This window comes from Barbus barbus (assembly GCF_936440315.1).
Source record: "Barbus barbus genome assembly, chromosome: 50".
Classification (NCBI taxonomy): Eukaryota; Metazoa; Chordata; class Actinopteri; order Cypriniformes; family Cyprinidae; genus Barbus; species Barbus barbus.
In genome coordinates, this window is record NC_136728.1 from 5,666,246 (window position 1) to 5,737,519 (window position 71,274).

General features: G+C 37.1%; 1 protein-coding gene, 1 long non-coding RNA gene and 1 pseudogene across 4 annotated transcripts; 1 reads left to right on the forward strand and 2 right to left on the reverse strand.

Annotated features, from left to right (window-relative positions):
* Window positions 1-10,695: 10,695 nt before the first annotated feature.
* LOC306868062 lies at window positions 10,696-11,363 on the reverse strand. The gene is made up of 3 exons (XR_013784080.1): window positions 11,293-11,363; window positions 10,882-11,096; window positions 10,696-10,796 (listed from the first exon to the last, which is right to left on the reverse strand). It is a non-coding gene; the product is annotated as an uncharacterized lncRNA (long non-coding RNA).
* Window positions 11,364-23,936: 12,573 nt separating this feature from the next.
* Window positions 23,937-45,994, forward strand: LOC306868463 (uncharacterized protein). Of its 2 annotated transcripts, none has more exons than XM_079414639.1 (14): window positions 23,937-24,046; window positions 30,351-30,424; window positions 32,846-32,931; window positions 33,231-33,270; window positions 33,444-33,524; window positions 33,716-33,823; window positions 36,702-36,811; window positions 38,574-38,622; window positions 40,681-40,801; window positions 40,910-41,004; window positions 41,090-41,155; window positions 41,884-41,983; window positions 42,436-42,588; window positions 43,780-45,993. In XM_079414639.1, the coding sequence occupies exons 2-14, from the start codon at window positions 30,359-30,361 to the stop codon at window positions 44,937-44,939; spliced, it is 2,235 nt and encodes a 744-aa protein (XP_079270765.1). In that variant the 5' UTR covers window positions 23,937-24,046; window positions 30,351-30,358; the 3' UTR covers window positions 44,940-45,993. The 2 variants fall into 2 exon arrangements, with proteins under 2 accessions (XP_079270765.1, XP_079270766.1); XM_079414640.1 differs by lacking the exon at window positions 23,937-24,046 and adding an exon at window positions 24,665-24,967 and having other exon boundaries at window positions 43,780-45,994.
* Window positions 45,995-48,264: 2,270 nt separating this feature from the next.
* On the reverse strand, window positions 48,265-53,259 carry LOC306868316 (ubiquitin-conjugating enzyme E2 variant 3-like; annotated as a pseudogene). Its single transcript has 9 exons — window positions 53,219-53,259; window positions 52,989-53,073; window positions 52,790-52,855; window positions 52,509-52,672; window positions 51,344-51,485; window positions 51,052-51,258; window positions 49,671-49,830; window positions 48,767-48,854; window positions 48,265-48,484 (listed from the first exon to the last, which is right to left on the reverse strand). The product of its transcript is annotated as a ubiquitin-conjugating enzyme E2 variant 3-like (transcript).
* Between the last annotated feature and the right edge of the window lie 18,015 nt (window positions 53,260-71,274).

The following is a 71,274-nucleotide window of genomic DNA, read 5'->3' on the forward strand; positions in this document are numbered from 1 at the left end:
AGACTTTAAAAAAAGATATGTGGCTATAGAAAATGACTGAAATAAATATAATTTATTATTCTTAATAACATAGTTAAAGCCATCCCAGTAATATTTAGTTTAATATTCAGAAATGTTGGTGGGTTGATTGATTGATTGATTGATTGATTGATTGATTGATTGATTGATTGATTGATTGATTGGTTGATTGATTGATTGATTGATTGATCAAAAATAGATTTGTCAGCCATTCAGCATCATTAAAATATTATTTTACATGTTATTTTACATGTTATTATTTTACATTATTTTATATTTACTGTCTATAAACATCAGGAAAAATAGCTAAACCCATCCTGAACAATGTTCAGAAATGTATATTCATTCATACATGCATTAATTTCGTCATCAAAAATGTGATTTGCCACCAAATCAGCAATGTTATTATTTTGTTTTGTTTTTCAATTTACAGTGTACAAAACAACTGAAAATAACTTGTTTTGTGACATTTACAAATTCATCAATATCTCCATGACAGTTCATTTTACAAGAATCACTGTTTCATTTCTCTTTTTTAAACCTTCCCCTTACAGATCTATAGGTCTTAGACACTTGACGTTTAAAAATGTTAATCTGAAGTGATTTATAATGCACCAGTTGCAATGACAGTCAGCCTGGAGCAAGCTGTGGTCGAGGGCATGATGATGATGATAGAACATGACTTACTGCTTTAGATTGAACCTTCAACCTTTGTTTTAGCAGCCCAGACCCTTAAACATTATCTTGATCACCCTGAGGGTCTAACATTTATGTTACATGACATGAGCCAGAGCTGGTTACTTTTAAATATAATCTGTTCCCTGCTGAATACAAATCAGTTTTCAACTTAGATAGTGGGTTGTATGGCCCTAAAATGGTATGCAATTCAGAAATATATTTTTTTTATGTAAATAAAAACAGCAAAAGAGCTCTTCTTAATGCACCATAAGAATATTCATGTGACGCGCAAAATGTCTTCAATTCCAACAAAAGGAAGCAAAAGTCAACTGTGGAAAATTGAGTCACTTTATCAGCTCAACCGAAAATCCATTGTCATTTTCCTCAGCAAATGTAATTGCGATTAAAATCTGCCAGTTGTTTTCTGTGTTCTACCTGAGCATCAAGTGCTCCCTCCAGCCGTGAACAGTTTGATGTGTAAATTGATTAAAGTCATGATGTGCAGAGCCCTGCGGTCCAGACGCTAAAAGGATTACCAGCAGTTTTGGCCTCACATGCAGCAACAGCTGGAAAAGCACTTGAGTGCTGGGGGTTTGTGAGATGAAATGCTAAAGAGTACTTATGTACCCTCGGGGGCATGCGCCGAAACACTGTCCTTTACTGGGAGGGGCAGAGGGCAGGAAAAGATAACACATGGTGACATTAAAAGAAAACACACTGATTTTCTGCACTGTTCACAGTCAGTTTGAGGATGAAATACAGCTGAACTTGTGTTTCTCTGATCTCTAATTATCTCTCCATAAGAAGTGATTTGGATAACAGGTCTAACAGGCATTTAAAGGGATAGTTCACCCAAAAATGAGAATTTGATGTTTATCTGCTTACCTCCAGGGCATCCAAGATGTAGGTGACTTTGTTTCTTCAGTAGAACACAAACGAAGATTTACGTGCTCTGGCATAGTAGACGCATGCGCGGAAGCGATCTGTCACGTGTGACGCGTATACATCACTCATTGTTTAGATTGCTTCCGTGCATGCGTCTACTGTGCCAGAGCACATGTGCCGGATGTTGTGAACGCGCTCAGGACAGTTGGACATTGCGGTGGATCAGAGGTAAAAAAAATTATAAATACTGTTCAGTTTCTTGCACAGACCGATTGTTTCGTGTCTTAATACCTCAATGTATCTTCATGAGCTGCAGGGTTTATTTTGGTTTTGTCTGTGTATGTTTTTTTTCCTCTCAAAGCCGTGGGTCCCATTGACTGCCATTATATGGCTGACAGACTGCAACGGTTTGAGTTAAAAATCTTTGTTTGTGTTCTACTGAAGAAACAAATTCACCTACATCTTGGATGCCCTGGGGGTAAACGGATATGCATCAGATTTAAATTTTTGGGTGAACTATACCTTTAAGTGTTTGCTGTTTTCATACTGTGGCTTTAGAAAGTGAAAAAAAAAAAGAAAAATGTAATGAGGACCACCTATGTTCATCAGTGAATCATGAAACTATGTAGCTTTTATAATAAACAACAACATTTAGTTCTGGTCCTCAAATTAGTTCTGCCTGTTTGTAATAAAGTCATGTCAGAAAGATCGCATGAAGAAATTGAATGCACATGAATGACACTACACTGTAATAAATGACCATGAATTTAGCGGTAAAAGACTGTAAAAATACTACAGAAATAACCTGTTAAATGGTTAACGGTAAGTTCCCCTACTATATATGCTGAAAAACTGTATTGGACAATTTTACAGTAGTATACCATTTTTGAAAGTGGAAAAGAACAAATAATTACAAATTACAGTGAATAACCGTAAATTGACATTCCCAGAATTTCCTGCATTACATTTAAAATTTAATGTTTGATGTTATTTCAGTTTGATGTGTGTTACCATAATTCTATACAGGTTAATATTTAAAAGCTGTTTGTGATGGACTTTGGTTCATCATGTGACTTTCTCATCACCTCCTGCTTTTGGTGGTTATCAGTGTATTACAAAGGTACAAAACAGATTTCAGTACTTCAATGGGTTCGTATATTAACATTATATAGTTAATGAAATTACGATATTTAAATGTACATCAAGTTAAAACCATAAAACCTAAAATGTTGCTACCATATTTTTTACGGTAAAATTCTGGCAACCACAGCTGCTGTTTTTTTTATTGTAAATTTTACAGCATTTTGTTTTTTTACAGTGTACAAAGTTGTAATTACTGTATGAGTGGGAAACTCTGGAATTTTAGAGTTTTGAGGTCAGTAAGAAAAAAATAATAATGTCAAAATGTATTAAATAAAATTCAAATACTAGCTGAAAGTTGCACGTACAAAATGCAACTTCATAAATTAAATAAAAACATAAAATAGATTTTTGTTTTTCATGGAAAAGGTACTTCTCCATCCTGCTAAGACCAAGGTTATATGAACACACCTGACATCATAATAGAGTGTATAAGTGCTCAAGCACTTTTTCAACGTGTTGCTTTTTTCCATTCATTTTTCCCAAGTCTAAATCACAACATTACAACTTTGATTTCAAGCAAATAAAAAAAAATATTAGGGAACACATATTCATTTTTGAATTATTAGTGATAATTCATTATTTATAGTAAAGCAGTCATTGTAATAGTTGTGAGGGTAAGAGGTATTTAGTTATTGGTAGGGTTAAAGGATCTAGGATATGGTCATGTAGAATAAGGCATTAATATCTGCATTATAAGTAATAATAAACAACCAATATGCTAGTAATATGCATGCTAATAAGCAACTGCTTAATATTGAATAATGTTCACTAAAGTTTGATCCTGAATTCAGAATAAAATATTAGCATAACAAAGTATGAGTAGTATATAGTAGTATTTTAAATTCAGAAACTTTCTGAATGAGTAATTGAATCATTTATTGAACCGATTTGTTAAAAGTGCAGTATGTAATATTGACAAATAGCAGTTGAAATGGGCACTGCAGTCCAAATTCAAAATATTGTAGAGAGTTGTTTCTCCTGCCTCCTCCTCCTCAGACTCGATGCACATGCAGGTTGCCAGATTGAGGAAATGCAACAGGACAATGGAAGGCGATGAGACTTACACTGTAAATAGATGAGCTGATTTATCCATGTTTTAATCGTATAGAGCTTTTTAGATGGATGCCGAGGCCTTAGGTCAGGTAAAAACTGTGATCTCTGACCCAGTTCATTTGCTGGCTTCTATGGCTGTAATATGCTGTTTTCTGCCAACTAGCAACCCACTTATTGGTTTAATTGGCAGTGGGTAGACCAAAACAAAAACAGATATTCAGTCATGATAAGTAACTTATCTGCTGTAGAACTGTTTATAGGGAGGATATATACAGTATATATATATACACACACACACAGTGGTGGCCAAGATTATAAGAACACTAGCATTTTCAGCAGCTAAAAATGGGTTTAAGTCAGTTATTTCTATCTTTTGCTGTAGTGTGTCAGTAGAAAATATCAGTTTACATTTCCAAACATTCATTTTGCCATTAATTTGCCACAAAATGGGGAAGTCGTGGCCTAATGGTTAGAGAGTCGTATACTTGGCCGTATGTCACTTCACTTAATTGTAATAATCCAGTGAGATTTTTGTTTGCACAAGATGTAATGTAATTGTCCAAGTAATATACACGGATTCAATCTGAGATTCAAAGCTGACCAGTACCACTAAGTATCTATATACTCCACAAAAACCTCTCTTGGGAACATGTCCTTGTTTGCTCTGAACGACACATATTAACTGACGAATATAGGCACAATGGTTATCCATGAACCACCTGATGCGCTGACTCACCGTCGTTCACGGCCCGTTTCCCCACATTGCAAATTGAGCGTCTTTGTTCTAAATGCCGTACCGAACTAGGTGACATCGCTTTGGCATTCAATGTGCACTCTTTATTCATTTTTTCCCCTTTTCTGTAAGTTACAGAAGAACCCACACCGGCACAGGGACAACAATTATCACAATTACGTATTGACTGGATGTTAGCCTCCTCCCGAAGGGGCCTGCAGCATAATTGTTAGACTTCAGACAGAGTAATTGCAGCACGCTCACAGCTGGCCGATTATTCTTCGTCCTCCACAATTCTTTTCTCTTTCCTTCATTCGTTCTTTCTCACATTTATTTTTTTTCTTCATTGAATGTTACCTTTCATCTCAACAGGGGTCATTAAATGCACAAATTGGGAGGGACAACAAATAAATATTCTATTAAATGTAATCAACTATATTACCTAATAACCATAACAATGAGTATTTTGAATCAAATGCTGACGATAATGCATGAATGTGACAGGTTTAATGTAGTATATCAGGTCTGTGAAACCTTTGGATGACATATCTTGCTGTAGGTTTGTCTTGTTCACTATGGTTTAAATGTATAAATCATTTTCCAGATACACCAGCTCTTAATATCTCTGGAAAACAAGGCTTGTGGCACCTGTTGATTGTGTTAGACACACTTTTGAGGAAACATGACTCTAGCAAATTTGATACCGCTACACTAAAAATTGCATTCTTTACCGTATTTAAAGGCAACTTTGAGGGTTTAAGCTTTTAGGATTAAAATAAAAATGTATTCATTATTTATTGACCCTCATGTTGTTCCAAGCCTGTGTAACACAAAAGGAGACATTTAGAAGAATAGCCCAGGTGCTGTTTTCCATACAATGAAAGTGGACAGTATTTTTTACTACCAAGCCTAAAAATGAAAAAAATACCACAAACATACTTTTAATTCAGTCTTATGAGTATTTTAAGACACTGAGAGAACTTCAGCAGAGGCTAAAATTCATCGCAAAGACATTGCAAAAATGTACTGTCTGAACATCACAATTTTACCCTATGACCACAGGAATCCTATAAGTTATCAGAAATTTGTCTCTGACAGCAAAATCGTTAACCTTGGACCTGGAATCGTGGAAAAACAGGTGGATCTTCTTGGTGACATTTACCTACAAATCATGAGTTTTTTTTGCATAAGTCATTGTAAGAATTTATTCAGAATCACACACTTGTATAATACTTACAAAATTCTCATTAGATGGGCATGGTACTTCATATCAGGGTTGTGAACTGAGAATGTTTTTTTAATTTCTATTCAATTCCTGAATTTTAATTGAATCTAAACATACGGTTGCAAACAGGATGCAAAATTGCGATTTGAATCGATTGAATCATTATTAAAAGGGTTAAAATAGCCTTTAATTTAAAAAAAATTGGAATGTATCAAATTTATAAATTAGGAAAGAATCTTACTTGAAAAAATGGATGGATGGATAGATGAATTAACTTTTGTTAAGCAGAGTGCATGAAAACTTCTTTTCGAGCAACAAAACCATATCTGTACTATGTGTTTTGCTGGTTATGGTGTGGATGTAATTACCAGTTGGCATAATTGCGCTTCAATGTGTCAAAATACAGCTGCCAAGCACAGCGGCTAATCACTTAGAGTGCACCTCCGTCAGTTTTTGCACATGTAATTTGTCAGAGGTGGTTTGAGCCATGACTGCGGTTGTGTCGTGACAGCCTAAAGTCCCCAAAAGGACCTTGTAGTTGAGTTTGATGCTCTGTACTGTAGTGTTTATTTGTAGTGTCTTTAAAAACTGAAAAATCACAAATTGAGAATACATTGAAAGGATAGTTCACTCAAAATGAAGATCACAAGTTGGTCCAAATCTGTATAAGTTTCTTTCTTCTGCTGAATTCCAGTAGCCAAACAGTTGCCGGTAGCCACTGACATAGTATTTTTTTATTTCCATATGTAAGTCGATGGCTACCAGCAACAGTTTGGTTACTTGCATTCTTCAAAATATCTTATTTGATGTTCAGCAGAAGAAAGAAACTCAGAGCTTATGAAACAACTTGAGGGTGAGTAAGACAGGAGTTTCATTTTTGGGCGAACTCTCCCTTTAATGCTCATTATGTACATGTATGAATGATGCCAGTTTTATCAGTGAGCATTTAAGGAAACAACACGATGTTCTTGAAACATTATTATGGAGTAATGTGTACTATCGAATTACTTTTCTGAAACATTTCATTTTGACTTTAATGAGATGATGCTATTTTTGTGATTGAATTGCAGCCTATTTTGAGTATAGCCAAAGTGGAAGATTACATTTAAGCAGTCTTAGAACAGAACATTAAAAACAACATAAATCTTCTAAATAATGTCTAATACGTGTATATATTAAAATTTAAGTTGTTTAAAAGTTACGGTTTAATAATTGTAAAAATAATGTAATTTGTATTTTATTAATATTAATAATTAGTGTTAGAGACTGGCCATGTTCCATGTCCTTCATGTACAAAGGTAGTATAATGTGTCTGTTTTGTTGTTGTTTTTATTTATTTATTTATTTATGGACATGCACAACTCACTAATTATGTTACATGTATTTCGTTAAACTTGTAATATTTAGTTAAATATTATTAAAGTTAGGTTAAAAACCAAATACTTTTCTAAAATTATTTTTGTGCTATTATTATTATATTATAATAATATTGTTATTTATTATTATAAAGTGCATTCCATCTTTAATTGTATGTTTAATGATATTTTATTTATATATTTTTGAGCTGCATTTCTTGTACACTGAATAAAAATAATTTTCATTTCAAAAATTGCAATTAACGGCAAATAACACATTGAATTAAACGCTAAATACTTGGAAAATATATATATTTTGTTTTACAGTGTGTGAAATGTCCTATAAAAACAAAGTTTATTATTATTGTTATTATTTACTGTACCATGACATTTTGGATTTTTATTTCTTTTCTTTTTTTTTTACCTTGGAGTATATAGTTTGGTATTAATATGGTGTTCTCATATTTCTATGACAATATATCCATATTTAAGTACGGTGTTATCATCTGATACTGTACTTTATTTTAAAAAATGCTGATAAAAATAACCCCTCTAACTCCTCCCTCAAGGACAGTTTCCTTTTAATTCCATAAGATTAAATTAATTAATAATTAACAGGGATTTGCTTTTTGCCTCCAGTGCCACTGGTAAATGCCACTGTTAATCTATCTGGAGTCAAAATGATGGTACTTTTAGAAAATGTGTGTCACATTTTATCATGAACAGGGTCTTCACAAGACATATAACTCATACGCACCATTATATGTCAATCAAAAAAGTTATTTGGCTTGTCTGGACCCATTTGGCGCAGAACCCTTGTTTTGCTGTAAGTAGTAGTTCACGTTGTAATTTAAACCCATAAGACACATCATATGTATTGCACTCATTATAACATCTCTCACCAGAAGGGATATTCTGGTCCAGCAGCACTGCCTCCCCTCTCCCATTAGCCCCAAACCTTCTCCACGAGTGACCGTGTTATTGAATTTACCGTTGGTAATGGCAGCATGTAGCTCCTGCCGCAGGCGAGGATGAAGCTGGATGCGATAATCACGAACACCCTAAAACCAGAGACGCACCTCCTAATTAAACTCTGACATTTTCTTGCCGCTGAACACACACACAGTTTCCTCAGGCTAATCTCCTTCCTCTTGTTCTTTGTTCTCAAAATCGGCTTTTATGATAACGGGGAAAAACAACAAGGAAATGTTCTTTAATACCTTTCTTGAAATGTTAATGAGCTGAGAAAATGTTTGGCATAATTCACAGAGACAAATCCACGGCACTTAAGAACGACAGGAATTGATTTTGCTGTTGAGTTTTACCCTTGAGTCATGAAATGACAGAGACATTAGCCAAAATTACACTTTTCAGTTTTTAAAATGATCTAAGGATTCAAGTTAAAGAAGATTTTTATGTTTTATGAAGAACATGTGGTGTTGCTTGCCCTTGAAAAGTCACAAAACCTTGTGTTTTTGGTGTGATGGTATTTAAAGGGATAATTCACCCAAATATTAAAATCCTGTCATCATTTACCAACCATCATACTGTCCCAAAGCGGTATGAGTTTCTTACTTCTCTTGAATGCAAAAGAAGAATGTTGGTAACCAAACAGCTGACGTAGCCATTGGCTTCCACACAGGGCCGGATATAGGCATGGGCAAGGAGGGGCAATGCCCCCCCAAATGCCGTGACCGCCCCCCCCAAACGTGATGGCATGCAAAGATCCCAAATTTAAAAAATATTTCAAGAAAAATGGTCAGAGTGAGCGCTCTCTGCTCTCTATCCCTCATTCAAAGTAGCTACTGATTGGTAGATGCATAGGGAGGGCGTGGCCAGTCGCTTCACCGGCTTGTGGTGAACCTGCTGAGCTTCACGTCTCAGTCAGTCACTGCAGAGCGGAGCACGCAGACACACTGTCGTCAGCTGAGCTCAGCCCCTGTTTTGAGTTTCCTTCGCCGTCAGTCACTGAAATTATTTGGTTACTCTTTCTGTAAGCGTGTTCTCATTCCCTCCATATCTCTCTATCGCTTTTCTCTTGTAATTTGCACCGAGTGACGAGTCGAGTATGCGCCGATTTCTGGTTGCTAAAGCTAGCACTGGCAGCAGCAACGAGGCTGCTAGGGCATTAGCTGCAGCAGAGACCGAATCACCCGGCTCGTCGGGTGATACTGCTCCTCGTCTCGCTACAATTTCTAACCCCCGTGCCCAGTCCAGTACCAGTACACCTAGTTCTAGGTGCACAAGCACCGCAGCCCCCGTCGGTCCCAGCCCATCCGTGGCTGTTGCGGATGAATACAACATAGGCTTAAACACTGAAGCACCGTCACAACCCATAGCTCTGGTTTTCCCCAAACGTAATTTTGGCAAGAACTCCCGCTCATTCTGCCCAGGTTGGTATCGTGGGAGACCATGGCTTGAACATTCAGCAAAGCTTGATGCGTGCTTTTGTTTCCCGTGTCAGAAATTTGGGGGGAACAATGATAGGGATTTGGTTTTCACAAAACAAGGATTTACTAATTGGAAAACTGCATTGGAAAAGGACAAGGGATTCTCAAAGCACGCATCAAGTCAATGCCACATAAAAAATGCAAAAGCCTGGTCTGAAATGTCCCAAAGAGAGGCCACAGGGGAGACCATTTGTAATTTAATAGGGCCCACACAAATGGAAAAAAATTGTATTATATTAAAACAATTGGAGAAGTAGTTCAGTTCCTAGCAGTAAATGAACTTCCACTTCGTGGCAGTGTGGAAAGTTCAAATGATGATGATTTCTCTGCAGGAACTGTTCTTAAAAATGGTTGACTACACACTGGCAAAGGACCCCAAATTTAATGAAATTAACAAACACATCCCACCAAATGCAAAATACACCTCTCACAACATACAAAATGAAATTATTGAAACACTGGCCAAAATGGTATAAAATCAGATAAAAGGTAATTATGACAAAGCAGATTATGCTGGGTTTTGCATCAAAAGTGACGGAACGAGGGACAGATTTAATGTGGAGAATCTGTCAATCATGGTTAGATTTGTCTGTAAAGGCATTCCAGAGGAACACCTGATTGGCCTGCTTGACCTCAGTCAGTTAAATGCTGAATTTATTACCACACAAATTCTTGAGCATCTTTCTGACTCAGTCTATAGTGCAGCTGAAATTATCAGTCAGTGCTATAATGGAGCTTCTGTCATGAGTGGGGTCAGGGGTGGGGTTCAGGCCTTATTGCAAAAGAAGGTAGGGAAGGATATTCCTTATATCCACTGCTATAACCACCAGCTGCACTTGGCCGTGGTCCATGCAATGCAAGGAGAGCCGTGTGCAAAAATCTTTTTTGATCTATCAGGATCACTGCACTCTTTTTTTCACCGTCATTATGTGTCACAGAACTATAATGTTCCCTCCCTTAAACGACTGTTGGAGATCAGGTGGACAAGCCACCATGATGTGACCAAGTGTCTTGTGGAGAATCAGGATGCTATTCTGAGTATCCTGTCAGAGGTTACAGAGGACAGAGCCGCTGCTGTTGATATCTGTACAGAGGCATCAGGGCTGTTGATGATGTTAAGGAGGCATCATTTCTTTGAAATAGGAAAATTCCTCCTTAAAGTTCTGGGTTCCTTGAAGTCTGCAAATGCTATTCTGCAGGCTCATTCTGTTGACCTGTGCTGTGCTTCAGAAGTAGTCAGTGCATCTCTGCAGGCTCTGAAGCAGATGAGAGATGAGGAGAGTGAGACATTAACCAGCATGCCTGCACCAGCTGCTAAAAGAAAAAGAACAATGAGCTCACTGCTCGTAGGTAGCGTTGTTACGTCCACTGTAGGCCATGCAGAAGACTCCATGACTCCTAGCCAGGCTCTGAAGAGAGCTCTTCTCAACATTTTGGACATCGCCATTGTAGAGATGGAGACAAGATTCTCCAAAAGCAATCTGGATCTCATGAAAGCAGTTAATTGCCTTCAACCACAATCTCCCTCTTTTCTGGATGTTGCCATGTTAAGTCCTCTGCAAAAAATGGCAAAAAGTGACAGTGACAAACTTTCCAATGAGATTCTTGTCGCAAAAATAATGTTGGAAAAAGAATTCAAAAAGACTAATGATGATGAGAACGTAGAGTTTGTAGACCTCTCCACCATTTGCACATATCTACACGGGTATAAGAATGCCTTTCCTCAGCTCCATCGCATGTATGTGACCTCACTTGTGATTGGAATATCATCTGCATCATGCGAGAGCTCTTTCTCCACTTTGTCTCGTGTTCTTACCCCCTTCCGTCGCACTATGCTACATGAGAGAAAAAGAAATTTAGTTATTCTGGCTCACGAGAAGGCCATAACAACAGGTCTAGATATGGACGCATTTGTTAGGACTTTTGCACAGAAAAGCAGACGACTGATGCTATAATGACTGATATAAGCCATGCTGTGTACAGAGCTAAAGAAATGAAAACAAAAAAACCCCAAAAAAGATTGAAATAAAAAACGAAAGGACAGACAGACAGACAAACAGACAGACAGACAGACAGACAGATAAAAAAGGCGATATATCTTCGATAATGAGTAGCTTGTCAGTGATCTACGGCTCTGTGTATTAAATGCCGCTCCATTTGAAAACAGATGATGTAGATTTACGACTAATCAAGGAACCGGCTTTACTGACGAGATAAGCATGAGATATATCGCCCAGCCCTAATACCAAGTTTAATGCTTGCATATTTATTGAACAAATTTGAACAATACTTATGCTTGCCTTAGCAAACACTGCTAATAAGCTAGCTGTCAGAAATAATGCTACCTTCACGCGCTTTTGGAAATTTCCTAATTCCCACTTCTGTAATAATGTGCTTTGTTGTCAGAAAGAACAGGAACCATGGTGGACGGCTCATTCGTGAGTTCATTCTTGCCTATTTCTAGAGGAACTCTTATTAAAGCTAAAACATATTTAGTCGATATCCATCAGATTTTGAATAAAATGTAGCATTCATTGGCACCCATATAAATATTCACATATTAACATTTTAACATATCAACATCTTGATATTCAGTTGGCTGACGATTGCAAAATTTTGGCCAAATAAATGCTATTTTTGTTGTTTACAATACGTGCAATACGAATCAAATGGTTATTTATATACATAAATGTACATGACTGTAACGGCAGTGGTTCCTTCCCTCCATCATGTTTCAAGATTATAGCACACCCAACTCAGCATAGCGAAATTATCTCAGAGTTTCTCAGTTGTAAATACAAAGTGCTAGGTAGATTACTTAGAAATTGTAGTCCATTAGTGATTACAAATTACATGCCAAAAATTGTAGTTAGTAACGCAATCCATTACATTACACATTTTGGGTAATATAATTGGACTACTTTTCGATTATTTTTAGATTACTTTTGACCTAACTTATTACATTCATTTAAATAGCATATTCGTGTACCATATTGATAAAAAAAAGTAACTGTAATCTGATTACAAGTATATTAAAATCTAATTACTAGTACTTCATTTTTGGAATACGATTACATAATCCAGATTACATGTAATCAGTTACTACCCAGCACTGCTTGATTTCCGACTCATAGTTCCGATAAAATGTGCAGGCAGATAATAATCAAAAATTTAACCCTCTGGTGCTCTTCGGTCACTTTTGACCGAAAAATGTTCTGTTTTGAATTTTAAAAAAATCACAGCTTCATTGGAATGGTACGAAATTTGGTGACTTTTATGGCATTTGGAATGTGAACACACAAAATAAATAAATTAGGGCATGAATCGAGCAGGCTAAGTGGTCGTAGAAAAAAATTGTCACACACATAGGAAATGAACGGGAAATTTACAAAAATTCAGAGCATTTTTTTGTGTACAATGTACAAATCTGCCACAGTGCAGAAAAAAGTACACAGCAATGACGGAATTTATAGGCCTTTTGTATAGAGCTATATAGGAATCTATGGGCTAAACCAGTGGTTCTCAATTCCAGTCCTCGCGCCCCCCTGCTCTGCATATTTTGCATGTCTCTCTTAGTTAACACACCTGATAACCAGCTGGTCAGAAGTGACCTCTGTGCATGAACTGTGTTCCAATTGACATCATCCCTACACAGTGTTCATTGCTTACTCCCTGAGTACGGGAAAGCCATTGAAGTTTACTTCACTTCGGAACATTCATTCACATATGACCCTGGACCACAAAACCAAAACCAAGTCTTAAGTGTCAATTTTTCAAAATAAATAAGCTTTCCATTGATGTATGGTTTGTTGGGATGGGACAACATTTGGCCGAGTTACAACTATTTGAATATCTGGAATCTGAGGGGGCCAAAAAATAAAAATATTGAGAAAATCACCTTTAAAGTTCTCTGAATGAAGTTCTTAGCAATGCATATTACTAATAAAAAATCTAGTTTTGATATATTTATGGTAAGAAATTTACAAAATATCCTCATGGAACATGATCTTTACTTAATATCCTTATGATTTTTGGCATAAAAGAAAAATGGATGATTTTGACCCATACAATGTATTTTTGGCTATTGCTACAAATATACCCTAGCGACTTAAGACTGGACCCTGTGTCCAGGGTCACATATTTGCGCTATACGCCACCACCTGCAGCATCTTCACACACAGACGAAACTTACTAGAGTGTGACTTAAATGCATCTGTAAATAAATATAATTTTAAATTCACATCTTGTGCACTTTAATGCCCTTTGAATGGAACATATGCGTTCGCTTCGAACTGGAATCATGGCGGAATATCCTGTGATGTCCACTTCACAGGGCACTTACGGTTGAATATAACAAACGTCTGAAGTGATAAGAGATAGACACATGGAAAGAACCTATATGAGGATATATGCGCATATATGAAACCTATATGCAGTATATATGCACATATATGATAACATATATGCTGCATATATGCGTATATATGCCACATATAGGCAAAATTGAGGTGCATATATGTGCATATAAAGGCCATATAGGTCTCCTGTATTGCTTCTTTATAGCCACATATAAGCCCTATATGTACATGTAAATTTCGACATTTTGGGCTTTTATTTATGTTGTCTAGCAGCTATGGATTTTAATAATTTTACTAATATATAGGTAAACATATAGGTGCATATATGCACACATATATACATGCATATATGTACCTATATAGGTACATGTATGCACGTATATGTGTACATATATTATAGGAAAACGGCCAATTTTATATATGTCACATATATTAAAAACATATATCAAAACCTATATTAAAACATATATGTTTATATAGGTTATTTCCGTGTGGGACACAAAATGTGCAGAGCGGCATATTCCAGTGAGGACTGGAATTGAGAACCGCTTGGCTAAACCATGGAATTGCAGATGTTTTTCTTGTTTTACTCCCATCAGATGGCACTAATTAGGCTTCAAAAATTAGATTTTTGCATAAATTATTGCATAAATATGAATTAGTACTATAAAATTATTTCAAAATACAAAATAAAAAAATTATAGAACAAAAATATTTTACATTGATTTTACTGGGTGGGTGGGGGGCACCAGGGATAGTTCACCCCAAAAATGACAGGATTCTGCCATTATTTACTCACCATATGATATTTACTCACTATAAATGCATTTCTTCCATGGAACACTGAAGAAAATATAGTGAAGAGCATTTCAACTGTTTTGTCCATGAAAGCCGGTGGTTCCAAAACAACATCGGACCTCACTGAATTTCATTGTATGCATGTTCAAAATATATTTTCTGTCTTTTTTAACAAAGTCACACAGGTTTGGAACAGCGTGAGGGTGAGTAAATGATGGCAGGATTTCAATTTTGAGGTGAACTATTCCTTTAAAACTAAGACTCCAGCTTATTCATGGGTTTGAGTCAAACCTACAGAAAGGACACTAGGTCTTCTAGGTAATATTCTAAACTCTTTTTTGCATTCGGACAGTTTTGAGTGACTTAAAAATTGTGAGAAATGACAAGGTAAGACAGATCAATTCCACAGCAGAGAGCAGAATGATGTTTGCATGTGGCGATAAAAGGCTTTCTGTCATGAAATGTGTGAGACGACACAACACAAATAAGACATTGTGTCTGAAATTGCTTATCGGAGCAGATGCGAGTAAATTGCCTCTGAAATGCGGCGTGACCGGAGAGCCGACGCCGTCATAAGGCTGGATCAAAGCCATTTTGGTAAACATGGCAGTCTGTGGCTGTGACGTGGAAGCAATGGGTGTTGTAGTGCTCATTGACGACGTCCACTTCCTCTGGATAATGGCTGCAGCTGCGGCACGCGTCCACGCCGGCCTCTGAACCTCACACAAGTGGCTTGGGGGCTCATCAAGTTTCCCAAGGAACCATTACTGCAGAGTTAGGCTGAAGAGGACCTAATGGAGACCAGGGGATGCACGGACAGGTACTCTATAGTCTGTTTGTATCAATAATGCGATCTCTCATGTTCTCCCACTTCAGTCCAACTCGATTCCACAGTGAATATACAGGGCGGCAAACATTTGCCAGACGGTTTCGATTTCCACATCCATCAATAATTTTAGTTGTTTAAACATAAATTGGGCTGACATTCATTGTAGCCCCCTCTCCATTTGTATATGCAGGGAGGACTGGAGAGGGCGGCCCGGCGCAATCTCAGTCTCATCTCTGACCAATGGATTCGAGGGTCACGCAGACACCAGCGCTCGAGGGCTTTTGCAGCCTTTATCGCATCAGGGAGTCAACAGAGCCAAATGTATTTATGGGATCTGAGAGAGTCTAACTGCGTACTTACGGCCTGACCTGACCCTGGAACAGAGGAACCTGACATTTCTTGAACTCCCAATGAAATGAAGAAGTGCTGTTTATCAAATGTGCAACCCTCAACTTTACCGATTCATTCACATAAATCAACAAACAATTAGCATTTCCTGAAGGAAATCCTGGCGCTTGGTGGAAAGCAGTAGTGTTTATTTTCTGCTGGCAGAAAACAAGTGTCATATAATTCACATTCCAGTGATTTCCATTCTTGCGCATGCGGTTTGGGAGACCGGAAACACAATCTCATGCCAATTTTACTGTTATCTAAAGTTTAAGTTCGGTGAAATTGTCTGTGTGACCAAATAATGGTCAATACATCAAGGCATGACCTAGTTTGCAAACTTAAAATATACAGGATTGCAGTATTGCAGGGAGTAGATTGTATATTTTTACATTTAGTATTTATTATTATTTGTCATATGTTGAATTTACGTTAAAAAGTTGTGTGGTATCACAGCTGCTACAGTGTCCTATTAATGTTTTACTCAAAGTCTAATGTGATTGTGGGTTAAAGGTGGCTATATATGGTTAAACAAAAGAGCATTTGCAAATCAGTATGAAATTAATTTGTGAAAACCTATTACAATTTATTATGCAAATATATTTTGCATAAGGTAGCAATAAAGTAATCGCTGTTGTTTAGGTTTTGACTGTCCAACATTCTATCAATGTAATAACATTACAATGTTAGAATTTTCACCTTTTCAAATTTAACTGACAACAATCAATTAATTCTTAGAATGTCTTACATTGTTCGAATTTTTAAGCATTTTTTAACATGAATATGTTGTTACTTAAGAATTACTGAAACATATATTTTTTCGGCATTCAGAATCAACAATGATGAATTTGTCAGTACAATTGTTTAAATTAGTAGAATTTTCAATATTCAAACTCTAAGCAAACTCTAATGGGGAATTATTGAATTGTTAAAATATTTGCCATTCAAAATCTAAATGACTAACTAAAATTTCACTAATTAAAAAAAAAACTTTAACTTACTAATAAATTCAAAACCTTTACCAACTGTGTTGAATCTATTGTTAGAATAGCATAAATAATTTGACATTTCAGCATTAAAAATCAACACTGATTGTTACAATTACCTAAAGTTTTAGAACTCTGGCATTTAAAATCTAACCAACAAGGAATTCATTGCTAGAATTTTCACCAATTTTAACAATTTAAAGACTAAAAACGGACATTATACTTAATTAGAATTTTGTGGATTAAAAATCTGCATTCATTTATTACAATTACTTACATTTTTATCATTTTTGGTTTCAAAATTGACCAACTAATAATTAATTTATAGAATTAATTTAACAGTTTTTAACTTATTTTTTAACTTTATTTTTAACTTAAAGTTTTTTCTATTCAAAGTCTAAACAACTATAATGAATTAATCGGCATTCAAGATTAAACTAATCATGGTAAGTTCACTGTATGAATCAGTTAGTTTAAAAAAAATAATAATAATTTGACCAGGTTCGATTTTCAGCGTTTTCGCATCCGTAGCATGCATTTTGATAGGAAAGGATGACGAATACGAAAAAATGCATACGAAAATTTCGTACTCAATGTGCAAGGACCTTTAGGATTTCTTAAATTGTTAGAATTTTCACCATTCAAAATCTAACCGACAGTAATGACGTCCTCGTAATATTTGCATACTACACCGCGACTGGTCTACTTTCTTGCATTCGACAGCTTTCAGAAATCATTTTAACTAGTTGAAGGCAACATGGTAAAGAGCTCTACTAACTAGATGTATCAACCATCGTCACATGTTTAGAGCAAACACTAAACATCCCCTCTCCCTTTGACTCAATCAAGAGAGAGACCCTTAACCCCCAATTATCCCCAAATGTGTCCCATAAACACAAATGATGCACTTTGCTATCTGATCAAGCAGATGTTTAGGATGTGACATGGTCTTTTGGCCTAATGTGGTTTAGGGGGCACAGTAGGGCATGGGCTATGCCAGTGTCGGGCTTGTTAAAGGGCCCATTGCCTGTCACAGGTGTCTCCTATTGTCCGTCTGCCAAAACGCCACGTACATCACGCCTTCTTTTTTGGAAATTACACCCTTCAGAGCAAACAAGCTTCTTCATAGCGGGAATGGATACTCTTGTCAGCTCTGATTTGCATGGGGAACGTGTAGCACTGGCAGTTTTATAGATCATTGTGTCAAACAGAGATAGAAATGTTGCATTATCATTTGAATCATCTGTGTTTTAATGCAACTGCTCTTGATGTAAATGGTGGCTATTTCACCGTGACACTGATGAGACAATAATAAGCACAGTGGGTGCCGTTGTGTGCACTGTGTTTTGAGGAACACAGTTTATCATAAACATGCAAATGATCCGTATAAATTTAAATCGGGTAAATTCATATAATGGCCATATGTAAAAAAAAAAATGTTATTAAAATGATGATGCTAAATACAAATATTATTTATTTGTAGTTATCTCTTTCACTTTTAAGCTACTTCTTTGAAAACTTGTTGGAAATTTTAAATATTTTAATTGTATTTGCATTATTGCAGCATTTGCATTACTATAATGTAAGCCTGGAAATGTATTTTCTTGTGCCTGAAATACATTTTGAAATATAGCTATTTTGGTATATGAAGGTTAAAACTAAATATATTTTCAATATATATGTCATACTTAATACTTCACTATTTGTATTTGTATAGCTATATTCGGTCTATTTTGTTCTTCTGAGGTATTTTCAAAGAAACATTAGAAACAATATTGATATTTAGATAAAACATAATTGAGGACTCCATTAAGCTTTATGAACTATGAAAACGAAGCCTCTGAGAACTAAACATTTCCTCTAGGCAGAATGAGCAGGACCATTACACAGTCGTGTTTGGTTTTACATGCAGAGTAACCGGTAAATGTCACGATGTTCCTGAGACCATCCAGAGACGCCACACTCGGCCCCTCAGGCTGCTCATTTTGTCACTACCTGACAGGCAGCAGAGGAGCACAGCGCCATTCATCCCTCAACCCAACCCGACTGAGCTAAATGTGCATATTTAACTAGCATAATAAAGCACAACAGTTATTTGTATGTTGATACCAAAACAATATATATTTTATCAGAATACACAGTTGTTTTTGAATAGAAATAAATAGAAAAACATGCCGCTTGATTCCAGATGGTATAGTTTCATTGTCTACCAGCAGGGGCTGCTAATACTAATCAACCAAACACTGACATCTTGATACTACCTGCACCAGACTAGTAAGGAGTATTTTCAAGTATTTTGGTGCTCTGCAGTGAATGGGTGCCGTCAGAATAAGAGTCCAAACAGTTGATAAAAACATCTCAATAATCCACAAGTAATCCACACCACTCCAGTCCATCAATTACCATCTTGGGAAGTGATAGTAAAACTATAAATAAGGCATTTTAACTTTAAACCATTGATTCTGTCTAAAATACGAGTCCATATTTCATAATAACACTTCTTCGTATTCTGATGGCACCCATTCACCCTTTCAATTTCTCCAAATCTGATGAAGAAACAAACCCATCTATAAAGTAGTCAGCATTTGAAGTGGATCAAAACTTTTCATCATAGTTGTCCTAAAACCTTACACCAAAATGCGTTCTTGTCTTAGGACAACTTTGATTGACTTTTTTGATCTTGGATGGCCAGAGTAAATTTTCAGCATTTTTATTTTTGGGTGAACCATTCCTTTAAGTATTTTTTTTTTTTTTTTATCACTATACTCAATTGAAATCTAAATAAAATGACACCTGCCTTTCAGAGGTATAAACTACCAAATGGTCTCTATGCACGGTCACTTCCACGTTTATTCTCAGGGGGTGCGTTTATATCCGGCGCTGCACCGGAAGCTATTGTTCTTTACCTAGAACTGTCAAAATGAATGCGGAGAAGATGACTTTTTACACTCGCTGCTAACAAGAACTTACCAGGATTGCCGTTAATGATATCTGTCCTATTGTGAGGCTGTCATCTGTCACGCCGTTGAGTAAAATGGAGAGGGGCTATCAGGGGCGCTGCAATGGATTCTGGGCCCTCTGTAGGGCCCTCGTGCTGTGGGGGGGGGGGGGGGGGGGGGGTCTTGGGGTGGCTAGGGCCTCACATTTTTCAGTGGAAACAACTTACGCCGTAATTTTTGCTCATAAAAGTAAGAGTAATAAATCATTCGTAATTGTAAAGGGGCTACTTTTATTTGTGTGCACTCACAATATCAACAAAACTTTTTATAAAAAAAGAAAACAATGATGTGCCGAGACGGGTCTTGAACAGGAGCGCTTCACAAAAATGAACCGAAAGTCAGCGAATACATGCCTCACAGACATGATAAATATATCTATAGAAAGCTTTAAATTACTTAACGAAATAAATCAAATCGAAAACAAAAACTCTTTCATTATAATCCATGAAGATGCACTTCTCTCTAAAGGCACGCTAATGAGGAGATGGCGAGTCAGGATTATCTTCATCTTTGCGACACTGACACAGAAAACACTTTATTAGTAAATAATTCAAACATCTCCTTACTATTTCCCCCAAACACATTCATGGTAATTACTTTTGCAGGGGCTTTGCAGCAAGCTTCAACCTATTGGCTGCATTTGAATGCAGAACTCTTCAGCTGTGCTGACGGCTCACTGCTGCTGCGGGACGCTAAACACCGTCGAGCCGCTCTTGACAGTCGCGGCACGGTCTCGTGTTGTTTCCACCAGCGCGGCAATTTTTTTCATCACTAATTGATGGATGTCTAAAATATAAAAATAAGGAAAAGCCTAAAACAGGCCCAAGGCCTGGTCCGCGTCTGAACTATGACGTGAAATTTGGCCCGAGGCCCGGCCCTAGAGGTGTAAAAAAGTCGGGGCTCTAGCGTTCCCCTCGGTAGAAATCCCGTTTCTCTCCTGCTGGCATTACTTATGACCCTACAGAGCACACGATTGTCAGTCTTTTGGAGGTAAAGTGGCCAAATGTAAATAGATACAGTGACTGCCCTTACCTTCAGATTCAGAATGGCAAACCAGAAATGAAACAGTAGCATGCATATTATCAGCAAGTTCAAGGTCAGATGCTGATCTCAGGATTTGATGGGTGTGATTTTGCTCTTTATTCACAACATTGCATGATGATCCAGCGCATCTACAAAGACAAAGAATGTTTCAACCTGCAAATATACCTACAAATGTGTGTGTGTGTGAACTAAAGTTAATCATATTTACATTACTCTGGTGTACAAGAAACAATGTATAAGTTATTTACATGTTTACTTTACACTACCAAAGTAATTAATATTTACATACTGACATTACATTATATCAAAGCTACTTATATGTTCACAATTTTTGTTTACATTTTATATTACAAGATGTACAAATAAAACCAAATCCAACTAATCCATGCTGACGTCTAATCCTTTGGCCATGCCAGTGGGCCATTCTGGTCATTTACAAGAAGGCAGGCATCTGTGTAGAGCTGGTTTATGCTCCCAGTGATGGAGAGAGGGATGACGGAGTCAAACAGCTTGTGTTGTTTCACCCTGTGGATGAGACGCTCAACATGGACCCTCAGTCGAGCAATTGACTGTGTCTGTCTCACCTCATCAGCTGACAGCTCTTTCCTCTTTGAAAGGTAAGCAGGTCTGTAGACTTTGCATGGCACACAGTCATTAACAAGAAAGCCTTTATCAACCATAATGGCCATTCCAGGTTTCAGCAAAGACACTATGCCAGACTGCTTTAAAAGTTCCTTGTCACTGATACTTCCTGCATACAGGGATGACACAAAAGTGACTGCACCAATTAAGCCCTTGAAGGTGCAGTGGGACTTATACGAGGAGACACTTCACTCTGAAGCAGGAGAGAGGATGGTGTTTGGCAACGCAGCTCTGTACAGTCAATCACCACTTGGGTGTCTGGGTAGTCCTGGAACTCTTTGGGGAGATTAGCCTTGACTGCCTCCTCAGACATCCAGATGTGCACAAACCCAAGAACAGTGTACAGAAAATTGACCCAGGTTGTTATTATTCTGCTCACTGTGGACTGATGGATGTTAAATCTGTGGGCCAGATCCCTCTGTGTAAGACCAACTGAAAGGAGGACCATGAAGAGAAAGAACTCATCAATTGGCTGGAGAGACTGACACTGTAAAAATAACATTTGAATAATGCATCAAAAGTAAATATATTGTTTCCCTTGTCCTAAAGAATACAACACCATTACCGTTGCATTGCTTGTTGCTCCTACTTCACTCCTCGTTGCAGCTGCACTTGCTCTGGTCACACAAACCATGTTGTGGGATGCTGGTTCAATAAGTCTCCAAAAGGCCATTGAGTGGTTGTAAGTCACAAATCGAAATTAGATGGGATATATGCTTAAAGACAATACACACACACACACACAAAACAACTTAATAACAATGCAAGTTAGTTTATGTCTGTTGAACTTAAGGTTAATTAAAAGGAATAGTTCACCGCAAAAAATTAAAATTACCCCATGATTTATTCAGCCCCAAGCCATCCTAGGTGTATATGACTTTCTTGTTTCAGAAGAATACAATTGGAATTATAAAAAAACAAAAAGTCATTTTTGGGTGGACTGTCCCTTTAAACTGCATGATTATAATGTATTGGCATGCAAATATCCTTATGATTTTTTTTTCTTCAACAGAATTAAAAAAACCTACTCAATTAAAATACTTCAATACTGTATTCTCCCTAAAGCCGTCGAAAGAATGAATGAATAAGAATGGTGACTGACACTACCATTCTTCCTAACATATCTGTATGGCATACAAAAATGCTGGAAAGAATGTTAGTGTCAGTCACAAATTGGTGATAGTAAATTATAAGGGGGTTTAAATCTTACCTGGTGTAGAACCGTATGTCATCATCAGATGCAATGTAAAACAGAAACTCTGACGGACAGACAGTTCTTCCACCTGTTTCCTCAGTTGCTCCACCTCTTTCCAAAGATCTTCAGTTTGATCTGTTGCAAGATCAACTGCCGCAGGTTCAGAAACAGAACAGTAATCATGCTCCAGATGCTGGGAGTCCATGGAAACAGGATCTTCATCCACTGGAGGGGAGACATCTTTCATCTGCCATACCCATGTGCACCTTGGTGCTGAAACAGAGTAATTGTTCCACTGGAACAAGGTGGGCACAGCCCCTTTCTTCAGAAGCCAAAATAACAAATCTGTGTCCAAAGTCTGGTTTCTAAACCATTGTTCTCAGCATGGTTGTTGATAGCCGTTTGAAACCCTCCTGTGGTGATACATGGAACAACAATACAAATATGTCTTGTCTGTCCGAAAACATATTGCATTCATTTTTTTTTCTCAAGCAATTCCCACAACATATATTTTGAATGACATTTGAATATTTAATGTCACATTATATATTAAAGTGGTGCTTAGCATTTTTAGAAAAGACAAACATCAACTGTTAAGCAGCAAATCACAATTAATGCCACGCATTAATATTAAATCTACAAAAATCTGATATTTATTTCAGAAGACAGTTATGCAAATACACCTAAACCTTATTGTTGGACAGAAACATGCATGCTCTAATGGCCGCTAGAGGACGCAACACGACTACTCTCTGCTTTATATAACAGCATGAACCTCAATTTATTTAGATATATCTAACAATAATTTTTAATAATTGAATCATTTGTATAACAATCATATTTCTAATTGTTGTGCATGCTCTAATGGCCGCTAGAGGACGCAACACGACTACTATCTGCTTTATATAACAGCATGAACCTCAATTTATTTAGATATATCTAACAATAATTTTTAATAATTGAATAATTTGTATAACAATCATATTTCTAATTGTTTTAAAATATAATTACAATATTCTAAAATAAAAATGTATTATTAAAATGCATTGTATTATTACAAATATATAATACATTTAATAATAATAATAATAGTGTGTATTAAAATAACGCGTCTGTATTTTGAAGCGCAACTGCGCATGCGCTCGTGTTCTCATGCTCGGATCAGTCAGAGTTAAACTGAAGTGTCTCCGTCCACACTGAGCGGCTTCACTATGCACACACGTGTTATTTACTAACAGCCTGTGCAGCGCAGAGCGTCTGTTTCAAAGGTAAAACATTTATTTGGGTTATAATGCTGTTTTTATTGCCGCTCAGTTTGATGAGAGTGTCTTTTATCGGCCGGAATTGTTAATGTCGCGTCCGTCGGATGAAAGTCCATTGATCTTACTGAAGTCTGGTAAAGTGTTTATTTTGTCTAGACGCTAGAATAACTTGGTCTTGTTTTAAAATACAGCCGGTTCACAACTAAAAGTTGCGTGTAAACAAACTTCATGTGACTAGTTGCAACACGTGCCGTTGGAGTCTTTAATAATTTATATTTACATCAAGAGCTCAAATAATGCTGCAGTATCTATCTAAACTGAATTGTATCAGTCATATGTCTCTGTTTGAGAACTTTTGCATGTAAACAATATCCCAAATGAACATGTGCCGTGACTACTTTATTGAAATGTATTTAATATGTGAATTGGGACTTGATTTCAGAATGGAAATGAGAAGGTAAATAGTGCTTTAGTTTCAATGCACTACGCCATTCGCTGGTTGTTCCCATGAGACACTGTTTCGTGAAACCTTGAACTTCAGAAGGACAGGATGCATTGTGGTCAGCAGCCTACTTCCTTACCTTCTTTCAGGGCACAAGGTGTGGCCCACGCCGGTTTCCACTTGTGTTTAGCTACCTAATATCAAACACTTCACCGTGTCCTCAAATATTCGTATCGCATTCAAGGTGTTGCCAGAAGTCACTGGATTATGTTCTTTTTGCATTGTACTAAAATGCATTCACCAGAGGAAGTGGGCCTGCGGAAACCATGTGTTTCTGCTTCTGAAACCCTCTAGTGAGAACTGAACCGCAGTCACACTGACATGTGTGGCCTGCTGCACATATGTGTAACCTCAGAAAGAGGATAACTGTGTTAGAGATGCTTTGAGATGAGCCTTACATCATTACATTTTGCTTGCTTGGAGGGGTAAGTGAAGCGTTATGGCTGCTGAAAGTTGAACTGTGACATTTGACATGTTTTGCAGACTGCTGATTTGTATTTTGTGTTCTTGCAATACTCTTACATCATCTGGGAAGAAAGTAACCTGTTGTAGCATTTTGTAGAGTTTTTATTCCAATTTTCATAACTCTTCAAATTAGAAAAACAAACAAACTGGAAGATTTCACTATACAAATATAAATAAAATATATTAATATAAGAATTTTATTCTTAATTCATTTATCCTGTAATGAATTACACTTGGTTTGGTTTAAGTTAGGCTTATGCACAGAAGTTTCGGATATTGGCATGTAGACTTAAAGTTGTGACATTATCCCCCGGTTTCACAGACCAGGCTTAAGCCTAGTCCTAGACTAAAATGTAGATCTGAGCTGTTTCACCTGAAAGAAACTTGCACTAACTGATCTTAAAACAGTGCCTTTGTTTTGTCTTAAGATGCACACCAGTAATGTTTTTTCTAAGACATGTTTATAAAAATTACTTAAATGTCCTAATTGAACTATGGCTTAATCCTGGTTTAGGCTAAGCCCTATCTATGAAACTGGGCCTTTGTATTTAATTATTGAATCCACTGTTTGTTTCACAGGGATATTTCATAGTGTGTATCACATGCTAAACTGTCATGTAGGCTGATCATTTGAGAAGTTTGTTTTGGCATTTTACCTAGAGAACGGATGTTACAATATTGTACTGTAATAGTCCAGACTTGTTCTCTGTACGGCTCGAGAAGATCCATGGCATACAGTACATGAGATCTTACAAAACCCCTATTTATTTATTGTACTAATATCTTAAGTTATTGGTTGTTTGACTCTTGGGTTTCAGTGAGATTCTGCAGTTTGGTTACGTAACTTCAAATTACGTGGGAAAGTCCGAGCCTGATGTGAAACTGATGTGGCTATAAACTTCACTTTTGTACACAGTTTATTGAATATAACCTACATGGGAAAGTTCAAGTATTTCTTGAAGTCGTTCTCAAAAGGAACCCAAAGCTGTCCATGAAAGGTGAATATTCACACTTCAGTGTAAACTGTAGTGCATCTCTGCTATGTGTATTGCTCTTGCTGCATGTCTGAGTATTGGCTACTGCCAGTAAAAACTGCTAAATTGAGCACGGATCAGTGTTAAGGATCTTTCCCCATTAGCACCTTTCCATTGCCCTCCTGCCGCAGATATGTGATTAATTGTATTCACAAAGGAAACGCTCCTACTGTGCAAACAACAGCCTGGTGATGGTGACACACCTGTACACCTTTGGATGAACATCACATGGTCTTTTCAACAGGATCCAACTGTGGATTTAGAGCTTGCATTTAGTCTAAAGGAGTGATGCATGATGCATCTCATACTTGTGCAAATAAAAAATTAAACCTTCAGTCTTCTTATTCCAGTAGTTTGATGCTGTTGTCAAAATGGGTAAAAACTATTTCTGAAAAGTTGAAACAGTTACCATTAAAACAGTTTAGTTTCACTTCGACCTTAGACCTGATAATTGCACTTAAATTGCGCCACTGGTTTTGTCTGAAACCTCAAGGAGAAATGGCTGCATCACAGCAGACCTATAATTAAAAGAATGCAGTTATTTGTTAAGATCTGTGGTAGACTTGTCTCTTTAGTTTCATGAGAAATTTGAAACACAGCTTTGGCTTTAACCTTTGCTTGGACAGTGATAAACCTGTTTGATCAGCCTTGAAGCTGGTTTATTTTTTTAAGCCTAAAGAAAAATGTTTCACAGTTTTAATCATTTATTGCACAAGGATGTACACTTATACAGACATCACTAGTAATCCTACTTGTAGTGGCCCACATTTTTGATCCCATGATTTCTGTTAAGCCATTAAGTTCCCCGACCCATAGACGAGATTGCGGTAAATAAATTATGCTTGCATCCCTTGCTAGCTGTGACCTGTTTTCTCTGGTCAGCTTATAGGAGATTAAATGCTTCTCAAAGAAGCCTTTCCCTACAGCAGTAACAGAAATCAAGGTGTTTTAGCACAAGATCAAATCTTAAGCCTGAGATCTGTGTATTGTGACTCATTTGACTTCTCAAGAGGTTGATGATTACATGCAGAAATAATTAGGATAGCCATATTTTCATTATTTAATTACCTAGCCTACATGTTGAAAATCTGTACAGCGTATGACTATTTCTTCCGTGGAACACAAATGAAGAAATGCTGAAAAACGTAGGCTAACTCCAATGTTTTACATGTAATGGAAGTGAAAGGGGATGTGGGCTGTTTATTTGTACATTTAGCATTTCACAGAAGAAAACATCCTGCTAACATATTAAGAAGTTTAAAATACTGTCAGGAAAACAAAAATCTGTAAAAATTGTACCTTTTAGGGGTGCACAATCTTGTTTTTTGCACATTCTCTACCCCTAAAGGTGCACATTAGTACCTTAAAGTAGTACAGGTCCTTCTCAAAAAATTAGCATATTGTGATAAAGTTCATTATTTTCTGTAATGTACTGATAAACATTAGACTTTCGTATATTTTAGATTCATTACGACACAACTGAAGTAGTTCAAGCCTTTTATTGTTTTAATATTGATGATTTTGGCATACAGCTCATGAAAACCCAAAATTCCTATCTCAAAAAATTAGCATATTTCATCCGACCAATAAAAGAAAAGTGTTTAAAATACAAAAAAAGTCAACCTTCAAATAATTATGTTCAGTTATGCACTCAATACTTGGTCGGGAATCCTTTTGCAGAAATGACTGCTTCAATGCGGCGTGGCATGGAGGCAATCAGCCTGTGGCACTGCTGAGGTGTTATGGAGGCCCAGGATGCTTCGATAGCGGCCTTAAGCTCATCCAGAGTGTTGGGTCTTGCGTCTCTCAACTTTCTCTTCACAATATCCCACAGATTCTCTATGGGGTTCAGGTCAGGAGAGCACAGTAATACCATGGTCAGTAAACCATTTACCAGTGGTTTTGGCACTGTGAGCAGGTGCCAGGTCGTGCTGAAAAATGAAATCTTCATCTCCATAAAGCTTTTCAGCAGATGGAAGCATGAAGTGCTCCAAAATCTCCTGATAGCTAGCTGCATTGACCCTGCCCTTGATAAAACACAGTGGACCAACACCAGCAGCTGACATGGCACCCCAGACCATCACTGACTGTGGGTACTTGACTCTGGACTTCAGGCATTTTGGCATTTCCCTCTCCCCAGTCTTCCTCCAGACTCTGGCACCTTGATTTCCGAATGACATGCAAAATTTGCTTTCATCCGAAAAAAGTACTTTGGACCACTGAGCAACAGTCCAGTGCTGCTTCTCTGTAGCCCAGGTCAGGCGCTTCTGCCGCTGTTTCTGGTTCAAAAGTGGCTTGACCTGGGGAATGCGGCACCTGTAGCCCATTTCCTGCACACGCCTGTACACGGTGGCTCTGGATGTTTCTACTCCAGACTCAGTCCACTGCTTCCGCAGGTCCCCCAAGGTCTGGAATCGGTCCTTCTCCACAATCTTCCTCAGGGTCCTCGTTGTGCTGCGTTTTCTGCCACACTTTTTCCTTCCCACAGACTTCCCACTGAGGTGCCTTGATACAGCACTCTGGGAACAGCCTATTCGTTCAGAAATTTCTTTCTGTGTCTTACCCTCTTGCTTGAGGGTGTCAATGATGGCCTTCTGGACAGCAGTCAGGTCGGCAGTCTTACCCATGATTGCGGTTTTGAGTAATGAACCAGGCTGGGAGTTTTTAAAAGCCTCAGGAATCTTTTGCAGGTGTTTAGAGTTAATTAGTTGATTCAGATGATTAGGTTAATAGCTCGTTTAGAGAACCTTTTCATGATATGCTAATTTTTTGAGATAGGAATTTTGGGTTTTCATGAGCTGTATGCCAAAATCATCAATATTAAAACAATAAAAGGCTTGAACTACTTCAGTTGTGTTGTAATGAATCTAAAATATATGAAAGTCTAATGTTTATCAGTACATTACAGAAAATAATTAACTTTATCACAATATGCTAATTTTTTGAGAAGGACCTGTATGCAATATGTACTCTTAATGTATACATTGGGGTAAATAAGGTAAAAAGGGCATTGCCCTATAGTGACAAGCAGTTGTACCCCTAAATGTACAATTTTAGCCCTTTTTTCTGAGAGTGAAGGGAAGTTTGAAAGAGAAATTTGGGTTTCCATTAATACAATCTGAATGGGACAGGTGGTTAAACAGAGAAATGTGCCCATGTGCCTCACCAGAGCAGTTGTCTGGTGAACTGTAGAGTCTGTAAGAGTCCCACCTGTCCACAGAGAATGTGAACTAACAGACTTCGACAGTTTTCAACACATGGTGGCGATTATCAGCTGCGAAGTCCTGCTCTGTCAATTTCTGATTCCATGGTGTCGTCACATTTAGCATTTCCTTCATAGTTAATTTGACTCCCCAAACAAGACGAGACACAATAAGAGAAATATTTACGTTTTCTTTCTAGAATCTAGTTGGTCTAACTTTTGAGTCACACTTTTGAGTTGCATTTTTATTCAAATTGACTTACAGACAACTTATTAATGGTTCATTCATCCTGAAGTACCCAGATTATCTTGCTGTAGGCCACAATGGGGCTAGTTACCAGCACAGAACCAAAAACTTGGTAACACTTTAGTACGGACATATTCTCACTATTAACTAGTTGCTTATTAGCATGCCTATTATTAACATATTGGCTGTTTATTAGTACTTATAAAGCACATATTCTGCATGACCCTATTCTACATAATTCTACCCAATGTCTCAACTTAATAACTATTAATAAACTGCAAATTGGGAGTTTATTGAGGCAAAAGCCATAGTTAATGATTTGTTAATAGGGAGAATTGGACCTTAACATAAAGTGTGACCAAAAATTTACTTGCTCAAATATCAAATTGCCATCAAAGTTTTGGTTTGTGTATGAATCTGACCACATTGGTTCATCAACATGGAAAGGTAAAGGCTGAATTGTTGGCCTGCACAGTGATGTGTAATAGTTGATGGATTGCCCATGTGATTTAAGTCCTGGTGTTCTTGTGCACTGTGTGAGTTTGTCCAGCACTTTTCCTGACAACAATGTTGTCTGAAGAATTAGCTGACATTACAGAACTTGTCTGTTTTTGGCTCGTGTTGAATGTGCAACTCCACCTCACATGGATGTCTGTCAGCTTCAGGCAGAACTTGGACGAATGTTGTAATATTGGTGGAATGTAGATGCCTCTGATCATTTTCATTTTAGCCAAGCAGACCTGAAGGTGGCTCAGTAGAGAATTAGTAAAGCATCATATTCAGCAAAGGAACAAGTTTGCACATGCCTAGATGAGCCAGTGTATATTCAAAGTCTTCTGTTTGTTTTGTTACTTTTTCAGATTTTGAAATGAAGAAGGACATTGATACTCTAATAGCTGAAGAACGGGCTGAGATCATCAAAAAATATGAGAAGGCAAGTTACATGCTTTCAGTTGTCTACTTTCTGCAGTTTTGATCTTTGACTGGTTGAGCTGATGTCCAGACAAGGGGAAACTAGTTAATGATTGTCCATGACCCTCAGTGACATGGACAGCAATGCATATTGACTAAGTAGCCCAAGTAAAGTAGTAAGTGGTCATTAATCAGATGCTTTTGCACTACACACAAGGACAGTCCTCTTGGAGATGCCAAGATTTGTATCTTTCTCAAGGGAATGATTGTGATAGCTCATGGATCAACTATCCCAGATATTTAACCACTAGACTACACCACCCCAAAATTACTGCAGTTTGCTGTTCTTGGCAAGGAATACCTTTCCTTAGAAATGCTGCACACAACTTATGTGAAGTTATTCAAAAAACTGATTATATAATTAATAGGTAAAGGTAGCTGTGGTTCATGTTGTAGTAATTTTTTTGTATAGATTGTAGATGAGTTTGTCTTGCTGTCATGACTTCACAGACAGCGGTATTGTTTAAAGGTAACACCTATGGAAGCTTTTCAGACAGGCTTCAGATGAATAAAACGTCTAATGATCTAAAACAGGGGTGTCCAGTCTTGCTTCTGGAGGGCCAGTATCCAGAGTGTGGCTCCAAAACACTCACCTGGAAGATTCTGGTGAGTCTGAGGACCTTGATTAGCTGGTTCAGGTGTGTTTAATTAGGCTTGGAGTGAAACTCTGCAGGATAGTGGCCCTCCAGGAACAGGTTTAGATGGCCTTCATCTGAAACTAATTCAAATGAGATTTAGGTAAGACCAAGGTCAATATAAATATATTTCGACTACAATGTGTATTCCTCTGTATTAGTTTCTTCTGCTATTAATTGCTCCATCAGATGCCATTTTTATTGTGTGTAAACTGCACACACGGGGTTGTGGAATATCAAGGACAATGAAGGTACATCTGTGCTGTACACTGTACATTTAAATATGTTAACGTTACTTGAAAAAAATCATGCAAACATATTGCCTCAGAAAAATCTAGTTAAGGTTGCTCAATATATTAAAGTTTATGCAGAAGCCAATTTATAAAAACTTGAATATACCATTTAACCTTAACTATATTTTTTTGAAGCAATAAGTGCATTCTCAACATCCTACCCAGAAGAAGGCCAGATCTTAGTAGACAGGATGTTGTGTGAACATTGGACAATACTTTGTGCCATGCTTCCATATACAGCTTGCAAAACCAGCAAGTTTTAGCATTCGGACACAGCCAAAATCTTCTGAGGAGGAAGTGTTTTGACGGACAACAGCTGGATGTCATGCTAACATTGCAGCTACACTCAAATATTGACTACAGTCTGCATACTTGGAAGTTCTCAGCGTACTTCAGATACCTTTAGATAAAGCTGTGGAGCTTAGACAAGATGTTCACGATATACAGAAATATATTCTGTTAGCAGAAATTGCAGATTCTGGGGGTTTCTTGTGTCAAATCTATTTATTTTGGAGATCTGAATTGTTCTATACAAGAAGTGGGTTGTTTTCAAATGTGTTTCCTTAAAAGGAATAGTTAACCCAAAATAAAAATTATCTTGCAAACGTACTCGCCCCCAGATCATCAAAGATTTTTCATGGTAACAGAGTTAGATAAATTTAGCATTACGTGACTTGCTCACCAACGGATCCTCAGCAGTGAATGGGTGCCGTCAGAATTGAGAGTCCAACAGCTGATAAAAAACATCACAATAATCCACAAGTAATCCAGACTCCAGTCCATTAATTAACATCTCGTGAAGTGAAAAGCTGCATATTTGTAAGAAATATCCATCATTCATCATCAATCCATCATTAAGGCATTTTAACTTTAAACTGTCACTTCTAGCCAAAAAACTGTTGCTGTCAAACGATTAATTGCGATTAATCACATCCAAAATATGTTTTTGTTTACATAACGTGTGTGTGTGTACTGTGTATATTTATTATGTATATTTAAGGACACGCACACACACAGCATATTTTTTGAAAATATTTACATGTATATATTTATATTCATATAATTTATATTATATATAAATATATTTAATGTATAACCTAACATTTTTCTTAAATATATACATGCATGTGTATGCATTTATTACACACACATAGTATGTAAACAAAAACTTTTATTTTTAATGTGAGTAATCATTTGACAGCACTACAAAAAACAAATCCATAATAATGTTTCCTTCAGTGAAAAAGTCCAAAATCCATATCAGAACTAATTTAGACTGTTTTCGCTTATAAATGGTGCTTTATGTGCATATTTCTCTCCTAATTCATACAAGACTACTTTTTCGACTGGAGAAAATTTGGTGAACTATTCCTTTAAGAGTTCCAGTCATCTCTTAGTTTGAGGGTCTTTTGCCTTTGCTCCAGTTTCTCAGTTTGTTTGTTGGGCTGGTTGCAGGGCAGGCAGGAGGGTGTGCATATTAAGCCCTGGGAGGATGCCGACTACAGCATCTACAAGGTCACGGACCGCTTCGGTTTCCTGCAGTAAGTCTCGCCTGTTTTGGAAGTTTTAACACTTAGTCTAGCAAGACGATGACCTTTGTCTTCAGTTAAAGATGTTAAACGCTCAACTGTTTCATCAAGAGAATATGTGCGAACTAGGTTATGAAGAATGTGGCTTTTATGTGTATTTTGGGTAATAGTTGGCTGTGACTGCTAGAACAGTGTTGTCAGGATTGTAAATCCACAGTAAAATCTCATGCTATTTGAATGAAGCTTCTGATTCATGCAATACTTGTAACATGTTAAACAGTCATTTCCCCTTTGTAATTTGTTTTTTCCAGTGAAGCGGAACTGCCAACACCGACCGCGGCAGAGGAGAAGGTGACTTTAGAATATCAGCTTTCTTTCCACCTGAAATTACTGTTAAATATTTTATGGCGAAATTCAGTTTAGGGAAATTAGCCCATTGAAATTATGGTGTTCTTGCTGAATGTTCTCTTTGTTTTACGAATATTTTAGATTTAAGACTAAAATTCAGTGTGCTGTTTCCCTAGTACAAACTCCAGGAGGTTGAAAGAGAGGAAAAATGGGTTAAGATGGTGAAATGTTGGGACAAGTACTGCACGAGTGAAAAGGTAACTTATAAATGTGATCGTTCCAGGTTTAACTGGACGAGTCACATTTGAAGCCATTGTATTCCCATAATATGCCACTCAAGGCTTCTGTGTGTTACAGTGATATTTAGGCTCACACATCCGGAAAGTTGGAGACCCAAAAAATAAATCTCGCCATCTGTTTGTTTCCTCTTCCCATGTGCATTTTGCAGATGATGAAGCGGGTATACAAGGGGATTCCCTTGAAGCTGCGCGGCCAGGCCTGGGCTCTGCTGCTGGACGTGGAAAAGGTGAAAGAGGCTAATTACAGGAAGTACGAGGTAGGTGCTTTGCAGGAATCATGTTTGTGGGATGTGTTTGGACTCCGTTAGGTCTTTTGAATGAAAAAGTGGCTTTTTGATGTCCATTTATTCAATGACTCGCTTGTTTGGGTTTTGGTTTGTCCTGTGTGATTGTTTGGGTTTAAATTAGCCAGACGTGTTTTGTCTCCAATCTGCCCTTTTGGCACAACAATGTTTTATTTCACAACAAAGGTTTTCTGTTTTGCATGCTTCGTGTAGTCTGACAATTATTTCATAAGATCCAAGGTATTACATAAAAAATACAATAAAAGTTGCTAGAATAAGCTGTGATAAGTTGACCAGTCTTTATATCGCAAACCAAAAGTCTGATTAACTGAAAAACGTTAGTGTTTTAAATTAGTGTTCAAAGGTTTGGGGCTAGTAATTTTTTTTTTTTTTAAAGAAATTAATGTTTTTATTCAGCAAGGACACATTAAATTGATTAAAAGTGACAGTAAAGACATTTATAATGTTAATTAGTTTCTTTTTTTTCAAATAAATGCTGTTCTTTTGAACTTGTATTCATCAAAGAATCTTTAAAAAAAAACATTAATATTATTGATAATACAACTCAACATTGATAATAATCAGAAATGTTTCAGTAAATGAGCAATAAATCAGCATATTAGGATGATTTCTGAAGGATCATGTGAAACTGAAGACTGGAGTAATGATGCTGAAAATACAGCTTTGATCACAGGAGTAAATTACATTTTACAATGAAAATAGAGAACAGTTATTTTAAGTTAGTATTTCACAGTATTACTGTATTTTTTTTTATTCAATAAATGCATAGGAGACTAAAAAAAATAAAACATACCATGGTACTTATTTTTGTTTTCAGTAATTTCTGAATCTTTAGAGCTCAAGAGTTTTATTTATAACTGAACGTGTATCTATATCTGAATTTCTAAATATATCTAGGTGCCACTGTAATATTTATAACTTGTTTGCTGCTCTGATGAAAGCACATAGCAGAAGTGTTGCGCTCAAATGGAAACCAGTGACTATCAAGTTTTCGGAATGAAAATTTAGATGCAGGTTTGATGGTTTGGTTTAGATGCACCGTAGGTCAAGTAACAGTGATATGTAGTGTGCACTGCAGTGACAATCAGTCACCTGCTAATTTTCTAACTATATAGAAGTAAAATCAGCCTTATTGTACGTGCATTGTTTTAAAAACGTTCACTGTGGATTTAATTAGAACGTTAGCTCATCCCAAATAATAAATTCGGTTGTTCCAACCCTATGTACTGTATATACTGTTGGTTTTTTCCTGTGGAAAGTTAATGCAGCTCTTTCTGTACAACAGTTTATAGTGACAATGTTAACAAAAATAAATAATATGTGGAGATAACCATTAGTAAATCATTTGTAGTTTGACTTTCCGATAGGGATGTGCCAAAATTAAAATTCTTGGCCAAAGCCAAAACCAAACAAAATGAAACACAGGCCAAAGGCAGAATACCAAATCATGGGTTTTCACGGTTTTTCCCCATGTATTTTGCCAATTTTTTCACCATTTTTCACCAAAAAATCAATTACAAAACAACAATTTAAAAATATTTTACTTGACACATTTGACTTTTTTTAACATTCTAGCACGCATTATACCAACAAAGCACAATTTAACTTAAAATTAATAAGCTAGTAAAATATAATTTTTTGGCCATTTCTTGAGACGCCCTTCTTGAGTCATGTATTTTTTTACTGTACAAATAAAATGTGGCCTTGCTGAGCAGGAGAGAATCTATTAAAACATTAGAAAATATTATGGATCCCAATTTGAACACTGTGAATGCTATTATAAGACTAGAGTTGTTGTAATCATTATTATCGTCTTTTTATTTTATTTACAAAACTGTAAAATTACAATAATAAAACTTATGAATGTTGATGGGAGTTAGGAAGACCTCAATACTTCTTTTTGTTGACAACAGCAGATTTATAAATGATTCTCAATACGAATTTGGGAAGATGTTTTTCGCGCGTAGCCTATCGCAATGTCACACACATGCCTTGTAAAAATTCATAAAAATGTTACTGAGCAACTGACAAGTAAAACTGTTTCAGCGCAGATTTTCTTCGCACTTTGGACTTTGAAACCTGGCGCCGTGAGCTTAGCGCATCAATACATGCAATCCGTGCATTATTATGGCTCGTTTCCACTGAGCGGTACGGTACGGTACGGTTTGGGACCGAACACTATGATCTAGCTTGCGTTTCCACTGCCAACAGTACGTGGTGTATGCCAGAAAGTAGCGATTGACAACAAAGCGCGACGATAAGCACAACTCTGCCTAAATAATTTTAATTTAGGCAGAGTTGCCTATATTAAACAACTCTGCCTATAATTATTAAACTACATTCTGCAATTTATTTACCAATTGTTTAATTGTGTGCCATTTTGCAATTTCAATCATCATACAGTAACCAACAACAACCACCCCTTCCACTTCTCATCGAAGAAATGCGATGCAGTACTTAATCGTTTCTCTCTGTCGGTACTAGTAATGATTTTTGCGTCTTTCTTTGACACTTTTAAATGCGCGCCTCTATTTGATCACGTCACGTCATTGTTCAGTACAATTTATTTGGTCTCTTCACTTTTTTATTTGCTTTTTTCGGCCGAATAATTTTGGTTGCCGAACATTCGGTGCCTCCCTACTTTCTGAGTATATTGCTATATTTACTCCACTTGTTTGAGCAGTGTCAGGAGGAGTTTGGGGTGGGGACTACCTGTTTGTCTGACCAATGGCAGATACGGGAGTGTTTGGGAAATTTTTTTATTTTTTGCAATTCTGTTTGGTGCGGCTAATGCAAAAACATCAAAGAAATTGTTTAAATGTTGTTGCAGAAAATGAAGGAACAAGCCAAGAAGTATTCGACAGAAATTAAGCAGATTGATCTGGATGTCAACAGGACCTTCAGAAACCATATCATGTTCATGGAGCGCTTTGGGGTCAAGTAAGATATTTCACAAATTCATACATACACATGCACAAGAAAGCCCTTCTTTATCTTCATTTGACTCGAGGTCTGTTTGGCAAGCAGACTTTGAGTCAAATGAATATAAAGCGTTTCGAGTTGAGATATAAAGTGCTCAGACCTTGTAAACTTAACCAAAACAAGAGCTACTTCCTCTTTGTGACTGAGTTTTTGTTCAACTTCCTGTTACTGTGAGCAGTCTCACAGGAAATGACAAAACCGGTGACTCGTAACCATTATGCCCAGAATAAAAATATACTTTGATGTTGTCCATAACAACTAAAGATCTGCCACAGTGTCATGAAAAAAATGGAAAAATTATTTCCTTTTGTACAGGACAATCATAAAGACCCACCTGGGATTGTATATCCTCTTAAAAATGGACAGATGTCAGAAACATTTAGGTTATTTGTTTTTAAACCGCCAATTTGACAGCAAATGAGTACATCATGATTTTTTTTTTTTTAACAAAATGTCGACCAGATGTCCCTCAAAAACCTTTCACTCAATTTGACATTTAATAGTGTCATCCCACTTACTGAACAAATTGAAAGGGGCTTGTAGACCAAAGTGCATGATGAGGTTTCAGCCATGTGGTTTGCATGGGCGGCACACCCACATCAGCCTCTCTGCATGGGGTATCTGGCGGATGGAAGCTCTGAGCAATGACTTCTATATTTTTATTAGCGCTGCACGGCCAATAAGAGGATATGGGGCGGAAGTGCTGTTTAACACATCTGTTGTTTGTTTGCGTTGCTCTTAAATGTGTTTCTACAACACGCTAGTCACAATTCTGCTTTCCTCTGGTCTCTTATGAAGGGTCTTGCTGTGCATTGCTAAATCTCCTCAAATCTGCAGACGTTATGAATTATTAACGTGCATTTCCTGATGTGATTGCTTATGCATGAATGGACTCAAACTGCTACCGTGAGCTGGTTTCTTTCTGCTGTTCGATTTGGGCTGGACCCTCAGTGATTTTTGGACAAAATGTTGTTGGGTTAATGACAAAGATGGATCCATTATAGGACAAAAAGGGCACATTTTAAACTCTTTTAATCTCTGAATTCATGTAGGGTTCATATATTTTTGAAAAAGATAGAAAATTACAGATTTTTAGCCAAAATATATTTACCACATAAATAGTATTTTTAAAAATGATCTGTTGGCATAAACAACATTGGCATGAATATTGTGAAGTTTTCTTAGGGTTATGCCTTGCCATTTTATGAAAAGATTAAATTAATCTGACCCTTTTAAGAGACCTTGCCAGTTGCCACACAGCTATACCACACTTTGTTTTCGCAGATAATTTTTACAAATATTAATAATTTATTTCAATATTTCTTATGAAATCTAAAAGTTTGAAAACTACTTGATAGACAAATCATTTGTGTAAAAAGTCACAATTACATTTTTGTATTCATTAGCAAGCAAGCTTCCATGGTATTACAATGATTATACCATCTGATATTTTTGACATTATGCACTTACAAAAATATCATAAAACAATGTAATTTAGAAATTGAAAACAACTTTTTTATAGAAGAGTCTCATTCAAGATTCAAGTGGGCTTTTAATGTATTTCTCAATAAATTACTAGATCCATTCACAGAAATATTAGCATCATGTCATTGACCTTGTTACTGCATACACTGGAACTAGATGTTTGAAATCCTAATTATAGCCATCATGCAATATATTGGAAACAGTTTGTTTGACCTGTGGTTTTTGTCCTTTACAGACAGCAAGCCCTGTTCCATGTGCTGGCAGCGTATTCGGTCTACAACACGGTAAGAGACCGATGGAGTTTGAATGTTTGTGTGTAAATGTGTTATGTAACTCAGAACGGCATGTGCTGGATGAACCAGGGCAGAGCGGAAGAAGGGCAGTCCGGTGGCCCACCCTGTTAACACGCACACACACACAATTACTGCTCTAATGGGGACTTCCCATTGACTTCTATTGTTCTTACGTTAGGCTAAATATAATGACTATAGACCTTAACCCGAAAATAAAACTTTGTATTTGTATCAGTGAATAAAGACATGGCTGCATGTCAATTTGAATACCATCTGTACTGTATAAAATGGGATTTTATATTAGGATAATTGTGTCCCAAATGGTAGAATGTTAAAAATAGTAGATACTATAAACCCGATGATAGGCAGTGCATGTGTGGTTTTTGAGTTAAATTGCCCGTATTCCCTTTTGTTTGTAAATGTATGTGCTTAAAGTTAATAATGGAATAAACAAAGCTAGAATTGATTGCATGTCTTTTAAAGCCTGGTTGTAAAACACTAGGCGTCATACACTTGGCGACATTGTAAATGGTTACAGAGAAAATCTGGGTATTATACACTAAACGACTGAAGATCTCTCACAAAATATGAAGCATCAAGTCTTACCGAACACAGCAAACTCGCATAGAAACATGCAATTCATTACTAGGAAACAAATAAAAACAAGGCATGTTTTAGAACAAGTTTGATATCCATCAACTGGATGGAATCATAGTCTGATTCAGTCTTTGCTGGTTATATACTACGTGCTTTTACAACACGAAATCTGCAGAATGGCCCTGACTTTTGCCAACCCCAAGAACTACTCTTAGACCAGCTAACAAACCAGGGGCCGGTTGCATAAACTGTTTAGACTAGTCTTAAAAAGTTAGTCATTTTTTCTACAAGACTGGTCATAACTTTTTTAAATAAAGGTATGAAAAGGTAGACTGGTCTTATTTGTATTGGAAAAGTAAGACTGATTACCCCTTGGCAACAGCTAGTTGGTCAAACTAGTTCTGAAGACCTGGCTGGAAGACCAGCTAAGACCAGCAAACCATCATAGGCTTTTTGTAACATTATTGATAAGAATATTGATTTCATTCAACACTGTGAATATTGACAAAATATTACACTTCTCAAAACCGCAAGTGTGCATTATTTTATTCAATACTTGTTTATGCTGTATCTTTGCCTGTTGGGAGTGTTGTGCAATAGACTAATGCGTAGTGTTAGCTTAGTAACATGCTAACTTCAAACGGTTGAAAATTGCAAGTTGAATTTACTGTGGAGATTTGTGTGTTCTGCCTATAGCAAAATCTCACTTTATGAGATTTCATCAATGGCTTAATATGCTGCTTTAGAAGTTAGCTGCCTATATAGGCAGTAGACAGCGAGGCAGCTCACTAGGTTTGGAAACAATACGCCTAGTGTGCGCAGTATCTGGTTTGGAGACAGACTAATCCAGAGACAGTGACTCTGATGTTGCCCACTGGTTATGGCTGACCAGGGTCTTTTAGAAAGTAACAGAGGCCATCTGTCCAGTGCTAATTGCATGATATGCTATTTAATTAATTTATTGGAAACCTACTGGGAATTAACCCAAAACATAGGCGATATTGAAGATGGACAAGACAAATGGAAGAGATGTTTTTTTTTATAATGGTTTGCCAGGATGTTTGACAAAACCGCTGGGACACATGCACATAAATTTCATTGTTTGTACAAAAAAAAGAGGAGTGTGTCGGTCTCAAAGAGACGGGAAATGGTACCATATTCCTTTTCCTTCCCGATGTTGTCTAGTAGAAAGTGGGTCAACTGGGCAAGAGGAGGGCGATGAGGGGGGAAGGAGAGATTGAATGAGCGAGAGAGATGGAGAGAAGCAGGGGACTTTGAATTTTACCACTTTAATCATATATTCATTTCTTGACAAGAAAAGTACTAAAGTTATTGTTTTGTAATTGGTGAAAACAGCGCTATTAATCCTTAGGCCATTCTTTATCTATATCTGAATGTTGAGTAAAGTTTGTGACGATGTGTACTTAGTCTATCTTATGTGGTTTTGTGTAGGAGGTGAGCTACTGTCAGGGCATGAGTCAGATCGCTGCCATTCTGCTCATGTACATGAATGAGGAAGATGCATTCTGGGCCTTATCACAGCTACTAACCAATTCGAAACATGCCATGCATGGTGAGTAAGTCTCTCTGACTCTGTGTGTAGATAAACAGATCTCTTTGTTTTTGTAGTACACTCTGTAATTGGTGATACATCTCTGTCTTCCTCTGTGGATTCTTAAAGGATTCTTCATCCCAGGGTTTCCCAAACTCCTACGTTTTCAGGTTCATCATGACCAAATACTATCCAAACTCCTTCCCAAACTCAGGAAACACTTGGTGAGATTTCTTATTTTAACCTCAGGTTGTTTGACTTTAACAAAATATAAACACTATAAACTTTTCAATGTTTTCTTCAACTCAGGATAAGGAACAGATGTCCACTGGTATTTACACAACCAAATGGTTCCTTCAGTGTTTTATTGACAGGGTGAGGCATCATTTTCATTTTCACTGTTTTTATATCACTAGTAAAATGTCTCAGTTATTGGAGTTAAGCCTTTCAGTAAATCATAATGAAATATAAAACGTCACAAACATTCACTTTGTCCTGTATGAATATAAGAGACGGGTCTGTCCAAACTGGTTTTCCAGTCCCTGACAAAAGTGCCACTATGCAACCTCAACAAATCAATATGATGGATCCTTGTACACTCAAAAAATTTCAAAAATTGTACCTTTAGGGATTAAGCAGCTTGTCACTGGAGAAGTACCCTTAAAGAGTCATCTTTGTAGCTTATTTACCCCAAATAGGTTCATAGTGGTTCTGTAAGGGCACCTATTACTACTCTAAAATATGGACCTTTTAGGTGTAAATAAATGTGCTCTCTTTCTGGACCACCTCTCTTTGATCCAGACCAGGGCCTGGACAGAAGGTTTTGTTTACCACCCTATCAGTGGCTTTGCCTCGACAGGACATAATTTTTCACCAGCCGAATCCAAATAGAGTCCAAATTTTGCCAGTCTGTGCTGAGTACTTAGAATTACGTTATTCGCATACAGAGAGTTTCCGTGTGAAAAAGACTGGAAACATCATCTGCTAAAAGTTTCATATGGTTGGGCTGAACCCTTTAGAGAATCCTGTGTCAATGTTTTATTCATATGGGAGCTCTGCTTAGCTGGTTGATGACTTGAGTCTGTTGTGTTTCTACTATATAGACACCCTTTACACTCACCTTGCGCCTTTGGGACATCTACATATTAGAAGGAGAAAAAGTTCTAACCGCCATGGCCTATACGCTCCTCAAATTGCACAAAAGTAAGTAAGAATCCCACTCTGGATCGCTGAAGACCAACATGAGCGGTCACCATGTCCAGCAGGTACAGCATAGAACCATATAGTGGTTAAAGACCGGGTTCCCGAAAGTTTGTAGGTGCAGATGCACCACATAGGGTGATTTTATACCTTGAGCAAGAAACTTAATTTAGGGTTATTTAAGATACATTCACTGGATTAAGTGTATTGTCATTCATTTGGGATAGAAGCGTCAACTAATTGACTAGTTAGTAATTTCCTGTGATATAAATTTTAAGAGTTTCTGGTAAAAATGTTAAACTGTTTAAACTGGACAGTAGCGCTCAAAAACTTGTTGTGGTAGTGGTAAATCAGATTTCTATCAGCCAGAAGTTCTTTAATATTCATGTTTGGGTAGTGTAGATGAGTTTAATTAGAAGCTTATAAAGTCTAAAGCCTCATTCTTTTTCTGTCAGAGCATCTTCTGAAGATGTCTTTGGAGGACCTGAGGGAGTTCCTGCAGGAGCGTATTGTTTCCTCCTTCAGCATGAGCGATGATGCAGTTATTGAGTACCTACAGTCGTCTATGTCAGAGCTCCGCAGGATGAAGCTTGACCTCCCTCCTCCAGGTAAAATACAGAATGTGTTTTTCTTGTAAATGAGAACATTCTGAGCAAATACCAGAGAGAATAATTAAAGGATTAGTTCACCCAAAAATGAAAATTATCCGGTTATTTACTCACCCTCTGTGTATATGACTTTCTTCTTTCAGACGAATACATTCGGAGTTGTATTAAAAATTGTCCTTGCTCTTCTAAGCTCTATCATTGCAGTCAGCGGGTGTTTGTTACACAGTCCAAAACATGTTAAAAAAAACATGCCTCACAAGGCCCCAGGGGAAGAATAAAGGCCTCCTGATGCAAATCCATGCATTTTTGTAAGAAAAATATCCATATTTTAAACATAATCAACATATCTCTATCACTTCGTCTAACTGTCATTACCTGCAGATGATGTACGAGGTCGGCATTATGTGATTAGTGACGAACGCTGAGAGAGAACAAAAAAACGTCAGTCACGAATTAGCACAAAATGAGGATTTGTAAAGAAAAATGTCATAGGATTTCGATATAAGCCCAAATTTATTTATTTTTTTTACAAAAACGCATTGATTCGCTACAGGAGGCCTTTATTCACCCCCTGGAGCTGGGTGAGGCACAGATTTTTATGGATTCTCGCACTTTATTTGATGTGTTTTGGACAACCGCTGACTGCAATGATAGAGCTTAGAAGAGCCAGGACAGTTTTGAATATTACTCCGATTGGATTCATTTGAAAGAAGAAAGTCATATACACCTAGGGTAAGGGTGAGTAAAACATGGACTAATTTTCATTTTTGGGTGAACTAACCCTTTAAAGAAGCCTTGTTCACAAGATTCTGATTGTCTTTGGAGTCTGCAAAGTGTGGACCTGGGGTTCTCAACTCTGGTCCCGAGGTCCACTTTCCTGCAGAGTTTATCTCCAACCCTAATAACACGCTAACAAACGAGCTAATCTTGATTACTACAAAGTTGCAGGTACATGTGTTTAATCCAGTTTGGAGCTAAACTCCGCAGGAAAGTGGATCTTGAGGTCCAGAGTTGATGACCCCTGCTATAATGTAACATTAAGACCCATATGGCCGTCAACAACAAAAATGGTCCTTAATTAAAAGAGGGTTCTTTGCTGAACCTTGAAAAACTTTTTTTTCTAAAGTGTGTACTGTGGTTTTATCCAGTTCTAGACTTATAACAACTCTCTTTTCTGGGTTTGACTTGTAGCCAAGGGAGATGAGTTCCCAAAGATACCCCTGGGTCAGGAGCGTCCAATAATACTGCTTCCAGTAATCAAGACTGAGTATGTACCCTTACCATCATCAGCACAAAACAATCAAACCTCAGCCAAGCTTCAGACGGAAGACACCGCCACCCACAAGCAGAGCAACGAAAAACACATCCCTACCATTACCTCATCTTCCCCTCTTTCAAAGCACACCCACTCAACTTCCAACTCTTTACTGTCACAAGCTACACCTGAAGAATCAGGGACCTCGGTGAAGAATGAAGACAGTGCAGCTGTACAAAGACCAGATCCTCTTCTACACCCAGAATCTGCACTGTTTTCAGCAGAGAGACTTTCATTGAAGAACGAATGTGTTAGTAGACCCCTATCAGCGGTGTCTGAAGATTGGCCTCCTCCGTACCAGCCACCCATAACAGATTCAGCCAGTATCCACTCTTTGAATCTCCCAGAATTACCTCCTCCACCTCCTCCCTGTACCGAAGAAGGGGTCGAGCTTTCACCTCTAGAAGAGGATGTCCAATTTTGCCTTCCTCCACCTCCACCACCAATTACCCAACCTTTGGATCTCATCTTAGAAGATCCGTCTTCGTCACCTTCCTCGTATAGATCCTATCGGCAGCTAAGCAAGTTTCCAGTCAACCTGTATGTCCCGCCATCATCAGGTGACCGGAGACCGTCCAACACCTCGCATTACGACAACCTCTCGGAAGAGGAGGATCTGTCTGTGGAGAGGCTGCTGGAGATGGCGGCCACATTACCGCCAAACCCAAACTTAAGTCTCATGAACACCACCCTTCCCCTTCCTCCAGAAGATGCCATGTCTCTTCCTCTACCGCCCCCTTCTATGTTCTTCTACACGCCTGACTCATCGCCGCTCCCTCCACTTCCTTCATGCATTGAGGAGGGAAAGAGTTGGGTGACTCCAGACTGCATTTTCCCCCAACCACCTTCTGACTTTGCAGATAAACCCAACCTCGTATCTTCAGTCTCATGCAATCAGGTGGTTCCAAACCAGACTGAACAAGATAAGAGTCAGTCACAGCTCCCAAGACTTCCACCCAAAAAATCACGACCCACAATGCTCTCTCCTGTACCGTCTGATTCAGACTTCTATCGAATGCATGTTTCAAGTCATTAGTTGCTGGAGTCACATTTAGGTAGTGTGAACTGAAGGCATGTTTCCATCGTTTGGACTTTTGTGCTTTGATATCAAGTGAACATTTCTTTTTGCATTTTTAAAACCCATGTTGCAATGTGTTTTATATTTGACATCTAAACAGGATGCTAGAATGTGTTTTATCAGTGTGTCATGCAAATTGAATGTGCTGGATTCCCCTTTTCTAAGGTGAAGCATCTATAGCTGTAGCAGTTATCAGAATCACCATTTAGCTAGTTGAGCAACCAGTCTTCCAGGGAGTTGTCATGTGGTTTGAAATGATATCTTTAATCAGTTTAGTATTTGAGTTACTGGTCACCACAGAAAACATGACAGTCACCATTATTTTGTTTGTCTTTGTTGTTTTCTGGGAGATATGTCCCCCACGATTAGATCAGTTATTTCTTTGTCTTATGTTTTATTGGTTGGTTTTATATCTTGGTGCAATTGTTTTCTTTTTAAACTTTGGTTATATTAATGAAAATGCATCTGACGATGCACATTAAATATGAAGATGTTGTGGAAATGTAAACAAGGATCTTACCACATTGACATAAGTTCCCTGTTTACATTGAAAGGGCATTTTTCAGTGATCTCAGATTTGCTCAAAAAACAAGTTCCTTCAACTGTAAACCTTAGTGCTGTGTACTGCCCTCTAGCGCCATCTGGTGGAAGACAATGAAGCACAGCTTGGTCAGAAATTATATACTGGGAAATACAGCCACCACACAATGTTAAAATGAAGAAACTGTATATTCAAGGTCATTTTACGGCTTTGTTGTGTAATTGTAAATAGAACAGGTTTGATTTGCACTTTGTTTGTATTGAGAGCTTATATTTAATTGCATTTATATTGTTTCTCAGGTTAAATGGGCTTGATGTTCAGTTTGTCGAAACTTTTAAACCCAGTTTAATGTTTGAACTTTTTGAACTCCGTGCTCATTTGACTTTTTATTTGATTAACTAAAAAAAAAAAGTGTTTTCCTTGTTGCAACAATGAGACAATACATAAAGTGAAGTGTTTATTTTAATATTTACATTATGGCTGTTGTCAATTTTAATTTCACATTCAGAGGTATATGGCACAAGCACAATGTGATAAAATATAATACCAGGGTCAAATATTTCTTTATAAATTAATATACATCCACATCAGGAACCCATGCCCTTTAATTAATTTAAAAGCAAACCTACATCACAAATCTGCCTGATTGGTAACAGCATATACCAAGCACTTGAAGCCATTCATTTTACCTTTCTACTGTAATTTAACCTTCATAAAGGCACCGATGTTGCATTATTCTCACAGATAACCGCTTATATCTCATATGACAAACATGATTGCATATACACAGTTTGTATTGTAAACAAGTGCAATAATAATATGCATAAGATAAAGTATTTAGTGCTATTGCTGTCAGATGGAGGACTGTCACTTCCCAGGGGCTGCTGTGAGAATATAAGATAAAACAAGTATTGCAGGAAGGACTAAAGTGCATCTTTATCTTTCGTGAGAAGTTGACAGTGCAGTGCAGAGTAAATGAACCGCTTGTAGAGGAGATGCGGTTTCATCCCGTACCTGAGTTACACTCTCAGCTGCATGAAGAGGTTGACCTGACATGCCACACTCTTCCTCAGCGTTCCTCAGCCACTCCTGGTAATCGTTTTCCCCGAGGATGCAAGGCAAGCTGAGGAACACTTTGGAATCAATTCCAACCCTGAAAGAAACAAATGCACACATGTTGGAGACAACAGAGGCTTGTATTTAGATCTCAAAATGAACATGGTTTAAATTACAAAGTGTTTTATTTTCACAATCTCTTTATCATTTTTTTATGTGAAGATATGTCTGTTTCAGTGGCTCCTGTACTATTATTGATTTAAATGGTTTGCATTTACAATATTTGATTTACACAACTTTGACGATCTAGACATACAATTAACCTAAAATTTCAAAATCTTTACAAATGTTAGTTGCATTTTAACGCTTTATCTCCTTAACTGTCTGCTCTTTTTTATTGCCCTTTTTACCTATCAAATATTTTATTAATCAACATTTGAAAGCTTAAACACTCAAATTTCATCCTCTGAAAACCGTTTTAAAATCGGACATTGTGTTACAATAGAAATGATACTAGAAAAATTGACCCATGTCAAGTGTATTACAAAATTTACTATACTATTTTACAATCAAAACTTTCTAAAATTATATTGGAAATGTCTGAGTCTCAAGGTTCCATATTTGACCCTGGAGCACAAAACCAGTCTTAAGTCGCTGGGGTATATTTGTAGCAATAGACAAAAATACATTGCATGGGTCAAAATTAATAATAATTTTATAATAATAATAATAATTCATTACATTTATATAGCGCTTTTCTGCTTTTCTAAGCACTCAAAGCGCTCTACATTGTGAGGGGTGGTGTCTCCTCGTCCACCACCAGCTAAAAATCATTAGGATATCAAGTAAAGATAATGTTCCATGAAGATATTTTATCAATTTCTTACTGTAAATATCAAAACTTAATTTTTGATTAGTAATATGCTTTGCTAAGCACTTAATTTGGACAACTTTAAAGGCGTTTTTCTTAATATTTTGATTTTTTTTGCTCCCTCAGATTCCAGATTTTCAAATAGTTGTATGGTTTGTTGGGATCGGACAGTATTTGGCTGAGATACATCAATGGAAAGATTATTTATTTAGCTTTCAGATGATGTATACACCTTAATTTTGAAAGATTGACACTTAAGACTGGTTTTGTGGTCCAGGGTCACATATGGTGGTTCTTTTGTGATAAGTAATATTTTGACATAAATTTATATATATTAAATAAATAAATGAAGTTTGGGTGTCACCCAGTGGTTATTTGTGGTATAATGCCTAAATAAAATGTATAGGATCCTCAATTTTTCTTATAACATCTTCAGATTTGGAACATAACTTTAAACATATGGAATTAATTTTATACCAATTTTAGATTCAAATGTATGTATATATATATAGATCTTGAACTGAACTCGCACGAAAATGTCCATTATTGCTGAAGTGAAAAATGAAAGTATTAAAACAATGATCTAGAAGTTAGTTTACTGTAATATAAATGTACTATACTAAATATACTTTTTTTATTATTGTAAACACTTATATAAATATATATTGAAAGTTCATTTCAAGATCTGTATGTTCTTTAAAGCAACAACGAGGTTTACATGTTGCAATGTTTGTTTATAAAAATACATTTTCAGTTTACATCTTGATTTATTATTTTTTTTTAAAGTGGTTTTAAGTGATTATTTGAATATAAAATCATTTGAATTCATCCTGCGTTGCTCTGGCTGAGAACCACTCCTCTAAACACACATACTGACTGAATGCATATTCTATAAGGTAACTAACTTACTTCAGCCAGCGTTGTGACCGAGTGTATCTTCTTTTTGTCTGTTACAATGCTGTGAATAATGTCAGCAATGGACAACCCGATGGACCATGACCTCTGACCTCTGAGCCTTTGAGCATCTCTAACACCCTGAGAACATATCAAACAGTTCACACTTCATAATGCAGTAACAAAGCATAAATTAACTATTTATTAAATGAAAAATATCTGGATGCTGATCATATAAACCAGGGGTGGGGAACGTTGATCCGGGAGGGCCGGTGTTCCTGCAGAGTTTAGCTCCAACCCTAATCAAGGTCTTCAGGATGCAGTTAGGTTTTTTTTTCCAGGGTTTTTCAGGGTTGGAGCTAAACTCTGCAGGAGAGTGGCCCTCCAGGATCAACGTTCCCCACCCCTGATATAAACCCATACCTGTCCATTAATCGTTTGGTGAAGTTGGACACTGGAGTTAACGCTTGTAGCTGGTCAGTTCCTGGCCCCATATTACCCCACAATGTCACTGATACACAACCAGAGAGAGCCGTCACATTTCATATTTAAATCCAGACTCTGACTTCAGAACATTAATGCACACTTGAGGTCTTAATATGACCATGATGCAAATTGTTAGCAATTTAAACTTTATCTAGAATGAAGGTCATTGCACACCGAGTCAACATTTTTTTTCTCTATTGTACTTGTTTTCTTTCATTAAAAAAAAAAATAAAACTTTGTGTACTGCGTGATTTGTAATAGCGCTTGCATGTTGTTGCTCTTTTGTTGGTTTTGATTGCTTCTATTGTCCTCATTTGTAAGTCGCATTGGATAAAAGCGTCTGCTAAACGAATAAATGTACATGTAAATATTTGCACGTTAAAACATAAATATGTTCACAATCCAATCACGTTTACACACTGCCTCTGAAACTTTCGTCCGTCATAAAAAAAAAAAAAAATTCAGATCAGGTTTGATTTTCTGCGCTTTCTCATCCGTAGCAAGCATTGTGATAGGAAATTATGACGAATACATGTTTATGTTGTAAAAAGGACAAATATCTGAACTCATAACATGTCTGTTTCTTCTTGTTTTAAACATGGACTAATTTTGTTCAATTTCTTGTATCTTCAGTTTGCATCTCAAATAAATGCATCTCGATTTAAGAATGTTTTGTATTGGAAAACAAAACTGAAGAAGATATTCATTGTTTTTTTGCATTGCATGTGATATTACATGCCATGAATTTATAGATTTAAGACTTTCTGCACCTATGTTAAGACTTGAATTTGTGGAAGGGCAAATGAAGAGTTTTTAAGACCAGCAGAAACCGTCGACTCACCCTTGCTCTCGGAGAGTTCTCCAATGATCCAGACCTGCTTGCCGTTGCTATTCGCCACCAGTGAATTGTTGATGGTATAAGACAGTCTCACCGAGTCCAGATTACACCTGAGTGGGCAGAAGATGACTCTGTCTCCAGGCAACATGTGTCATGATGCCCACTGTGGACATAAAGGTCAAAAGGTCACATACATGGTCTGTCTGTTAGATTTTAGACGAGAGATTGCTTGTTAAATTGTGGAACATTCACTATAAGAATAGAACTATTATTAAAAAAAATAAATAGGGCCAGTTCCTGTTGTCTTTAAGCAGAAGCTGAGCAAGAAGATGATGAGTCTATATAGGCTATTATCATTAACAAAAACTATTTAACTATTAAAATGGTACTTTTTTTTGTTGTAAAAAAAAAATTACAAAAAAAAAAAAATCATCTGGCTGTTAAGGCAACATTTCTTAACTTCCTTTAAGTTGAAGTACTAAAAAAAAAAAAATAAGAAAGAAAATCTAGTATTTATTTATTTGTTCTGTCATTTTTACTACCTATTTTTATATGTATATAACAAATTACAAAAAAAAAAAATCCTTTTTAAATTATTAATTTCAAATAAAATTAAATTCAAAATAAACAAAAACTATAATAATATCTAATACATTACTATTAATCTTAACACAATGAAGTGCTAAAATTATTAATATTATTTCTAGAATGTAATTTGGATATTAATGTAATTTTGATATAAATAAGTCTGATTTAAAAACAAAAATAAAGTATACAATATCTTTAAGGGTTAATTCCACATGTATGAAAAAACTGAAAGAAAATATTAAACAGACAAAAATAAATATAAAATCAATATTTTCTGTAATATTTGAATGAGAAACAGTGGTTACCGCGAACTAAACTTAAAAATAATAAGAAACATTACAAACATTTTTAAACAGTTCTCTGTATTTGAAATAAAGACAAAATTAAATAAAATAGAAATATTAGATTAAAAACTAAATATAATTTTATATTATTTTAATCTAAATATATAAAAAAAAAATAAAGCATAAAAACAATTACTGAAACTAAAATTTAAATAAAAATTAAAAAAATAACTGTATATAAATAATACTAAAATAACACTAACGGGAATTTGAAAATGTGTCTAAGTGTCATGAAAATGATCATAATGTAAAAAATGAATTAAAAAAATCTTCTTATGCACTGTATTATTTCCTTTGATTTTGGGGTGAAATATGACCCAGACGTGGATATATATTGTTAGATTCTCCCTTGATTTTACTTTGCTTAAAACTGCTTGACCTGTTCTTTCCATAGTAAAACTGAGGATATTTTCCAAGTGTGGTAATGTGTTAAATGTGGTGAAGAAATGCACCTTCTGAGACCTCGACCTTTGGTAAACTGAAGATCTCCAAATCCATTGTGCCACCTTTGGTTGAATTGTCAGGCATGTCAATAAAAACCAGTCTATCAAAAGACATATACGTAGTTACTTTTGCCATAATACTCAACACAGTAGCGATTGCCAAATCTCCTCCGCCAATCACTGAGACCTTAACCTCCTGATCAAGCCGACTTCCACCTATAAGAGCAGCTGCAGATCAATTATGATTTGAATTCATTAAAGCAGTCCTCTACATGCGCAGCTGCATATTTTCATGTCCAACCTTCTTTAAGGGTGAGATTTGACACGTAGGCCAGCAGATTGTTGGGATCGTCGCCCTATGCTGAAGATTTGGTGCCCAGTGGAGGTTCCTCCTCAAACTTGGCGATCATCTCTGCAAGAAGCCCATTCACAGATGACTTTGGCTACAACAATGACATTTTTTTACTATTATTTGTATATCATTTTAATTACACATTTTATTTTTTATACACTACAGGTCATAAGTGTGCGATAATTAATTTTTTTTAATGGTTTTGCTAAACAAGGCTGCATTTATTTGATCAAAAATGCAGTAATATTTTCCATGTCATTTATTTCTGTGATGCGCAGCTGAATGTTCAGCATCATTTCTCCAGTTTTCAGTGTCACATGATCTTCAGAAACCATTCTAAGATGTTGATTTGCTGCTTATCCATTATTATCGGTGTTCAATTATCAAAAAAAAGTTGTATTATTATTAATGTTATTTAAAACAGCTTTTGCTACTTAATATTTTTGTGGAAATCATTCAACATTTTTGGAAAAGAATAAAAAATTGAAAGAAAATCTAAATAAATTAATAACCATTCACATTAAATTAATCAGGTTACAGTAAAGTCATTCATAATAACGTTATAAACTATTTATATTCAAAATAAACGCTGCTCTTTTGAACTTTCTATTCATTAAAGAAAGAAAAAAAATATGGTTTCCACAAAAATATTACGCTGCAAAACTGGTGATGATTTTCATAATAAGAACTATTAATCATAATTAAGTACCAATAATAACTGATAGCAATTGAGCAGCAAATCATAATATTAGAATGATTTCTGGAGGATCATGTGACACTGAAGACTGGAGTAATAATGCTGGAAATACAGCATTACATCAATAAACATATTACATTTTAAAATATATTCAAATGTTTTTTTTATTACTGTAATAATATTTAACAATATTGCTGTTTTTACTGTATTTTTAATCAAATAAATGCAGAGCATAAGATATTTGAAAATAAATTATATTTATCTATATATAAATACAAATATATATTATTTAAATAAATTATACATTTAAATAAACTCATTTTATTTAAAAAAAATATTTGTAATCTATATAAAATCGAAACTATTTTGCATATACTGTAAATCATTTCAGTCAAGAAGGGTTTGAGGTCGTCTCACATGGTCCCAGTTGTGCAGGCCCGGCAGGTGTATTCTGCCCTTCGAGTCGACGTGTTTACCCTCCCGTATAAGCATGCTGGACGTGGGTCTCAGGAAGCAGATGGGAGGCGTGAAAGGAAAGGAATCCAAGAGCCACAGCAGGATGGGCAGGTTATAAGCACTCCCTGTGAATACATTACCATCCACCCACACACACACATAAATCAAGGCTCTTCTGAGCAATTACCAACTACTGTATTTCTAACATGGTTCAAATAAACCAGACATGCATAGAGTCTCACCTTGATACCCGACTGGGATGTTACCAACCAGTTTGAGCAGATCCTTCTGGAAACTGTCACTAGATGCTGTTTCAAATCATGCATACAATAATCTGATATATCAAATTCATATTATAAACTAATATATTTGATGCAGTATTTTAATATCAAATGTAAGGAATTAAACTCCGAAGGTAGTTTCATCATCAGAATGACTTACTGTATGTCCCAGATATTAATTTCATATCAGGCTGAAGGCGAGACACTTTCTGTAGCTCTTTAATGGCAACATCGCGAAATTTATACTGGTAGGAAAACAAATAATCCAGATTTAAATGCTGAGAGGTGAACGTGCTCTTTAAGAAATCTCAAACAGGTTTAACCAGTGTCTATCATCAGCATTAATGCATGAACTAGTTAAGATTATGAGAGCGAGCATGAGTTACTCACTTAGAGAGAACTTTCTTCACAGATTCCGAGTTGAAATCCATGATCTCGGTTTAATTAAGACCGAGAATGCAGGTGCGGCTCAATCTCAGCCGAAGAATGAAGTTAAACTTCTGCAAACGCTTCCCATCTTGCTGCAGCCTGCGGTGGACATCCGACCCCGCCCACATCCAAGCGTGACGTCACAAGCCACGCCTATGTCCAAATACGTCACATACTTATTATTTTGAAACAGGAAAAAGCATCGACACGAAGATAAGTCTAATTGTTTGCAAACCGCTAAAAATAAGTTTGCTGTGTTGGTAAGTAAAAAAAAAAAAACATATTTTGTCTTTATACTTTAATGTGTGCGTCGTTTGTGTGCATGTGTGTAAACAGTTCAGCATGCTTATGTGTTTTCAACTGTACACACTTATTACTTAGATATCACTAACATATAAATATGTATGCGTGTGTGTGACAGTGAAATGATGTGGTTGCTCAACCAAGAAACTGTGCAAGGGTTCTGTGATCAGTGTCATTAAAATATCATGTGTGTGTGGAGAGATAAACACATATGTGAGAGGGATAGAGTGTGTATGCGAGTAGGTAAGAGTGTTATGTAGCTATTATATAAAAAAGGGTTATTAAAAAAATTGCACATTCAGTTTCATTCATTTTATGGCATAAAAATCAGTGCACTATATTAGTGCACTGATTCTTACAACATATAATGAATGTTGACTGAATGTGCATTTTTTTATAACCCTCATCTCACCGACTCACACATATGTACTTACCACACACACACACACACACACAAAACACTCACTCACATACATATGATATTTTTAATGATATACACTGATCACAGTAACTTGGTTGAGCAACCACATCATTTCACTATGAATTACTGGATAACTCTGTTTGTGACAAATTATCTTTGTATTATATATATATTAATGGAAAGATCACATCATTTTTGTCAATGTTTGTTTGTCATGTTTTACAGCATCCTACACATTTTTGGTCCTAGCCTGATGCAGAGCAGTTCTGCTGGGATGAGGGGTACCTGCTGCTGTTTCAACCGTAAAGTAAGGTATGAAGGTATGGAGGGAGCATTTAGATACTGTAGTGATTGATTTTTGTGGTTTAAAATCATAAATATTCTTGTATGCAAAATGATGAGGTAAATACTATTTAGTATGACAAATATTTAGTGGACCAACACATACGTATTCTGTATTTTTAACAGGAGTGCCAAGAGGACATAAAGTGGGAGTTTGTAAGAGACATTGGCCCAGTGTTGTGCTGGATACAGAGTCACCGTGAGTTATTCTGTGGGGAGGTGAAAGGGTCTCCTTTACTCCAGATGGACAGTAAAAATCAACAAAATGCCATCAAAGACTACCTGAGGTCGAATCAGATGAAGCAAGAGATGTCTTTTTATTAATCTCTCAGGACCTGACGTGTGACAATCACATTGAGTCCATTGCTAAAAAGGCCCAGCAGAGGTTGTACTTCCTTCACCAATCTGACCTCAGAAGACTACGGAGGGTAGTCCGGACTGCTGAGCGAATCATTGGTACAACCCTCCCCACTCTCCAAGAACTGTACTTATCCAGAGTGAGCAAAAGGGCTGGTAAAATCACTCTGGACCCCTCACACCCAGCACACTCCCTCTTTGAACTGTTACCGTCTGGTCGACGCTACAGAGCTCTGAGCACCAGAACGACCAGACACAGGAACAGTTTCTTCCCTCAGGCAATCTACCTCACAAACAGTTAAATGTTCTCCTCACTGTGCAATACCAAACTATCCATACTTATATTTATTATACATATGTTTTTGATTTAATATATCATTCATCTATCCACATTCCCTTGCATAATTTGTATATAGCACATCTGTACAATACAATATTCTGATTGTTTGAGTATCCGGAGGAGCTGGACACATTCAACACATCTTTAGAAAATTAAATGGTAATTATAAATTATAAAAATGTGTTGTGACTTTTACAATAACAAAATCTAATTGAACCCTTTAAATTTGATAAATCTAAAAGGTGTCTTAGGTCGTTTAAAATCGGTAGTAATAAATGAGAAATTATCTCATTACATATATGAATAAGGTAAGGTGTAGAGGTTTTTTATTACAATTAGCCTAATTTAATCAACCAATGCAAGTGTTTTACAGGCTGTTGTGATGAGAAATCAGCTCCGTACATGAGCCATTAAATATATTAGATTTAAGTTGTGCCATTTTAGCCTAGACATCCTTTAAAGAAATAAGAAAACGTGTATTAGTAAAACGAAAGGCAACATTATTTTATTTAGATCCCGAAATGGCTGTAAATTGCTTGGACAAAACGTTACTTCCGGGTTTCCCGGGGAATCACAAGAGGTGAAGTATATGATAGGGCGTGGTTTCTGACGTAACGTTTTGACGTGGGCGTGACTTTATTGATAAGGGCGTGGCTTCTGACGTCACACTTAGATGTGGGCGGGGTTGGATGTCCACCACAGGCTGCACGACAAGCCTATGACCAAACCTGCAAAAATTAAATATGAATGAATAAATAGATAAATAAATGTGATAATATGAAAATAAATAAATGAATAAACGACTTGATAAAATAAATATGATTAATTTGTAATAAAATTAATTTTTCCCCTCTTAATTTATTTTTTGCTTTTAGTCATTTATAAAAACAAATTTTACTTTTATTTTTTCACTAATTCTTTTTTAATGTATTTTTATTATTTATGCATTTATTTTGAGATTTATTTATATATTTATGCATTTATTTGTACTTGTCCGTGTGTAAGATGTAAATGAGGAAGGTGGTGCTTGTGTAGCTTCAGTGCATCATTGGTTGAGAGCTCAGCCAAACGATAGAGATGAGAGTTTTCAAAGAAAATAGCGGCAAGTAGTAATTCGTTGTCCAGTTTGATACGGGATGTGGCAGATCAGCTGGAGAGTTGTAAGTTATTTTCACAGAACGTTATTCGCATTAGTGCCGAAATATTTAAAATATTTTCCAGAAATAAAAACGGGAAGCTGAAGCTACTTATGTGATCTCCCACAGCATCGTCGACCTCGAGTCTGGAACTTCAGACCCTAGGGTGATAACACCCAGTTATTAGACTAGAAACCAACCATCCACTGGGTGTCTGACTCTGGGTGTCATAGGGTCTGATGTCGATGGTTCCAGCTTCAGCTTCCTGTTTTTATTTTTCATCATTTAATTAATTTTTAAGAATTTTTAAGAAATAAATAAGCTTAGACTTTTAAACTCATCGTTATTTGATCTAACATGTATTTAAAAAAATGGAAAAGCGGCAAAATAATAAAACGGTGGAATGAATAAGAACCTGTGATTTTTTTTTTTTCATAGGGAAACCAATATGTGTCCACTGTAAATTTCTTTTTTCTTTTCTTTTTTTTTTAGACAACAAAAATATTGAATACACGATGCAATTTTGTATCTCTGTACATCTCTATGCAGTGTAGTTTAAGGATAGTTTTCACATTAGTGATCAAGTGCCAGCCAAACACTACCAAAACTGTATATTATTTAAATGTAACGTATTCATGTATTTTTAATAGGCCCAACAATGTGCAAAATGATTAACATATGGGAAGTTTTGGATTCTGATTCTAAGTAGCACAGGTACATCTGCAAGATGTCTGTTAAAGATCTCTTGATCTGGAAATCATCTGCTGTGTACAAACATCAGATATCAGTTTTACATACATTCTAAATAATAAACATCTTAAAGACATCTAATAGACGTCTATTTGACATCTAAAAGGAAACATCCTATAGACGTATTGCAGATGTCAAATAGACATCTCCGAGATGCACGTGTGCTATCCGTTGTTTGTGAACATTAAAATACTATTATCTGTGTTTCCAACGTTATTTTGTGATACTGTTGTGGTTGTGTAAGTAGTCCTAATGCTGCTAGAACAATCCAAATCAACTAACCATCACAAAATGCAAACAGCCTATCAGTGTATCTCTACCTATATGAGCAAAAGAACCGTACTATGAGGACATGGTTCATGAAGGGGCTCATTTCTACATAAATTTGTTCATTCCTGACCTTAGTATGTAAAAATTTACCACTACTCTGTTAGCCAAGATGGAAGCAACAAAGCGCCATTCTCCCTCAGAAGGGGGTGCGAGCGCCTTTCTTCTCCCAGTGGAGTTCCCCAGATGGCGAACCCTGGTCGAGCATCCTCCAGCACCTCTGGCACCCCCAGGCCCAGTACTGGCATTAGCATGCCTGGAGCCCCTGTCAGCATCTGTATCATATGGTGCGGTTCCTTGCGGGCATTCCCATATGTGTATTCTTCCATGGTAAGTTTTCCCTTATGGTAAACCAGTGTCTTCCCCTTGAAAGTTCTGCTTTGTCAGTCTTTGCTCGCTGTTCCATCCCTACTTCCAGGTAGGACCTGCCTCAGATACCCATTCCATATGTAGTACTACCCCCTGGGTCAGTCCATATAAGTATCTCCAAATGTCACCTTCCTACAGGTGGATGGTCTCTGTAGCGACCTTCTCCTTGGAAGACACGCTTCCCCAACGATCATCTAGCCTAGCTGGAAAAAAAGAAAGATCTGATGGAGTCTTTCTCCTGAAGGTTGAAATTTTTTGTGGGCGGAACAGCAGCATGGCCTTCACCAGCAGTGATGTATTCACCTTTGGTCCCTCTCAGTTCCAAGGATGAATTTGTGCTGGTGCGTTGGGAAGGTTATGACTTATGCATTGTCATTTGTCTTTACATGCCGTGGCTTGTCATCATTTGCAGCGCCACAGGTTGTAACAGCATTCAGAGGTTGTGGCACTTTACAGAGCACCCATAATGTCATCACAACATTATTCCTAGTGACCAAACAGTTATGTATCTAACCCTCTTTCCTTGATGGAGGGAATGGCGATGGTATGTCCCCTTGCCACAACCCTGAACCACTCATTGAATGCAGGGACACGTTCTGAGCTCCTCAGCACAAACCTGAATAACTGGATGTACGCTGTCAACTTATGGGGGGAGTGTGTGCGGGGGAGTGTCGCCATGCTGTCCCCATGTGTGCGGGGGAGTGGCTCGGCATGCAAAATCCACTTGCCAATTTTGACTGGAGTTTTCTTTTAAACTCCGAGGTAATTGGGTCTCCCAAGTTACACCCCTAATGTTGTCATGACATAACATCTCTGTTCCCTCAATCAGGGAATGAGGGTTAAGTACATAAAAATATTGTTATTACCATATAACACATTTACGATAAACATGAATAAAATACAGATATAATTTTCTTATTAACACATTTGCTCAATTTTCCATGAATAAAAATACTCACTTGTGGGAGCTGATGTTTGAGACTCAGTTGAAGGAGCGCTTGTAGTAGCAGGGGCTGCTAGAATATTTAGATGCACAATGAAAAATGTAGAATTGTTATTGAAACACATGAAATTGGTGTAAACCTTATGAATATGATTTTGTCTTATTACAATTTCCTGTTTTATATTACTAATTCCTATCACATTTTTTTCCCAACATAAATTTTAGCAGGTAGATGCTGATGTTTGATACTTGGAATTTGACATGAAATAAGCACAGTTATTATTACAACATACCACATTAAAGATAAATATGAACAAAATAGAGAATTTTCCTATTAACACATTACTCATTTGCCCATGAATAAAAATACTCACTTGTAGGAGCTGATGTTTGAGACTGTTAATAGGTTAACAGTAAGTTCCCGTACTATATACAGGGGAAAAAACTGTAAAAGATCTAACCAGACATTTCATGTAATTTTACAGTAAAATGCTGTTAATTGTACAGTTTTTAGAAATAAAAAAAACAAATCAATGTATAATTTACAGTCAAAAACTGTAAACTGATATTCCCAGAATTCCCTGCGTGACACTCCACATTTGAAAGTATTTTGTTTAAATAATCATGTTTTTTAATAGTTTTTGTTATCAGTTATGTACCTTTGGGCTTTATGTTACATCTTCTGTTGTTTAATGGATGTTTATTGCATTATTTAAGTATCATGTGTGTCACCATGATGGTGTTTTGTGTTTGCGTGAATGACTCTGTGCACCTTCTATATATCTATATTAGTATATACTTCTACTTGTGGCGAAGCTACTTGCGATGAGCATTGATTCTTCATGTGGCTTCTTTTACCACCTGCATTATTATGGTGGTTGTCATTATGTTAAAGGTACAAAACAGATTTTAATAGCAGTGTGTGTTGTTGAATTTAGATGTTTACATTCAAATTTCATTGTTTGCAAATTACAGTTTTATTCTGTAAATGCGTTTACAGTTTTTACAATTTTTTTTTTTTTTTTTTACAGTGAACGATTTCAAAAACATTTCAAAGAGAATCGAATCTAGGTCACAAAAATGACTATCAAGCCCTGTATCTAGGGAATAGCCTAATTGCACTAAAAGGGCACAATAAGGATAAGGTTGTGGTGATGGAATCCCAGAGAAATCACTCTGGTTGAGGATCAAACAATCATAGAAATTAGGTATAAAAAAATAAAATAAAAAAAGTTACATTTATTAGAGATAACATAACAATAAAAATCAAAAGTAATAAAGAAAAGGAAACTAGAAAATAAAATGAAATTAAATGACCTAATCAGATAAATAACTTAAACTCCCTAACAAAAAAAAAGGCAGTGCTTTAACATCAACAAATATGAGCTCTAAATTTTTAATTAGGACAACATTTGATTGAGACAAGTTTGATTGAGAGCTCCTGGTTTCCTCCTCCACCCTTCAAACCATTCACGGTCATGAGCTCTAGTGCTCTAATACAACAATCTATCTGCTACCACTGGATACCATCCAATGCACATCCATGACATTTGCGTATCCAGCTTATGTATAATCTGCTGCATCTTTGCATATTATTGTGTGTATATGTGTACATAACTTAGAATGTGTACATACGGTGTATAATGTGTATTGATAACTGTAAGTATGTCTAATAGTATACTGTGTATATGTATGTGTATATTACACATTGTCATCTGTATAAGTCTGCAAGTATGTAATGGTAATGTCTATATGTAAATTGTTTTTACACTGTCTGGAGCACGTTCTCAAGAATTTCACTCACCAAGGCACATGTGCTGTGGTGATGTGACAATAAAAGTGATTTGATTTGAATATGACCACAGGAAGGGAACTAGAGCCGATATAAACCACAGTATGTTGTACACAGCAATGCTAGTGTTTCCTTCTCAATGGTACTTGTAACTTAACTGATGTTTTAAGAATTATTGGGAAAAATACCCAATAGAGTGCTCAACACCATCTTTATCATCCTGCAGAAGGACAACACCTATGCCTGTAGCACTTGCTTGTTTAAATTAACTTGTCTAGTTTAAATGAGCATTAATAATTTGGAGCAGCTAGAACTGGAGCACTACACAGTATAGTTTTATCAGAGTCAACGGTGGACTGGCATTCATTATTCCATTCAAAATCTCAAAGTACATTTGTTAAAGCCAGCACAACATTTGAGAAATTTCTACAAAACTTTCCTATAATCCATGCTCAGTGTGTCACATGAACCTTCCTTTTAGTTTTGCAAGCAAAATTCTTGTCCAGTCTTGCTTGATACAAGACTTCAGAAGCTCAAAAGTCTGTGTTCATTGTTGTCTGATTCTCCTTTTCATGACTGGTCATACATTTTCAATTGGAGACAGGCTCGTCCATGACAGGAATAGGTTTAAGTGGAGCAGGAGGAATAGTCTGATTAGGCTTTCCCACGACCTGACATGTGACACGAGCAACAATACTGGGCTACATCTGATTTCATACCAGGCTATAAGAAATAACGCAAGATCCGTTGATAAGTTTTGGTTATGCCCAAATGCCCAGCAACATCATTATATGCCACACAACAAACACTACCACTTGGAACACAACATCCCAACCTAAAAGGTCAGACCTCGTTGGGGTCCACTTTCTCTTCAAGACTTTTACTGTCCCAAAAATAACCAATAGGTTTATTCTCAATCTCTTCTGGAATTAATGCCACATTTCTGCAGAGCAACAGAGAAGGGTCTTTTTCTGTTAAGCAGAAATCAGAACTTTATCAATGGACAGCGGCAAGTCACCTGACTCTTATTCAGCACTAATTACCATAGAAAGCATATTGAAACCTTGTGACGCTGGTGTCACAGTGCTATTCGCAGCCTTGTCCTTAGTTCTGCCATGACAGCTCTTGGAGGGATTGGCATGGTAATGTACATGACAATATTAATGTGTTTGGTCTTGGCGGAATAGATCTGCTACGCTGCTGCAGAGCAAGTACCGTGACTTGCTTCTGCCAATACATCCACAACATGCTGCTGTGAGCATGTAAGGAATACTGCTGCTGCCAGTGTTGGGGAGTAGCTAGCTACAAGTAGCGACGCTACTAGCCCAACTACATTTTTCAGTAGCTTTACAGTAGTGATGCTACTTTTAAAACAGTGTAGCTTTTCCTGTAGCTAACTACATTTTCCAGCAAGTATAGCAAGTGTAGCGCAATCGAACACTACATTCCGTTTTGTGTTCTGATGAGTGAAGAGCCTGTAATGCATTGAAGCAGTGCGTGCAGGCGCAGCATCTTCTCACTAGATCACAAACTAAATTTGTTAATTACTGCCATTTTTTGTGATACCACACATCTCGCGACTTTTTAATGTTAATTGTAAAAAAAAAAAAAAATAAGAAAAAAATGAAAGTAGTTTTTTATAGCTAGCTTCTAGTTTCTGTAGCTACCTACTTTTTCAAAAGGGTAGCTTGAAAGTCTACTTTAATTTACGAATAGCTTGTAGCTGGTTAAGCTAAAGTTTCAGAGTATCTTCTCTAACATTGGCTGCTGCACATATCACATATATGGAATAACCCACTGTAATGGGTGTGACGAGACGTGAGACGTGCGGATCCATATGCAAAGCTTTATTATAAAACATGGTCATAAACAAGCAGGTTCAGACAGTGGCAAACTGGTATGGTGGAGGCAAGACAAAGCAATCCGTGGAGCAAGCGTGGGTCGACGATCAGCGAACAGTATCCAAAGGGGCAAGGCAGAGAGATAATCCAGAGATGAGAGCAATAATCCAAACGGGGAGCGAACAGTCCAAACGGCAAGGCAAAGGGGTAAATCCAGGAAACAAAGGCAGGAATCAAAAACACAGGAAACAGGCTAGGCAAGACTACGACTAGGGCTCCGTAGAGTAGCTGTCGCTATGAGAGTGATAGACGCTAACAATACTCGGCCCTGATGCTGAGGAAGTCCATGGCTTAAATAGTGTGTGTGATTATGAGAATCAGATGTGTGTGATGTGTGAATGGTGACAGCTGTGATCTGTGCAATGGATTGTGGTAACTGTAGTCCAGTGTGCTGTGTAGTGTAAGAGTCAATGTGGTGAACGGGTGACCTCTGGTGGTGATTGTCCGGAAGAGCATGGCCAGGATTCGTGACACCCACATATAGCATATACATGAGTCACCCCATAGCAGATCTATACAAGTGGAGATGGGGAAGGTGGAGGGTTTGTGAAGCACGCAACTGCAAGCGCTAGTTACATATTTGAATGTTGAGCAGCGAGCTCATTGGCTACCAATAAAAGAGAGAACCAATTAGCTGTGCCATGTAATAATGATGTCATCATGTCAGATTGAGTTAGACCTATCGACCTGCGCCATCTAGAGTTTCATGCCAGAACTTTGTATTTCTGTCATGACAACTCTCAGAGGGATTGGCATAAAGTACATGACAATTTTAAGGTGTTTGGTATTGGCAGAATAGATCTGCTATGCTGCTGCATCTGCTGCAGCAGAGCAAGTACCGAAAAGGGCAATTTTAACATTCCCAACAATGCCCTGAATAAGAGCATCAGATCCACAATAACTTTCCTCAGATTTATTTATTTCTCAGTGACAGACACGTCGCAATCAAGTGGCCAATTTTGTGGTAATAAAAACACAAGCCTCAAAAAATTTACCTGCTCAGTTGCTTTTAGCTTTTTTTTTTTTTTTTTTCTTTCAAAAGGCAAAATATAATAATGCAATTCACAAAATGCATTTCCAATAAATTTGCAATTCCAGGAAAGTGCCAATGGGAGGGAAAAAATCTGCTGGTGATTTACTGACAAGGTGCACATTAAAGAACATAGATGCAACATATTGTTTCCATAATGACCACGGCAATCAAAGAGCAGCACAAATTACCGCCTGCTTTAAGACATGCTTTTTTGGGAATTAATGTCGCAAATAGCAGTGAATTGACTAACGCAAAGCCTTAGTAAATCGTGTTGCATGATTCATTTAATACTCTCCTCCCATAAATTTACAGATCAAAAGGGAAACTCCTACAAATGCATATTCAATAAGGTGAGTCACAAAAATTACTGTGTCCATGCCTTTTCAGCCCTAATTTTCCACTGTGTGTCTTTAGTAAACGGTAGTTTTTAACGCCAAATGAGGGTTAGCGCTGGCGCAATCTAATGGTAAATCAGGCCCTTAATTGCACAGAATTGTCCCTTAAGAGAAAAGTTAATTTCTGACATTAATTCATAAAACATAAGGAAACTTAATTGTTCCGTCTTATTCTAGTTAAACTAAATGAAAATGAGAAATGTTATTGTCATGAAACAAGTCCATGGACTTCCATTCGCTCGCCACCAGAGGTCACTCTTTTATCAAATCGACTCTCACACCACGCAGACTGTTACATATTACCCTGGACTGCATTCCCCATCATTCATTGCACTAAGTACACACAGCTGTCTCAATCACAAGCTCACACCTGAGAATTATCACACACCCTACATGGACTTCCTCTTCCTCTCTGCCGAGTATTGTTCTGCATATTGCACTCTCCTAGTGTTAGCTGCCTTACCAAGCCATTCTGTGTTTCTGTTTAATTCCAGTATTGTTCTGCATTTATTACTCTCCTGTTTGTACCTTATCTGGACACATGTTTCTGGATTACCCCTGTTGTCAAGCCCTTTGGATATTGTTCATCAATCAAAGACCCACGCTTGTCCTCTGGATTATTCTTGTATCTTGTCTGTGCCATACCTGTGTGCTGATGTTTTGACCCTGCTTGAGTTTTTGACCACGTCTTTGTTTAATAAAGCTTGCAAATGGATCCGCACGTCTCATTTGCCCCGTTACAGTTGGCTCATTAAACTGAAATAATATATTAAAGTTTTTTGATGGAAACTAAGATCCCTCTCAGCTTTAGCATACTGACATGCTCTGTTCCAATTTCCCAGGAGAAATATCAAACGAGTTGACTAATAACATCGCCAAATTCCTTGTCACAAAAACAGAGCCTGTTAAATTTACTGACAGAAACTCAAAGAGGGGAAAAAAACGTATGTTTAGCTTTGTTCATAGCTATGTTCAGTTATGAACAAGGCAATCCTTGACCTTCGAGAAGCAGAGGTGCACTTGCTGGAAAGCATGCTGGTCCTGGCTGGTGGCATTAAAAAAAAAACCAACAGATTATTTTCCAGGATAAGCAATATCTATGTAAATCAATTCCAGTCATATTTACATGCTTTAATGAATTTACCTATTCCACAGAATTCACCCATTCCACAGAATTTACACTGTACTGTCTGTCTAGTTTATAGTGACCTCTACTTATCATATTAATCGCCACATTCCAGAACATTATCACCTGTCCCTCAAGCAGATATTTGCGCAAACAAGCAAAGGCAAGACCAGTTTTCTATATTTCATCAACTATATAGATACATGTGGTTTCAAATATTGCTACACAAATGCTTTCAAATTCTTAAAGAAATATTTTTTACTTAATTCAACTTATTTAATAATTAAAGTTTGTTTAAAACTCAAAATGGTAAGAAACAAGACAAACTTGTAAACAAATAAAATGTGTGAATGATCAAGAACATCATCCATGTAATGTGCAAGGTGCACAGGCAAGTTTTGCTACTCATTTCACCCAGTGCTGTAAAATTACAACATTGACATAAGCGCAAGATATAATATGATCAAAACATTTCCACAGTACCTTAATATCTGCATGATCTAGGCATATCACAGAATAAAATATTTTGGGCATTTTACTAGAATGTTGATTTATCCAGACCAGTAAAACAAGATGTGAGCTTCAGGGGAAGTTTGCAGGTTGTGTGAGTTTATGGCCAGGTAAACAGGCCTATTTCCAAAAAAAAAATATATATAATAATCCAATAGCATTGAAAGGCTGAACCATAGGACCCAGTTGTGTAAATGTGGGCTTAGGGGGAAAAAATGTACAGGTTTATTTTAGTGAGCTAACAGAGAAAAAGCACTGACAGGTTTGTTCTGCGGATGTTTTTCTCCATGTTGTAGGAGATTTAACGCAAGGAATAATATTAAACTATAGTAAGTGAGATCCTCTGTGATGTGCATCCCCAGGAATTTAGTGCTGCTGACTCTCTCCACCTTTGAGCTGTCGATGGTCAGTGGGGGGTGGTCAATGGAGTTTCTCCTGAAGTCCATCACAACCTCCTTTGTCTTCTCCACATTGACGGGCAGATTGTTAGTGCCACACCATTCAGCCAGCTGTGCCACTTCCTCTCTGTAGTGCATTTCATCGTTGTTGCTGATGAGACCTACCACTGTTGTGTCATTAGCAAACTTGATGATGTGGTTGGAGCTGAACTTGGCAGTGCAGTTGTGGGTCAGCAGTGTAAAGAGCAGCGGGCTGAGCACACAGTCTTGTGGGGCACCTGTGCTCAGTGTGGTAGTGCTCGAGGTGTTGTGGCCGACATGGAATGACTGAGGTCTTCCGGTTAGAAAGTCCAGGATCCAATTACAAATGGAATTGTTAAGGCCCAGCAGATTTAGTTTATTTATGAGCTGTTGTGGGATTATTGTGTTGAATGCCGAGCTGAAGCCAATGAACAGCATTCTAACATATTAGTCTTTATTTTATTGGTGAGTAAGAGCCAGGCGGAGGGTGGGGAAATTGCATCATCCGTAGAGCGGTTTGGACGGTATGCAAACTAGAGCGGGTCGAGTGTATTGGGGAGGCTGGTTTTGATGTTGTGCATGACTAGCCTCTCAAAGCACTTCATCATGATTGGAGTCAGTGCTATGAGACGGTAGTCATTTAGACAGGACACAGGTGATTTCTTTGGTACCGGTATGATTGTTGTGGATTTGAGACATGTGGGGACGGCTGCCTGGCTCAGCGAGGTGTTGAAGATATCTGTTAGGACATCTGTCAGCTGTGCAGCACAGTCTCTCAGAACACGGCCAGGTATGTTGTCAGGACCCACAGCCTTGTGTGGGTTAATCCTAGATAGGGTCTTCCTTACGTCGGCTTGAGACAGACAGAGCGCACGGTCATTGGGAGGCTGTGGTGGGGGCTTGTAGTCAGTGATGGTCTGAATGGCTTGCTACAGGCTCTGTGTGTCTCTGCTGTCTGTGAAGTGATTGTTGATCTTTTGAGCATATGACCGTTTTGCATTTTTGATGCCACAGGACAGATTGGCTCTTGTTGTTTTGAGGGCTGCTTTATCTCCTGATCTGAATGCTTCATCTCTGGTCTTTAGCAGCCCACGAACCTCTGCTGTCATCCATGGCTTCTGGTTTGCACGTGTGAGGATGGTCTTGGTGACTGTCACATCATCAGTGCACTTTTTGATGTAAGCAGTCACAGTTTCAGTGTACTCATGCAGGTCTGTGTAACTGTGTAACTGTTGTAGGTGGCTGCCTCTTTAAACATGTTCCAGTCTGTGCACTGAAAGCAGTCCTGTAGTGTTGAGGTAGCATCATTTGGCTAAATTGTGATGAGTTTTTGAACTGGTTTGGCAAGTTTAAGAAGTGGTCTGTATGCTGGGATTAGCATAACAGAGATGTGGTCCGAGGAAAAGTGACGCTAAAGGGGTACCTTGAGCGTCAAAAAGCGACGCAAAAACCAAGCATCAATATGTGACGAGTTGGGATGAGACCGGTTTGAGATCAGTGAATTTGCCATTATGTCATCTAGTGACATTTAGCTACCAGTTTTAGCTAGTTTCAACTGAAAGCAGTTGGCAACACTGTTTTGATTCCTTGCCTTGTTTCCTCTTTATCTTGTTTTGTCTAAATTCTCTGCCTTCTTGTACTGTTTGGACAGACTGTCCTGTGCACTGACTTTATGCCTGCTAAAAGACTACGTCTTTGGATTACCCTAATAAATCTGCATTTGGATACTCAACTTGCGTGTCCCTGCCATAATAGGCAGACGTTTCATGTAAATGTGAGTGCTTGAACTGTCTTTAAGTTCAGACACACACACAAATGAAGTCACTGTTCTTTTATTCTATTTATTTTATCAAATGCAATGATATAAGCACCAATACCCAGTATTTACATTTACACAAGAAATGGTTGTTGTTGATGTTAATTAACATAAAGGCTATTTTTATTGTTTGGTTATTAAATGCATTAATAATAACTTGTAAAGGTTTTACAATTTTCATTGCAAACAACCATTGTATAAAACTTGTAATAACAGGTTAATTACATAAGTTTTGACAATAATGCATTTGTCTATATATATGTGTGTGTGCACATATATAATAAAAATTCTGAACTGCTACATGTTTAGTTGAACTAAGCCACATGGCCATAAACCAACTGAATATAACCTCATCTTTGCAGACTACATTTTAAAAACACAAGTGTGCTAGTGAGAACTATGTATTTCTTATAAACCCGTGGCTTTCAATCCTGGTACTTGGGGCCCACTGCTCTGCATATTTTGTATGTCTCCCTTATCTGACATGCTCAGCTGAGTTCATGAAGCTTTCAGCTAATGAGCTGGTGATCTGAATCAGGTGTGTTAAATAAGGGAGACATACAAAATGTGAAAAGCGGTGGGTCCCCAGGACCAGTTTTGAAAACCACTGATCTAAACCATCAATCATCATACTAATTAATTCATGCTAAATAAAGAAGGTGTCTTACCAGAACAATGATAAAGAACAGAAGCGCTGTGCCTTTACATACAGTTTTAAAAGAAAGACATGCCATGTTATTTAATGGATTCTGATGAGTTTACAACCTCATTAAACTGGCTGGTCCTTGTCAAACTGCGCTGAGCACTAATGTGAGAGGTGTGAGCTCTTGCTCAAGGTGTCACCAGAGTTAAATGTTACTTTTATGTGAAGAGTGTTATGCTCCGCCTCTGCTTCACTCGGCTGAACAGAGCGTAACGAAACTCATCACTTCACTACATCACCAGAACTGAAAATAAAGCTTCCTTTAATTTGTCTATATTCTAGTTAACAAGCTAAAAGCAAATAGTAGAGCACGGCGCTAGCAACGCCAAGGTCATGGGTTCGATTCCCAGGGAAAGCAAGAGCTGATAAAATGTAAAAACTGTAACTTGAATGCAATATAAGTCGCTTTGGATAAAAGTGTCTGCTAAATGCATAGAATGTAAATGTAACCATTTCCTAGTTTCCTAAGATAGTAAATTACTATGATGAAGATTTGCATAACTCCCACATGAAGTATACAACAGCACTGCTGTTCCCTGTATAGGGCTCAAAACAAAATCAAATTGTTTTCATGTCATGATTGGATAGATGTCATGCTGGCATAGAAAAGGGCCTTCCCAAACTGTTCCTATAAATGTTGTAAGCATAGCATTATCCAAAATGTCTTGGTATGCTGATGCATTAAGATTTACCTTCACTACCTTCTATCCCATCCCGAGACAAACAGCCCCATGTCATTATCCCTCTTCCACCAAACGTTACAGTCAGGCAGGCAATGTTCTCCAGATATCCACAGATTTGCCCATCAGACTGCCAAACAGAGAAGAGTGATTCATCACTCCACAGAACTGGTTTCCACTGCTCCAGAGTCCAGTTCTGGTGTGCTTTACACTCCATTTGATGCTTGGCAATGTACTCACTGTACATAGTGCCCCTCATTCATCTATCTCACGCCTCCAATTAGTTCAAAATGTTGTGACCAGTTTTTTTTAAAGGGATCAAGAACTGAGAAATCTGTGAAGTGTAAGTCGTAAAAATAAAAATAAAAAAACAGTCTTTGAATTGCCTTCCTTGTGATCCTAACACCTTATCTACATTGGGTGTAAGCGTTGTTGCGTCGTGTCATGAATCCATTTCTCGTCAGAAGCAACACGAGCGTTTGGATTACCTCAGAAATAGAATTTATGTCACAGCTGCACCTATTTAATATTTTATTATGCAAAACCATTAGCCGATCATAGCAATGGGCATTTAGTCTTGAAAACAGACTATTCTGACGAGAGGGTTAAAACAGGAAAGAAAACAGCCTATTGTTTTAAATTATGTTTTTGATGTAAAAAAAAATCTAAAATTGCTAATTTTGTGGCCATCAGAGAACAAATAGTCAAAATATAGTCAAAAAAAAAACCAAGTAAAATAGTAAAAAAAAAAATGCCGTGAGGGGAAACGCAAATGTAAGCGCACCAGTCTTGATTCCATTGGATTGGCCAAAAAAATTGATTTTTAAAGTTTTATTGTTTGTATTTAAATCCCTCCATAACCAGACACCACAATAATTACCAGACTTGCATACTGTCACAATCTCCGGTCTGTTGCTTATCTGCACATCTGCACTACAGTTCCCATCATGCTCCACTCAGTCAGCCTTTAACCACACCTGACACCATCCACCTCATTAACACTCCCTATTTAAGCACACAGCTTGGTTGCCTGGGGCCTCATTTATAACCCTTGCGTACGTACAAAACCTGCCCTGAAAGAGGTGTACGCCACTTCCTACGCAAAAGGTGGGATTTATAAAAACAATTTGTTGGGAACATTTGCGCACCTGCACGCAAACTCTGACCCAAGAATACAAACTCTTTTTCCAGGAGTGAGAAAATTAATGATGTAAACAACGATTTTAAAATCTGTCAATACACACATTTACATAAAAATTCCACTCTCATAATGGAAATAAGCACTGAAATGACAAAGTCATATGCAGAAGTTAAACCAAAATTAGGCTATATGAATTTAGACATATTTGTAGTGGATGTGCTTGATTACTTTTCCTGTGGCATGCTATGTTTTAACGACAGCGAGGAGTGCTATGGGTGCACAATAATTCATCTTTAAACTGAACTGCAGATATTTTTACAACTGGAAGTAAACGGTAAGATTTGCAGAGTAGTAAACGCGAGTCAGACAATTGTATTTACACTGCAATAAATATAGGCCTATCTGTTTCCACTAAAAATAGCAATAATATGTTCACATTATCAGCAAAAGTCCATACATTTAATTTGATTTGAATTGTTTAAAAACAACTGAAATACAATTTGGCCAGTGTAAAAGAATGAGATCAAGTTTATTCTTTCTAACTTTAAACATTATAACTTTATTCTAAAATATTTATTTGATAACTATTTTAAACAGTTTTGTTTTTATGAATGTTTTGATATATTTATTCTAAAACATAGCAAGGATATTGGATGATTTTTAGCAATAAAAATTCATGTTTGACACAAATGGCATTTATAGTCCATATCTCATATTTTCTTAATGTCATGTACCTTGTGCTAAACATGGTGTCACATGGATGGGAATATGCATGGAAATGATATGCAGATGAGGTTATGCATGGTAAACTAGGTGTTGTAAGCTCTATATGATGGTTCCTGGGAGGAGACGGAGTGGAGATGCACGGACGCACATCTTCCCCTGACTGGGATTTATAAAGGGATTTTTGCACAGGTTCTGGCGTACGCATGGTTTTATAAATCTGAAAACTTTTGTGCATACGCAAAATCGATCTTTTGTATGTACGCACACTTTTAGGATGACATCTACGAAGAGTTTTATAAATGAGACCCCTGGTCTTGTTTAGAGTCAAGACTGTATTTTCCAGGGTGTCTGTCACCTTTGTATCTCCAGTGTTACTCCTGAGTTTCTGTCTCCAAAGTTTTCCTCCTGTGTTCACCCAGTGTTTGGCATTACCTAGATACTTGCCTAAAAGAAGACTATCATCTCTCTAGCACCTGCAAAGACAGTA

Excerpts from the sequence above, each read along its gene's own strand:
- LOC306868463 (XM_079414639.1), top strand. The coding sequence starts at position 30,359 with ATGAAGAAGGACATTGATACTCTAATAGCTGAAGAACGGGCTGAGATC. Across the intron at positions 30,425-32,845 it reads TCATCAAAAAATATGAGAAG|GGCAGGCAGGAGGGTGTGCA; the intron begins GCAAGTTACATG and ends GGCTGGTTGCAG. Across the intron at positions 33,824-36,701 it reads CTAATTACAGGAAGTACGAG|AAAATGAAGGAACAAGCCAA; the intron begins GTAGGTGCTTTG and ends ATGTTGTTGCAG.